General features: G+C 48.3%; 3 protein-coding genes across 9 annotated transcripts; all 3 read right to left on the bottom strand.

Moving 5' to 3' along the window:
* Positions 1-16,025: 16,025 nt before the first annotated feature.
* Neu4 (neuraminidase 4) lies at positions 16,026-21,682 on the bottom strand. 3 transcript variants are annotated; one of them, NM_001108234.1, is made up of 4 exons: positions 21,543-21,682; positions 19,850-20,082; positions 19,487-19,742; positions 16,026-17,941 (listed from the first exon to the last, which is right to left on the bottom strand). In NM_001108234.1, the coding sequence occupies exons 2-4, from the start codon at positions 20,048-20,050 to the stop codon at positions 16,962-16,964; spliced, it is 1,437 nt and encodes a 478-aa protein (NP_001101704.1). In that variant the 5' UTR covers positions 20,051-20,082; positions 21,543-21,682; the 3' UTR covers positions 16,026-16,961. The 3 variants fall into 3 exon arrangements, with proteins under 3 accessions (NP_001101704.1, XP_038939704.1, XP_008765598.1); XM_039083776.2 differs by lacking the exon at positions 19,850-20,082 and having other exon boundaries at positions 16,132-17,941; positions 21,543-21,675; XM_008767376.4 differs by having other exon boundaries at positions 16,132-17,941; positions 19,850-21,674.
* Positions 21,683-29,435: 7,753 nt separating this feature from the next.
* Positions 29,436-42,128, bottom strand: Gal3st2 (galactose-3-O-sulfotransferase 2). The gene is given in 4 exon segments (NM_001427292.1): positions 29,436-32,744; positions 33,239-33,497; positions 34,509-34,595; positions 41,910-42,128. Coding segments are annotated over 4 exon segments (1,194 nt in total). The 5' UTR covers positions 41,939-42,128; the 3' UTR covers positions 29,436-31,925.
* Positions 42,129-50,215: 8,087 nt separating this feature from the next.
* Positions 50,216-69,656, bottom strand: D2hgdh (D-2-hydroxyglutarate dehydrogenase). Of its 5 annotated transcripts, XR_005488880.2 has the most exons (11): positions 67,665-69,656; positions 66,580-66,923; positions 63,932-63,989; positions 63,276-63,415; positions 61,112-61,305; positions 57,894-58,062; positions 55,511-55,654; positions 54,445-54,587; positions 53,234-53,399; positions 50,833-52,105; positions 50,216-50,431 (listed from the first exon to the last, which is right to left on the bottom strand). XR_005488880.2 is itself a non-coding variant. In XM_006245520.4 (10 exons), exons 1-10 carry the CDS (start codon positions 67,706-67,708, stop codon positions 51,846-51,848), a joined length of 1,662 nt encoding a protein of 553 aa, XP_006245582.1. In that variant the 5' UTR covers positions 67,709-69,656; the 3' UTR covers positions 50,216-51,845. The 5 variants fall into 5 exon arrangements, 4 of the variants coding, with proteins under 4 accessions (XP_006245582.1, XP_006245584.1, XP_006245583.1 ...); XM_006245520.4 differs by having other exon boundaries at positions 50,216-52,105; XM_006245522.5 differs by having other exon boundaries at positions 50,216-52,105; positions 66,580-66,918; positions 67,927-68,035.
* Positions 69,657-69,929: the final 273 nt, after the last annotated feature.

Here is a 69,929-nt window from a genome sequence, read left to right as displayed (position 1 = left end):
TATCCCCACATTTACCTATAACCACCATGCCTGAAAGTACATGGAGCCTCAAGTACAGACACGGAGGAAGAGGCATGTTCCCCTGCACCAGGCCGTCCCGGGCTCCTACAGCTACACACCCCAAGCCTCACCCCAGCAGGAAGGTACCCTGGGCTGTTTTGCCTGTGTCCCCCGTCATGTCATTTATGAGTCCTTCTCTGCAAGGTTGATGCCATGTGCTGGGAGTCATCTCAATAGGGTTGGTGAGGTGTATCTCATTATGAGAGAGGTTCCTGTGGGTCCCTCCCCAGGACACAGGATAGGACATCTAAAAGGTGGGGGGATAAACTTGTTTCTAACCTATCATTATTCTTTTGATCACAGAGGAAAGCAGATACCCCTCTCCAACCTCTGTCCGGATAATGGAGAGCCTGACTCAAGGCCTTTGGGTGCTTACAGATACTCACTCACTCATTCACTCCCTCACTCACTTCTTAGCCCTTCTAGTCCCTCCTGAGCTCACTACTCTGACTCCATGTTGGGCAGGGGAGAAGGAGATGATGTGTGCTGGACAGGCAGGGTTAGAGGAGAGTAAGTCAGGGCACTGGAAAAACTCACAGGTTCTACAAAAAGAAGCCCGGTCACACAGCTCATCGAAATAAGGGGGACATCAAGAAATAGGTGGCTTTCCACTGTTCTAGAAGTCCTCTTGGGTAGCAGGCAGAGTTCTAGCCTGCTCCTCACCACAGCTGCTGATGAGGTATTACGGTTGTCCTCAACCTCCCTACTGCTTCACGCGACCCTTGCGCTGTGGCAACCCCCAACTATAAAATTGTTTTGTCGATACTTCATAACTGTAATTCTGTTAAATGTCTGATATGTGACCCTCAGATGAAATGTGATGAGTTGGACATCTGTGAGGTAGCTGCAGGAGAAGCAGGGTACAGACACACCTCCCCACAGAACACAGCACTACTCACCATGGCTCCATACCACAGGCATGGCCGCTCTTCCTACTGGATCTATAAACTCAACATCATTCTAACTTTACAAAAAGAAATAGTCTCACCTAAAAACCTCTAATGTATGTGGGAAAGTGGAGAGCAACCTGCACTGGGTGCTGCATTCTCCTGCCTGGGAATTCAGATTCCACCACATGCAACACACCTGCACGGTCCCAAACGCAGCAGACGGCATGGAAAGGAACCCTGCACGAAGCTCAAGTAGGTAAGGGGGCTGGAGAGATGGCTCAGTGGTTAAGAGCACTGACTGTTCTTCCAGAGGTCCTGAGTTCAAATCCCAGCAACCACATGGAGGCTCACAACTATCTGTAATTGTATCTGATGCCCTCTTCTGGTGTGTCTGAAGACAGTGACAGTGTACTTATATACATAAAATAAATAAATAATTTAAAAAAAAACACATTCCCAAACAGCATGGGCGTGAGGTAAACCCTAGCTATTAAAGAACCTCGGACAAGAAACAATCAACAATTCAGAGTAAGATGGATACATTAGGCTCAAAGCAGAAAAAAGAAGTAGAAGGCAAAGGCCACAACGTAGTGGAAAATGTCGTAAGCAAGCTGAAGTAAGACATTCGTGCTATCACACAAAGATCTCCAATTACGTCTAAAATTAAATTAGATCTGAAATACATTTTGCATGAAGATCTAAAAACTCTGGAAAAAAATCTAAAAGCACAATGAAAAAGCCAGCAGGACACGTAGTCAATCATCATTTCACTGAGACGTGTGAGTGCACATACACTGACGCCTGCTCATACACACGTGCATATACAATGTGTATGTGCATGTGTGTGTTGTGTGTATAACCATGCGTGTGTGATTATAGCCAAGTGTACACAGTGTGTGCGTGAAGGTGTGCTCTACATGCTGTTCATACATTCATATATGATGTTGCATACATACATGTGTATGCACACACACACGCACACACACACACACACACACACACACACACGCACACATGCACATACACACGGATACCCCAAACAATGAAGAAGAATTCAGTTTTACTCATGATCACAGAAATACAAATTAAAACCACACCTACTAAGAACAAACATTGGAAAGCAAGATCAGGCCTCCTCTGTGGCAGGAAAAGGCACCAAACTTAGGCATTCACCTTTGCCCATCTGTGCCCTGTGGGACACAGGGAGGGAGGGAGGAAGGGAGGCACAGGGCTGTCAGTGCTGAGTCTACAACTGCCCCAGTATAGGAATCTGTACTGGCTCAAGTCCTCTTGTCCCCATAAGCAGTGTGGTCTCACGAGCAGACTCAGCACAGAGTGCTGTAGGGATGACTGGCAGCTCCGTGTGTCTGAAGGCAAAGAAGCAAGCTAGGGTTGTGCCAAAGTGACAGGGGAGCCGTGTGGACATCAAAACGTACCAGAATTAAAATAATCTGATTAATACACTTTGAATATGGTGTTGCAAGAACATCGTTATAAGTTCAAAGAGAACAGCAGGAATGGAAAGCTTACACGCGGGAGTACTCAAAAAAAAAAAAAAAAAGGGCACAGAAGGCGGGAGGAAGTGGTCGTACTCTCAACGGGTCTCTGAACCTCCCGCCTGGCTCAGGGCTGCAAGGCGCTTCTGGGCCAGGCCATCCGGTAGTGGCAGCCCCTGTTCAGATAAGAACTGAGAGAGCCGCAGGGACCAGTCAGCACTTCACATCCGCTTTCCCGTAAAGCGGCAGATGCACCTCCCCGAACTCATTTTTTCCATCCGCTCGCTCGGCCCCAGGCACATGTGTCACCGCCGGGCTGAAACCCTGCGCCTATCCCCTCCCACTGGGGTGTCCTTAATCTCTAGCAGAGGCTGCCTCCTCAGGAGAGCTCTTGATGTGGCCACTACCACAAACCAGAGCTGACCCCAGCGGGAAAGGACCCAGGCGTCCGAGCTACCAAGCACCTACGCTGAGCCTCAAAAGGTTTCTTTCCTTTGCTCTCTCTTCTCCACCTCCCAGGTACTGATGCCCTCCCTCACTGGTATGCAGAGATGACTCCATGTCTGGTTCAGTCTGGCCCTGCTGGATGGAGAAGGCAGGAGATGCAGCAGGGATCTGCTAAAAGCCCGCCCTCTAGCTGTGGAAGACGGGACCTGGCCCCTAGATCCCAGTAAGGACTAGAGTGAGCCAATGTGGGTGGGGGCTCTTCTCGGTTTCTTAAGGGTTCAAGATGTGGAATTTATGCAGGCGGCAATCAGTACATCTGAAACAACAGGACATCGGTCCCAATCACTAGGGACAGCGGAATAGATAAATAGTTTGTTTTGATTTTGAGACATATAACCCTAACTGATCTGAAACTCAGGAGATCTGGTTGCCTTTGCTTCCAGAGTTCTGGAATTAAACACCTATCCTAAATATTTTGTAAAAAGGTGTGTGTGTGTGTGTGTGTGTGTGTGTGTGTGTGTGTGTGTGTGTGTGTGTGTGTCCATGAATTATGTGCACCATTTGTGTGCAAATGTCCACAGAGGATAGAGAACATTTGGTCCCTTGAAGTTTCAGGCAGTTGTGAGCCACTTGGTTTAAGTGCTAGGAACTGAACCTCTGTTCTCTACAAGGCAGTACCCATTAGTACCTGCTGAACCATTCTCCAGCCATCAGATAGACCTTAGTGTCTCTGACCTGGTGAGACTCCCCCTTCTCACTAAGAGGGTCCCTGCATTTATCCAGCCTCCAGAAACCCAGCCCCAGGGTGTGGACAGAGGGGGCTGGCACCAGGTAGCAAGTGCCCAGAAACACGTGGTAGGCAAAAGTGCTCCACAGACCTGCCCAGTATACACAGCCAATGGCTGTTTTGCAGTTCGTAGGTTTTTATCCAAAACCTCCAAAACCAAATAATCACACAGGAAAAAAATGCTCCTCAGCCATTTAAAAGAAGAAGTGTTTTGGTTCTATGTTCACAAGAGCTTCATTCACTAGAGTGACGATGTGGGAATTGTCCGTATGTCCATTAAGGAATGGGTGGGTGAAGCAGATATCCTCCATCAGTACAAAAGAACACAGCCTGGAGAGGGAAGGAAAGCCTAGTATATGCTGCACCATGGGTGAGTCTTGACAACAGTGTGCTTGGGGGCAGTCTGCATGGAAGGACAAACTGTCAGAGGTGGCCAGTCAAAGAATGACTGCCAGGACCTGAGGAGATGATGTGTTAGCCCGTAATAGGGACAGAGTTTGTTTGTTTGTTTTTAAGATTTATTTATTCTATGTATGTTGAGTACATTGTGGCTCTCCTCGGACACACCAGAGGAGGAGGAGGGCATTGGATCCCATCACAGATGGTTGTGAGCCACCACGTGGTTGCTGAGAATTGAACTCAGAACTTCTGGAAAAAGAGCAGTGCTCTTAACAGCTGGGCCATCTCTCCAGCCCGGAGTTCGGGTTTTTGACAAGAATCTTATTTTCTGGTTAGGAAGATGTGAGCCTTAACCCTCTGCCTGCTCTCAGAAGCTGTCTCTGCTAAGCAAAAGGGAAAGACCGTCCATCCATGAGCATATGAGGGTTGGCACCCCTCACTGAAGTAAAGGGAAACCGAGGCCCCATTAGTAGTCAGAGCTTGCCACAGTAACAGGATCGACAGAATCTAGGAGGAGAGAAGTTAGGACTCTTTGGGATCAGGTCAGGTGGCAGGGCAGTAGATGTCCCCACGTGGGGACAAGGTGAAGCCAGGGCTTAGAAGTTAGCCCTTCTAGAGGGAAGCATCTCCATTCAAGATTTCTTGACTACATCAAAGCTTGTACACAACAGGATTCTGGGCTTCATCCCATCTGACAATGTTGTCATTAATCTTATTTTAAAATGTGTTGGAGAACCAGATCAGTGATTAAGAGCAGATACTGCTCTTCCAGGGGGAACCAAATTTGGTTCACAACATCCACATCAGTCAGCTCATAACTGCCTGTAATTACAGCTACTCTAATGCTTCTAGCCTCTATAGGTCCCTCCCTCCCTCCCCCTTCCTCCCCCCCCCTCTCTCTCTCTCTCTCTCTCTGTGTGTGTGTGTGTGTGTGTGTGTGTGTGTGTGTGTGTGTTAAAAAACAAAACTAAATAAAATAAAATCATCTCCACCAGCACCCGGGCTGGTGTGGTATGTGACCCACACCTGGCCACAAAACTAGCCAACCTGGTCAAGGCCCAGGTAAACTAGATGGACATGGACCTGTAGGGTTGAGGGTCCCGTGTCTACTCTGCCATGGGGCTCAGCCACTCAGGGAGGCAGGATGAGGGGAGTTTTGACCAAGCTTATGGCCACGCTATCACCAGCGGACTGTAGGGAAGCCACAGGACACTGCTCCAGGGGTGGGGAAGCACAGCCTGAGGCATGGGACAGCTGGAGGGTCCCCGGGGCCTGCAGGGAGGCCGGGGCCATCTGGTTCTCAGGATCTTGGACACCCAGGCGCCGCTGGGCACTGCAGAAGAGCTGAGAATGGAGAGGGGCCAGCGGGCTGGACCTAAACCAGGACCAGGGGGAAAAGGGGGGGGGGACTCTGGCTGGTCCCTCAGGGAGAGAGTTCTTAGCTTGAGGGTGGGAGGCTTGGTTTGGTGGCGGCTGTCCTGCCTGGGAGCACAGAGAGGCCTTCTACTGGAGACTAGATGGGTTTATCGGTGAAGGCCTTCTCCCTGGCTCCCCATGGCAGATCCCAAAGAGAAGAGGCAGTCCATGGTTTTAAGACACATATCATCATGGTGGAAAGTGGATGCATAAAACTGTACCCCACTTTCCAGGGCAGGCCTGAGGTTAAATACCTTTTGCAGGGAGGAGTGTCTGGGAAGGAGAGTTTATTGGCTAAGCCCCCAGGCCTTTGGGTACCTCATTAAATGGAGATCTGTCTTGAGCCTATGTGACCACATATAACGTCCTCTACATGTGGATAATTCAAGCAAATACGCTCAAGAATATGCCCTACTCTCTTTTCTTAACTTTACAGCCTTATCGTTGTACACATTTGACTGATTGCAGCAAGGCTCTCTTATAAGAAATATCTGTCGGCCCTAGATGCCTAGAATAAATGAAACTCAAGACGGATGATCAAAATGTGAATACTTCACTCCTTTTTTAAAAGGGGAACAAGAATACCCTTGGCAGGGAATAGAGAGGCAAAGGTTAAAACAGACACAGAAGGAACACCCATTCAGAGCCTGCCCCACATGTGGCCCATGCATATACAGCCATCCAATTAGACAAGATGGATGAAGCAAAGAAGTGCAGGCCGACAGGAGCCGGATGTAGATCTCTCCTGAGAGACACAGCCAGAATACAGCAAACACAGAGGCGAATGCCAGCAGCAAACCACTGAACTGAGAATAGGACCCCCGTTGAAGGAATCAGAGAAAGAACTGGAAGAGCTTGAAGGAGCTCGAGACCCCATATGTACAACAATGCCAAGCAACCAGAGACTAAGCCACTACCTAAAGACTATACATGGACTGACCCTGGACTCTGACCTCATAGGTAGCAATGAATATCCTAGTAAGAGCACCAGTGGAAGGGGAAGCCCTGGGTCCTGCTAAGACTAAACCCCCAGTGAACTAGATTGTTGGGGGGAGGGCGGCAATGGGGGGAGGATGGGGAGGGGAACACCCATAAGGAAGGGGAGGGGGGAGGGGGATGTTTGCCCGGAAACCGGGAAAGGGAATAACACTCGAAATGTATACAAGAAATACTCAAGTTAATAAAAAAAAAAGAAAAAGAAAAAGAAATATCTGTCGGTAGAATGCCTACGGCCCATGAGCTGAGGCAAAGACACTGGCAGGAAGAGAGGATTCTGGGAAATAGAGTAAAGAGGAGACTTGCTCTAGACTTAGACACATGGAGCTGAGGAGAGGGAACGAACCATGGGAAAGACATGGGATTGTTTGAATGGGTTAAATAAGTATGAGCTAGTTGGGGAATGAGGCAAATCTTGTGGCCTAGGCATTTCTTAATGAATAATTAGTCTCGGAGTCCTTGTTGTTCGGAACGAAGTGACCAGGAGGTAAAAAACAAATTTATTTATTTATTTATTTATTTATTTATTTATTTATTTTTTTTTTACAATTAATAGACCTCTCTCTCTCTCTCCCTCTCTTTTTTTTATTGTTTTGAGTTTACAGAAAGTACATGTGTTCCTCCTCCCATCCAGACACCTAGGTGCTGAGTCCCTACACTTAACAGAAAAAGAAAGGGCTATTTGCTGCTTCCGCAAACTGACACTCACACAATATTCTCTTTCAGAGTGCAGCTTACATCAGGGTCCCCTTGTCGGTGGCACTGCTGGGGACCTTAACAGATGTATGCTGCTGTGCCTGCCTTACAGAGCCCTATTGAGTATTTCCACAGCCTGAAAGTCCTCTTGAAGCAGGAAAGCAAGGTCAAATGTGCATGGCTGTGAGTCTAACTCCGAGACTCAGCAACCGAAAAAAGACCGTCCCATGAACTGTCCCAGAACTCCCACCTCTCCAAGGATTATGAAAAATCCTCCCACAAAGAAAAAGCATCAGTCACCCACAATAAGGGGGAAAGCCTCTGGGTGTGGCGATGCAATATTCTGGAAATATCTCTTTACCTTCTGAGAGACTGGAATTTTTGCTGGGCCTCACAGCCAGAGTTAATGACACCTTATATATACCTTGAGGAACTTCCTGTTGCTTAACCTGCCTTTAAGAGAACAGTGTAACCATCAGCCATGCTCCCCTTGGATTTCCCGTGTCATCAGCTTTTACAACATAAGCAATGCATGACAGTGATCTTAAGTTAGGAACTGGTCCAGGCCCCTGGCCCAGATAATGCATGTGTGTCATTTGCTGAAAAGGACAAAGGTGAAAAGCAATATTCTATAATCCTTCACAAGGGTTGAAAGTGTCCGTTTATGGGTACTGGTTGATAATGGTGCTTGTCTGGGTCAGTGGAGATCAGTTGGAGCCAGTGAGTTAATCCTTTGTAAAACTCTGGTAAACATTTCTGTGAAGTATCTCCCTACCCCCCATATAATGCTCTTTATGCTGTTCAATAAAGACAGAGCCCCTTTGTTAAGGACACACACACACACACACACACACACACACACACACACACGCACATGAACAATTTATATAACAGACAGACACCACTCACAGATACAGTTCCCTCCCTCTCTCTCTCTCCCTTTCTCTCTCTCTCTCTCTCTCTCTCTCTCTCTCTCTCTCTCTCTCTCTCTCACACACACACACACACACACACACACGCACGCACGCACGCACGCATACAACAGTTTATACAACAGCAGACACCACTCACAGACACAGACAGCCATGACACACACAGAACAAGAGATGCAGACATAGGAATGGATTCACAACCTTCAGGCAGGCAGAGATCCAGACTCATACAACAGACAGACAGAGGATAGAAGACAGGCGGAACATGAAGTAGAGGATTCTAGTATGAACTCTCTTAGTTAAATGACCCCAAGGGGAAATGCTTCTCTTTCTTTCCTGAATATGACACCAACTCATTATTGGTGACTCAGAGTTAATCTCTCTTTTTTTTTTTCTTTTTTTTTTTTCGGAGCTGGGGACCGAACCCAGGGCCTTGTGCTTGCTAGGCAAGCACTCTACCACTGAGCTAAATCCCCAACCCTCAGAGTTAATCTCTAATCACATAATCCATGCACCTTGGACCTGAAAACAGTTCTTGAGTCTCCTGCTTGCTCAAGCCCACTCCCACTCTGTGGCGCTTACCTATAAGTCATTCTCTATTTTAAAACACTTATACTTTAGCTACTGAATGTCCATGTCTTATTCAATTATTTGTTCAAGACACAAAGAACCTAGATATCAGGTCACAGAAAACGTCCAAGATTCTCTTCGGTGACAGTTTGAGTTTTGTGTTTGAATACACACACCCCTTATTCAAGCCCTGATCCCTTCACCCCTTGGCTTTGCCCTTTCCAGAAAGCCACATGATTGGAATCACACAGGAAGAGGCTTTCCATAGGGCCTCTCCTAATAATATGCATTTGAATTTCATCACTGCCTTTTCATAAGCTTAATAGGTTTTAATGAACGAACATCTTTTCACCCCAGACAACCAAGAAAACGATTTCACTCAAGTCTAGCTTGGTGAACCAATGCCTTTAAAGTTCTGTTTTGTTTTTGTTTTTTGTTTTTGTTCTTTGAGATATGGTTTTTCTGTGTAGTCCTGGCTGTCCTAGAACTCATCTCTGTAGACCAGACTGACTTCAAACTCATAGAGATCAGCCTGACTCTGCCTCCCGAGTGTTGGGATTAAACGTGTGTGCCACCACGGCCCAGGTGACTTTAAAGTTCTTATAGAATGAGTGAGAGGTCATTTATAAGAACATGGGCAAGTTATAAACAACTATACCACTGAAGAAAATATCTATCTCAGGAAGAATTAGCAGTTTATATATCCTTCGGGAGGAGTATAGCTGTGTGTCATTTCTCCAATAATCATTAACTGCAATAGAATATGTACAATATAAATTGTAGATAGATAGATAGATAGATAGATAGATAGATAGATAATAGATGATAGATAGATAGATAAATAGATAGATAGATAGATAGATAGATAGATAGATAGATAGATAGATGGATGGATGGATGGATGGATAGATAGATAGATAGATAGATAGATAGATAGATAGATAGATAGATAGATAATAGATAGATGATAGGTGGGTAGAGATAGATAGATAGTTGGTAGGTAGATAGATAGATAGTAGATAGGTAGATAGATGGTAGATAGATAGATAGATAGATAGTAGATAGGTAGATAGATGGTAGATAGATAGATAGATAGATAGATAGATAGATAGATAGATAGATAGATAGATAGATAGATAGATATAGATAGATAGATATAGATAGTCTCCTTGGATAGGGGCAGGACCCAGAAACAGTTAACTTCTGGTATCATCAAACAGAAGATAGGCCTTTAAGTCTCTCGTCCCTGAAGCCATTCACTAGACATCCTCAGGAAGGGGCAGAACCTTGTAGCACCTTCCTCTCCTGGAGGAAGGAACACTAATGAGTCTACTTTTCTGCAGATGTCACATAGATAATCACTTCTGCTAAGAGCCTAAGTGGTCAATGGCCATATCTTCAGGAAAGCATTCCACAATGATGCACCTCTTTTTAGTGTTGGTTAATAGTCTGCCATCTGGATGGATGCAAATTGTGTATTCACCCACCCTCTGGCTGGAAGTAGTGGGTTACAGTTAGGGTTGGATTTGTCTAGGTTAGGGTTAGGGTTAAGGTTGGGTTGGTTTAGGTTAGGGTTGGGTTGGCTTAGGTTAGGGTTAGTGTTGGGTTGGTTTAGGTTAGGGTTAGGGTTGGGTTGGTTTAGGTTAGGGTTGAGTTGGCTTAAGTTAGGGTTAGGGTTGAGTTGGCTTAGGTTAGGATTAGGGTTGAGTTGACTTAGGTTAGGATTAGGGTTGGGTTGATTTAGGTTAGGGTTTGAAGTTGCCTCCAAGTTAATAAAGACTATATAAACACCATGTTTAGGTTTTTTGAGGACACAACTTTTCAACAACTATAGGTAAATATTGAGGAACCTAATCGCTGAATTATATGGCAAAAGAATGTTTTTTCTAAGAAACTGGGTTGTCTTCCCATGTGGTCCCATTCCTTCTTAGAAAGAGAAAGGGTTCCTGCAGCTCCACCCACACTGAAACCTAGTGAGGTCTGAAGTTAGGTTACATTCCTAAAGCTCGCACCAAGGTCTGCTTCCTTATTTGGCCACTGACTCATTCCTGAGGCTGACCACCAAGGTCCAACCATCAAAACGTCGAGGTTCAGGAACCGGAATTCAGTATTTTGACAAACCTGATTAAAATACCCAAGCAGAACTTACCATTAAGTCCTAGCTCATTCTAACACAGACCTCCATCTTGCCTCCTTAAAATTAACCCTTGAAAAGCCATTTGCTGCTGTTTCTGCCTGACTCAGATCCGACCACCTTGTCTCTCGCCTTGCTTAATAAAGAAAGGATCCCTTTGCATTTGGTTTGTGCTTGGCAATTGGTATTTGGGTGTGGTCTGTGCCTAATTCAGAGTCCAGAGGGGGGCACCCTTCAAGGTCAATGCTCTGTATAGTATGTCTGAAGAGCCATCCAGGTGGACAGCCTTAAATTTGTAATCCCCCTGCTTCAAATCCTAAATGTTCCAAATATTATCTGTTTTATATGAATTGTCAAGTTTATTGTATAAATATATATACTTTATACATATATATTTATATACATACTTTATACACATATACATATATGCAATATATATACATATATGTAATGTGCATATATATATGTACATATATATATATATATGGCAAGCCTGTTCTTGTTCCTATGAGAAAAGTAAAGAAAATACAGTATCTATTCTATCAAAGGGTTAAACAAGACAAGAAAAGCGCTCTTTTTTATGTTCAAATAAATTATATTTTCTTCTAGTATTATTACATACAAAGTCAGTAATATATACAGTAGGATAATCATGAGATGATTTACAGTACAATATTTCAGAACCACTTTTATAGAAACAGAATGTAGCAGAACCAAGCTTACATCATACGAGTACATTTGGCAAAGAGCACCATTAAAAAAAAAAAGCATCTTTTGACAAAAACCCCTCCCAAATCTGAATTTTCTTTAAAATCAAAATACATGCTCAAGATTATATGCTGCTCATCAACTACCCCACTTGCATCCAAATGAGAGAGTCTGACCACTCAGAATGAGGCACAAGACCCCTTTGCCCCAGGAAGAGAACCCACTGGTTCTTCTTGCTTATTTGATTTGGCAAGGCTACGCCCTCCTGGGCTGATTTGCCTTTGGCCTGCTTGCCCCGTCAGCTCCTGAGAGGCGGTCAGCCTGAGAATCATCCTGTTTGCTCCTATGAATTGGTACAATTTTGCTTTCAACTTTGAAGCACAACATTAACAGAATACAGATTCACAGCTGCTGTCACTTCAATCTGAATGCTTCCTTCTCCACTGGTAGAGGTCTCTTCCTGCACACCCACGCTCGAGAAAGTGTTCAAGTGCCTGTCCTGGTCTTCTCTGTGTCGGTGTGTCTGTCTCCCTTTGCTGCAGATGGCAAGTGGAAGTTGGGATCTTCAATGTCTGCTTTTGTTTCTCCAGAGTAGCCAATTTGTCTTTTTAACTGGGATGTCAGTTTATGTTTAGAGTGGTTTGGGTCTGTTTGGGTTTCATTGATTTGTCCTCTGCATCCACTTCCTGCCCTTACCTTCCCCGTTCCCTATTTAACTTCCTGTTCCTTGTATATTTAAGTTGGTCTCTCTCTTCCCAATTGTCACCTTTCCATATGGGAATCAAACCACCTTCGGCCACATCTGCTCTGGCGGACATGGTAGGTCACATCAGTAGCTTATACAAATTGGAACTATCAGCTGTTTCGGACTTCGGGAACTCTCAGGACACTTTCCTTCTGTTTGCCTCCCACTCCACCACTCTGCTTCTTGATTCGATGTTAGATTTTTCTTTTTCTCAATTCCAGTCCATTTTTTTGTTTATTTGGAGAGATGATTTTTTTTTCTTGATTCCTTTTTAAGGTAGATTTTTCACTATGTAGCCCAGGCTAGCCTTGAACCCTGGATCCTTGTGCTCAAATTCAACCTCCAGGAGTTCTGGGCTTTAGGCATAAACTTTTGCCTTCCTTATGAGGGTTTTGCTGCATGGGTAATCATGCCATTTCTCTCTGATCTCTCTGAAAAGCAGTCATATTGTCTCCTCATGTTCTCGCTCCCTAATTGACTTGAGAGCCCAGCTTCTTGGGTTTTAGTGGCTTAGTACAATGTGCTCAGCTGTGGTTTTCCTTTGATTTATTCTACTCAAAGTTACAGGCAACATCAACCACAGCTACTCCCTTGACACACCCAAAGAAGCCTGTGGCTTTTGCTCCAGTCGTACATCCTAGAGTGGGGACGGGTCCTGTGAAGTTAAACAGTCATTCTGGTGGGGCTGGGCTTTGTGCCAAGCACTTCAGTCTCCAGGCAGACATATGTGCAGGCCAAATACCAATGCACAAAAAATAAAAACAAATTATAAAGTTCTAGCGACTTGTGCTCAGCTGTCCTGCGTATGGGAATCTGTCCTACAGAAATGCAAGTAAGTCTGTTTGTAAGGATCCATGCTCCAGGATGTTTTCAAGCAGAAACATCAAAAACAACCTGGACATCTTAGAGTAAAGACTTGCTGAACAATTACAGTGTGTCTACGCTGTAGAATGTGCTACGCTGGTTTTCCTACAAATTTTCATTGTGGTAAGGTACGCATAAAATTTACCACTCTCATACGCCATGGTTTGTATAGAAAATGTCCCCCAAAATTGATATGCTAGACACCATGTCCATAGTGATGCTCAGAGGTACACTTTGGGGAATTGTCTGGATCACAAGAACTGACCTTATCAATGGATCCATGATCTAATTGCTGGGAAGTGGTAGACATAGGGAGTGGGCATCGTTAGAGGGTGTGGGTCATAGGGCTGTGCCCTACCAGGCTGGACTTTGGTCCCAGTTCTAGTATCTCTCTCTCCTTGATGGCCACCATCATGTGTGAAGCCTTCCTCTCCGATGCCTCCCGCCATGATGCCTTGCCTTGTCAAGAGCCCAAAGGCGATGGAGCCAGGGTACCTTGAACCAAAACCTGAAACCATGGCTCAGCATAAAGCTTTCCTTTAAGCTGGATTTCTCTGACACTTAGTGACAGAAGTGAGAAGGGACACACAGCTGTTTTCAGTGCACAGCTTCTATCGAGGGAAGATGGGGGTGGGGGCATTGCTCCCCTTTATCTGTGATCCGTGATGAGCTCTAACTGTACCTCAAACAGAAAATAGACAGCAACTATTTCTGGCTACACACAACCATGTCTCGTGGCCACTGCTTCTCAAACCTGAAACACAGTTGTGTTCCAGACAACAGAGTTACTGAACATGTTGAACACCGGAATCTGACACTGGTCCTGGGCTAACACTAAGAATCAAGAGAAATGACTCCTGCAGACTTTGGGGATGGGGAGTGGTCAGCTTCTCCCCTCTCTTCAAACCCAGCTCCAAATCCCCTATTCTTTGGCCCCTTTTATTACAGCCCTGTCACAACTCTGGACCCGGTCAGGTAACCCAGCTTCCCTTCAGCTTTCTGAAAATCCTTTTGCCATCAAGGTCACATTTTACAGGTGCAGGGACAGGGCAGGGCTGTCTTCAGTGGGCACTTTTCTACCTACCAGACATCATGTCTATACAATATTGGAACTGGTGATCACAGAAGCTAGAGAACTACATATCACTCAGGATGCTCACAGAACATACAGTGCCGGGGAAGCCTGGGCTCAGGAGGGGAAGCAGTGATGCTCTGAGTGATGGTGAGGGGCCAGAGGTGAGGTAGATTGGAAGGCAGAAGCTGTGGGGACACATTTACCCTCCCTCCACTGTAAGGTACTAAGAGGGTAGAGACCATCTACTATGGGTCTCAAGAGCCCACAAAGAGGTGATGTGGATAAGACAGCCTTTGAAGCATATCCCCCAGGGCCGAAACTCGGCAGCTCCATTAGAATATAGACAGAGGGTTGGTAAGAGAGTGAGATGGCTCAGCAGGTTGGACAAGCTTGGCAGTTCAATAACTGGAGCCCACATAAAAGTGGTCACAAAGTTCTTCTATAACCTCTACAGGCATTCATCCTGTGGTATGCACATGTGCACATACCACCACTAATAACAATAATATAGCAATAATAATAAACAATAACAACAACAATAATAAATTTTAAATTTTTGTTTCTTTTTATGTGCCAGGGTGTCTTGCTTGTTTATCTTAATACCACCTGCATGTGGTGCCCATGAAAGCCAGAAGAGGGAGTTGGATCCCCTGAAACTGGATTTCTGGGTTGTTGTGAGCTGCCATGTGGGTGTTAAGAACCAAACCCAGGACTATGCAAGAGCAGCAAATGTTCTTAACCACTAAGCTATCTCTTCAGCCTCTAGATGGATGGATGGATGGATGGATGGATGGATGGATGGATGGATGGTTGGATGGATGGATGGATGGATGGATGGATAGATAGATAGATAGATAGATAGATAGATAGATAGATAACACCAAGAATACACACACACACATACAGAGAGAAAGAGAGAGAGAGAGAGAGAGAGAGAGAGAGAGAGAGAAATCTCACCATGTCATATCTTCAACTACCTCACAATCTACCATCAAGAAGACCATCAGCAGACACAACTACTCAACGATGACCCCCAAGAAGTGGGAACCAATATCAACCTCCTTCCATTAAAGTTCACCTAGTCTATGGCACATGGCTACTAACAGTGAAGGCAGACTGAAAGACCCTGCCCTAAGTCTATTCACTTCCTCCTTCCCTACCCTTCAGGGCCACAGTCACAGGGACTCTCCCACAGAGTCCTTAGTGGCTCACCAGAGCTTGAGGACCTCGGAGTTCAGGGGCCACTGGAGTTCAGGCAACCCAGGGAGGAGACCTGATCCTGACCTTCATGCTATGCTCTGCTGAGGCAGGTAAGTCAGTAGCTTCTGATGGTCTTAGATGGTTTTAAGCCCCAGTTAGTGGGTACAAAGCTCTACTACCTGGAGATAATGGGACCCACCTCAAAACAGTACCCAGCCCAAGGCTTGGTCAAGGAACACAGTGGTTTATTGTGGACAATACCCAGAGCAGTAAAGATTTTTCTTGCGGGTTTTTTTTTAATGTATGGCTTTCTAAATCTTCTAATTTTCTAAAATGACCATAAACCTGGGTTTTGTTTTGTTTTTAATTTTGTAAGGAAGTGTGCATGCATGGGTGTGTATCCTATATTTTCAGAGGTCAGAGATCAACTCCATACTTTGAGGCAGGGTCTCTCACTGAAACCTGGAATGTGCCAATTAGACCAAGCTGTCTGATCAGAGATCTCTTGGGGGGATTTATTTATCTCTGCCTCTCCATGCTGAGATTACAAGTATGCCACCAAATTGGGCTTTTTATGCGATGCTAAAAACAGAACTCAGATTCCTCTGACTCCATGGCAAATGCTTTACTGATTAAGCCGTCACCCCAGGCCTCCACAGATTGTTTTTATAATCAGAAATTAGGACTCTAATAAGAAATACAAGAGGGCACCAGGCGGTGGTAGCACATGCCTTTAATCACAGCACTTGGGAAGCAGAGGCAGATGGAGCTTTGAGCTCAAGGCCAGCCTGATTTACAGAGTGAGTTCCAGGACAACCAGGGCTACACAAAGAGACCCTGTCTTTTTTTTTTTTTTTTCCCGGAGCTGGGGACCGAACCCAGGGCCTTGCGCTTCCTAGGTAAGCACTCTACCACTGAGCTAAATCCCCAGCCCCCGAGACCCTGTCTTGAAAAGGAAAAAGAAAGAGAACCGAGGGAACAGCTCTGATAGAACAAGAGCCCTCTCCAGAGAAGGGTAAAGAAGTGGACCCACGGAGCAGGTCCTCAGACGTAATCGCTGCTCGAGTCAAACTCTGTCCCCACTGGCTGGGGAGGCTCGCTCCCCAACCTGCTTCTCCTGCAGGAAATCCAGAAAGTAAACAGCCCTCGGTCATCAGCACATATCAAATTGGCTGAGGTTGGCACCCAGAGGGTAGTGGAAAGCGGTGTGGTGATGTCCACTGTCCCAGCACGGTGAGGTCCTCTGCCCTCACCCCTGCCGGGCACCCTTGGGATGTGAAAGCCGAGCAAGGTGCCGGTGGGAGATGTGCGTGGTGATCAGAGCGGTGAGCTAAAGTACCAGCACCCGAGCTTTGATACAGAAAGAAAAGTCACAGCACAACCCCTTTATTTCTCACGGGCACCCAGAAAGCAACTGGCTGCCCGGTGAGTCACCCCCACCAGCCAGTCAGGAGACAGAGCTCTGTTCGTCCTAGGGTCAGGCTGACCTGACCTCCTCTATATAATCTGCCCTTCCTCCCCAAGTGCCTGCCAGAGGACCAGGCCATCAAGAGGGCCAGCAATGCCCCTGAGGCTTATTCCTGAGACTGGATATCTCTAAGCCAGTGGGTACATTCTCCAGGACATCAGCCAGTGAGAACAAGCAAAAAGAAATGTCTTCATAGGAAGCCCTGGTCCCGCTCTCAAACAGGCAGGCAAAAGCCAGGGATGCCCCAGGCACAGGCCCAAGGAAGGCAAGGTCAGAGTAGCCACTGGGGCCTTCATAGATTATCCAGGGCTCTGTCCAGCTGTGAGGGTCCAAGGGGGATCGGCTCAGGTAGATTCCCATATGGAGCCGAGCTCTACGCCCTGCTGGGTGGGAATATAGCAACCATGTGGAGCTCTGACGCACGGAAGCAGAGGACATAGGGAGTTCCGGGCTCCAGGATGTTTTTTCTCCATCTGGCCCAGGCTCTAGGCCATGATTCTCTGGGCCCCGGGACTGTGGGTAGCAGAGAAGCAACCTAGACGCCCAACCTTCAACAAAACCTCTAGCACCTTCCGCCAAAGACTCCCGTACTCTGAGATCGAAGCATGGGGAATGTGGGGTGTTTCCAGGACTCGCTAACCACCGGTCATCCTGAGGACCGATGGAAGGTGGAGCCGGGAAGCCCACAATGCTACCCTGGCAGCCGCGAGCAGTCTCAGCCAACGTAGGCACCAGCTCCCCTGGTAGGAAGGAAGTGCCTTCATCAGCACTCAGTGCCTGCACACGGTTACCCAGAGGGCTCCGGGCATTACAGTAGAGAAAGTCTCCATCCACCGCAGCCAGTTGGCACTCTCCAGAGCGTAGGTTGGGCACAAGGCCTCCGCAATGCCAGGAGATCCCATGGTCATCACTGTAGAAAGCCAAGGAGTGGGGACTGGTCCAGCAGATCCTGCCAAAACACTCCCGACGGTCCACATGATAGGTGTAAGCAGGAACAAGCAGGCGACCCGAGCGCAGCTGGACTCCATGGCCTGGACCCACGGCAAAGGTGGCCCAGTCTACAGAGAGAAGGAAACAGACCCTTGGGTTAGGAGCGCTGACTGCCTCCCTTTACCGGACCCTAAATGCACTCAAACCAGAGGAGTCGTCGAGACGCTCTTCAGAATCCTAAAGGTCCGCTTGGTCGAGTATTTTCTTGGTTTTTAAAAAGACTTCATTGTAACCATGTGCATATGGAAGGCATCCACAGGAGTGCAGGTGCCCATAGAGGCTAGAGGTGACAGATATCCTGGAACTGGAATTATAGGTAATTATGAGCCTACCCAATCCAAGGGCAGGAGAGTGAACTCCGTTTCTCTGCGAGAGCTGTAAATCATACAAGCTCTTAACCTCTGAGAGACCTCTCCAGCCCCTTGGTCAAGTGTTTTGCTTTTTGTCTTGTGATACTAAGCCTGGAAACCAAGCCAAACGAGTCATCTACCACTGAGCCACTCCCCAGCCATTGGCCAGCAGAGGCTTGCTGATCACCAGGGGAGCTCGACGTCTGAAGCAGGTGCTGCCCAACAGCCGTGGAGGGAGGAGGGCCCGGATGAGGGTTTTGGATGAGCTTTTGTGCTGGCTGGTTTGGTGTGTCAAATTGACACAAACTAGAGTCATCAGAGAGGAAGGAGCCTCAGTTGAGAAAATGCTACCAAGAGACCCAGCTATAAGTCATTTTCTCAACTACTGATCAATGGGGGAGGGCCCAGCCCATGATGGGTCGTGCCATCTTTGGACTGGTGATCCTGGGTTCCATAAGAAAGCAGGCTGAGGAAATCATGAAAAGCAAGCCAATAAGCAGCATCCTCCATGGCCTCTGCATCAGCTCCTGCCTCTAGGTTCAAGCCCTGCTTGAGTTCCGGTCCCAATGCCATCCAATGAGGGATTATGATCTGGAAGTGTAAGCCAAATAAACCTTTTCCTCCCCCAACCTGCTTTTTGGTCATGGTAATAGAAACTTTAACTAAGACAGTCCTGTTTCCCCGTTTCCCTCCCAGAACCTGCCATATTCCTCTTTGTAGCACTCACGTGCCCAGTCCTGTACCCTTAGGGGCACTGCCAACCAGCAGGGGTCAGGGTGATAGGGGAGAGCAGTAGACAGTTCCTGGGGAGTAGGGACTGCAGGGGTGGAAAAAGAGACTGAATCCTAGAAACCAGAGCTGGATGAAGAGGAAGCAAAAAAAAAAAAATGGGTTTGGAAATAAAAGATAAATTTAGCCCTCATCAGAGACCAAGACCAGGAGAGCCTCTGGTGGGCTTAAGTTGCTAGCCCTGCCAGCAGGCGGTATGAAGAAGCTGGCCAACACCTATTAGCCTGGTGCTTGGGAAATACCAGACAGTCCTGCCAACAATGTTAGGTCATTGCTCGCAGAGGAGGCGGGGCTGGAAGCTGGGGATAAGAAAGGCAGAATGGTTCACCAAGTGCTTGGTGAACCTATGTTAGAGACAAGCCCAAGACCACTAGAGTCCACGCCCATTTTCCCCTATCCGGCCCCTACCCAGTCTACCCCTCGACCCCCTACCGCCCCCCACCCATCCCATCCCACACATCAGATGTCACCTACCCTGCAATGCAGCACCAATGGCTTCCTCAGTGAGATCCCGCACGCTGCCCCAGGTAAGGCCAGCGTCACAGCTGGTCACACAGCAGAGGCGAGCAGCGTTCTTGCCAGTGGCGATTTGCACGGCCTCCGGTGTGTGACCCCGCACAGCAATGAAGAAGAGGAAGATGGTACCCGAGTGCTCATCCAGCACGGGGCAAGGATTCATAGACCTGTGCTCCTCCAGTACTGCAGTTTCCAGTACACTCAGAACGCCCCACTAAGGGAAGAGAAGCAGCTGGTCAAGACATCTGGAGCCTGACCTCAGTCTCCAGGGATATCGATCGATCTGGGCTGCTTCCTCTGCACCTAGCACCTAGCACTCACCCGCACTGAGCCCCTGGTCAGCGTGCCCCTCCGTAGCACCAGGCGGTGGGCATGGGAGTCATCAGGGCTAAGTCGCTGTTCTGCGAAGGCCAGCAGGGTAGGCCTGGGAGGCACGCAGAGCAGCGCAGGCACCCGGTAGGTCAGACCAGTCCTTTCCCGCTGGAAGAGCACGGTTCTCTTGGGAACATGCGCGGGCCCCATGCCCTTCTGGTAGAAGCAGGGCACCAGGGAGCCTGTTGGGGAGGAGCTCCACAAGTTCACACAGCCACAGACACTCCCCATGCCCACCTGACCATGTTAATGGCACTTTCTATCTACTTCAGCCCAGATTTCTCACAACCCATCCCCAGGCCTCTCACAGCCACTGCGCCCCAAATGTCTATGGACCTGGCCCCTTCCTTCTTTCCAAGCTGCTCCTTTACCAGACTCGTGCTGGGCAGAGAAACCATATCCTGCCAGCTGGTGTGGCCCGGACACTCATCTTCACAGAACTTACCCAAGAGTCCAGACAAGTGGACAAAATCGGACAAAAAAAAGTGGGGGGGAGGTGCTCAATGTCCACAACTGTGATATGTGAGACCAGGGGAGGCACATCACACACCAGGGACAGATGAGCCCTGGCACCTACCCACATAGAAGCAGAAGGAGCTCCAGAAGTCTCCATGGCGAATAGCTTCAGACACCGGAGATGCTCCCACCGAACCCCTAGGCTGCCTAGGGGTTTGGAGATGAACAGCAGAGCAGCACCCCCCAAGTAGTGTACCCCCGAGTGGCTCTCATACCCCCCAGAGAGAGCACCAGGGGGCGGGGTTGATGAAAAAGCAGAAAACGAAAAGCCCAGAAGAGTGGAGAAGTCCCGGTTTATCCCTAAATGGCTTCCTCCCTGGTCAGAGCAGAGTCAATGCAGGGCTGAGAAAGTGGAGGAGACTGTGGACAGAATTCTGGAACCAGGAGGATGTAGTAATCAAGGAAGGACAAAGGCCTCTCTCTCCTCATGGTCACCTACTGTCCTGTCTCCCACTCTATACCCTGCCCCAGCAGCCACTTCCTAAGCTCACCCGCAAGCCAAGGATGACCTGGGAATCAGTCTGTGCAGTCAGAGCCCTGCTTATGATCACCTCACCCCTTCTTGTCCATACAGCCACCCCCTTCCCCAGGCATCCCCATCTGCGGGGCCTTGGACTGAGGGACAGCCAGGAAGTACTTCTACATGGAACTGAAGCCACAGAAAGATGGCCAGGCACTCCCAGACTATATTTTCTTCCCACTTAGCCTACCACAGAGGAAGACCTATTGGCAGTATGTCGGGGTCGTGAACTGAATCTGCCAGGGACTGCTATCTGATTTGCACCATGGCAGACCAGAAGGTGAGAATCAATGGGTGTGGGGTTGGTGGGAAGACAGTGATTGCTTTACCTGCAGGACATGAATACTCAGAGCCCACAGCCATCTAAGCCAGACCACCACCAGCCAAAGTGCTCACGGCCAGGCACCCCAAACCAGGACATAGCCAGACACACAGCTCACACCAGCCATTCCTGACCAGCCTACCGTGAGCCATATAGAAGAAGCTCGTTTCAAACACCCAGAGGAGGAATCCTAGCATATCCACCTGGACAAAGCTCTCAATAGGAACCTAGGATGACTTCTCAGATTGGAACCCAGGATAGAGAAAAAGAGGACAGACACTCACGTAAAGCAATAGCAGGCTCTGCAGACCACGGAGGGCTGTGCTGACCACCACTGGCTCCAAGCCTTAGGGCCTCTAAGTCTACCAACCACAGTCCGGGCCACGAGCTCCGTGACGCACACTGCCTTCCTCACCCACTCCTAGCTCTGGGGCTTCTGAGCAGCTTCCTGTCTCCTGGAAGCCCCCCAGCTCTGCACTCAAAGCACAATTGTACCCAAGTAGAAGCAGGTGCGGGGAGCCACGTGTCCCCCTCAGACCGAACAGGCACAAGAGAGATATTCTCTGTATATTTGGATGATTTCCCAAAAGTCCAGGACCACGAGAACTGTGAATTCAGTCAGCTGGGAGCCTGAACCCACTCCCCAGCCTGGAAACAGAGCAGGACCCAGAGAGGCTCCAGATACCATCAAGTCACTCCCGTTGTTCATTGGGTAAACCGAGATTTACGGACGGGACAGGGTGTCACCCATTAGAGATATCCTTTTCTGAGAGAGCTCTGGGTTTCCATGGAGCCTCGCCGTCCTGGGGAGACCTCAGTCAAAGAGCAGGACCCCCTCCCCCGTACCGCTGCCCAAGTGGCCCATTCAGTAAGTTCCAGGGACAGGAATTGGCCAGGAATTACGGCGTTTCCGCCCAGGCTCATGCCGCCCCGCATGAAGACTTTCTTGGGTGAAGAGTCACAGAGAGGAAATTGAAGCCTTTCAGCTCTGGCAGAGATGGTGCAACTTGACTTCGCAAGCTGTTACCCCTAGAGCACCAAAGCCAGCCCAGGTCTTCGCCTCCCCTCACCCTCATAGGCCACCCCATGTTTGACCTTGTCAGCTTCATAGCAAAGACGTCAGATTCCCTTGTTGGGGCCTTGGCCAGCTAGAAACCGTCAGAAGTCAGCGGTTTTCTCTGAAACGCTAATAAAATTGTCTTAGAGATTCCCTCTGAGCCCACTGTTAAGTTCTTTTATGAATTTTTTTAAGATTTATTTATTTTTATGTGACTACACTGTCGCTCTCTTCAGACACACCAGAAGAGGGCATCAGATTCCATTGCAGATGGTTGTGAGCCAACATGTGGTTGCTGGGAATTGAACCCAGAAATCTCTGGAAGAGCAGCCAGTGCTCTTAACCACTGAGCCATCTCTCCAGCCCCATGAGTTTTTAATTAAATTTAATTTAATTTAATCAGTTAATTTAACCAATGAATGGATGTAAAAGAATTTTATAAACTCTTTTTAACCAAACTAAGAAGTCAGTGAAGGCGTCCCAATTTTTCCAGTGAGGTGACGGTAATGAGGAGACCGTAAGGAATGCTCCTCCTGATGTGCATTATAATGGTAAATTGTGATGCGCTGATCCAGCTCACTGAGAAATTGGCTCTAAAAGCGGGGCCACCCTTCATCTTGGGAGAGAAAAGAACAACATCGGACCAGAACAAAAGCGTTAGCGAGAATAGCAGGAGGTAAATTATTTCCAACAGACGTTATTTTTTTTTTAATGATTTATTCTAATTATGTATGTGAGTATGTCTGTGTGTGGGCGTATACACATGAGACAAGACATAATCATATACTAAGATAGATCGTTTTGAAAGTATATGTGTAAATCTTCAACTTATATTTGTAAGGTTTTTAAAAGATTTATTTCTATTTGTGTGTGTGTGTGTGTGTGTGTGTGTGCGTGCGCGCGCGCGCGCGCGCACTTACATGCATGCTCCCATGGATGTCTATAAAAGCCAGAAGAGAGTTGAGTCACCTGGTGCTGGAGTTACAGCTCTTTTGGGCCACCTTATGTGGGTACTGGGACCTAACTCTGACCCTCTACAGGAGCAGTACGCACTTAAGGGCTGAGCCATCTCTCCAGGCCCCATTGTCAATTTTAAGTTAGACGGTTGATTTGATTTTTTTTCTACTACAGTACTAAGCAGTTAAAATCTCATGTCGATCCTGTCATGAGGTTGTCTAGGTTTGAAGAAGCAGAGCAAGTGTAACACTCCAGCTGTGCTTAGTAGGGCTGACACCCAGAAAACGTTACCAGCGAGCGAGCCGAGGCATAGCTATACATTGTCATTGTTTAGCCACCTACACATCGAAGGGTTCTCCTACACTTTTAGGGACCTCAACTCACAGGCCAAACTGGGAGTTGGGGTTTAACACTGACAGGAATTTTAGGACTAGCTGGTATAATGAAGATACTTTTAGTATGGACGTAGGCACCAGGGTTAGGAGAAAGAAAGCCACTCAAGGAAAAAATAAGCAGGAATACAGTTCCCTAAATAAAGTGGTTTTACAAGTGGGAGGAGGGTTTTTTTTTTTTTGTTTTCGTTAATTTATTTATCCATTCATTCCACCTCTCCTCCCAACCCCTCCCTCACATGGCCCCTCCTCTTCTCCTCTGGGTATCATTCCACTCTGGCACATCAAGTCACTGCAGGACTAGGAGCATCCTCTCCCACTGAGGCCAGAGAAGGAGGCCCAATTAGGGGAACAAGATCCACAGATTGGCACAGTCAGGGACAGCACCTGCTCCAAATATTGGGGAACCTGCAGGAAGACCAAACTGAATATCTGCTACCTGTGTGCAAGGGGGCAAATGGGGGTTCTTGATATAGTATAAATCTTTCTCTTTAGTATTTATATTAAAAACAAACTAATGGATTTTATCTAGAGAAGCTATCTCCTGGAGAGCTAGAGGGAGGAAGCAAGGCTTAAGAAAGAAGAGTGTAGGAGATGTCTATCAGAAGTAAGAGATGGCTATCAGAAGTGACTTCAGTTCTGACGTACCCTCTAGATATTTTCTGACTTCATTAGCTTTTCGTTTATTGTTGTCTCTTAACTAAGATGTCATTTTTAAAGCTTCTATTAACTCTTGTAAATTGTCAATTTTATTATTTTGGTGAGGTTTTTTTTTCCACTAAAATAAAAGTGATGTGTGGTCTGTTGAAGCTGAAGAGGTATCTCAGTGGTTAGATTCACTTACTGCTCTTGAAGAGGATCCAGTTTCGGTTCCCAGCACCGAAAATCAGCTCGCAATCACCTATAACTCCATATCTAGGACATTCAGCAGACCTCTGCAAGCCAAGTCACCAGAGCACACACAGAGCACAGAGTACACACACACACACACACACACACACACACACACACACAGAAATATTTACACACATAAAATAAAAATAAACAAATACCTTTAAAAGGAAAACAGTAGTCTCTAGTTTATTCTTGGAGATTGTTTCACACATACATAAAACAGATCGAAAAGTAAATAAACAGTAACTTCACATACAAAAAAAGAAAGTATTTGTATTTTCATCATTTCATACAAACCAAATAAATACAGTACAGCTAGACAGGTACGCCAAAAAAAAGTCAGTAACTACTCAGAATATAACTTTGTTATTGGTGTTTTGCTTTCTTTTCTCCAAGGTCTCTTTTTCCTCCTTTGAAATTACAATGAGCCCGGTTATACCACACGGAAAACCAGAAGACACAGAGCCAGGTATGGCGGTGCATGTCTTTGAAGCACTTGGAAACAGGGAGGCAGATCTTTGGGAGATTGAGGCCAACCTGATCTACAAAGTGAGTTCCAGAACAGCCAGGGCTATGTAGAGAGACCCTGTCTCAAAAAAGCCAAAGGAAGGGGGATAAAGAGATGGCTCAATGGTTAAGAGCACTGACTGCTCTTCCAGAGGTCCTGAGTTCAATTCCCAGCTACCACATGGTAGCTCATGGGATCTGACACCCTCTTCTGGTGTGTCTGAAGAGAGTAACAGTGTACTCACATACATACATAAACATAAAATAAATAAATCAGAAAGGAAGACAGAAAGAAGGCCAAAGGAAAAAGAAGGACTTAGAATGATGCTCCTAAGGTTGGGGTTGGTTATTTTGTATCATCAAAAGTAGCTGATACAACTGGGCAAAGGTGGTGCCTCTAATCCCAACACTTGAGAGGCAGAGGTGAGTTCCAGGCCTGGTAGAAAAGGGAGTTCGGGGATGGTTGGTTCTTGGTTGGTTGGTTGTTTGGTTGGTTGTTTGGTTGTTTGGTTGGTTGTTTGGTTGGTTGGTTGGTTGGTTGGTTGGTTGGTTGGTTTGTAGGTGCATTTATTTTTATTTATGTATATAAATGTTTCAATTGCATGCATGTGCTCCATGGGTATGCCTAGTGCTAGCTGAGTCCAAAAGAGAGCATCAGATCCTCTGGAACTGGAGTTATAGATGGCTGTGAGCCATATGGGTACTGAGGACTCTGAACTGGGTCTTCTACAAGAGTGGCAAGTGTTTTTAACCCCTGTACCATCTCTCCATCCTCTCTTTTTAAAATACTTGTAGGAAACAAAAAAACAAAAAAACAAAAAATCAGATCCTTGGAAGTTTTGGTTCCTTTTTTCCTTCCTGTTACAAACTCAGCCTGGTCAGCAGTGGGCAGCACGGTACCCTCGGACAGTTGGATTGGCCCCTCCTCTCAAAGGTGATTCTGAGACCAGCAATGAAGGGTTGACTAGGTCATGGCGGCCTTTTAAATATAAATCTAGCCTTTCTTTTTGGCTGTCCAGTAGTCATCCTCATGAGCCCTTGGCTTCTTGGTCACCTACAGTTGCCCATGAGCCTGTAGCTGCCTCAGTATCTTTGTCTCCATCCACTTCCTCCTCACCTTCCTCCTCTTCATCTACCTCATCACCCGCCTCCTGGTCCCCATCTTCCTCATGAGCATCCCCTTGGCAGGACATTTCTTCCATCCTCTGCTGCTCCCGTAAGTCCTTAGTGTCCTGAGCACGTCACCGAGCTGGTGTCCGTCGTCTGACTTGGCGAGGCACACCAGCGGTCCAATACAGAAGCACAAAGGAGAATGAGCACCCAAGAACTCTGGCAAAACAAGGCTTCTGGACTGAAGGACCCTGACCCCAGAACGACCCAAAAGTTACTTTCTGGGGCATCCAGACATGGTTCTAAATCCCCCCTCCTTTTTGAAAATTTCAAGTATTTATTAGACACATATTTTTTATCTTTTTTTTAAAATTCAGTGAGGTCATTGTGTGTTTTTTCCTTTTTCTTTCTGCTTCTGTCGTACAGTACCTCCTGAATGAAGCTTGCCCTCCCTCCCTTCCTCCCCTCTCCCCTTGATCCACTGCTCCTGTTTCCCTTCAGAAAAGAGCAGGCCTCCCAGTGATGTCAGCCAAACACAGCATAACAAAATGCAATAAGACTGCTTCATCCAGCATTAATATGAGGGTTTATGATTTTAAATAAGCCATCCACTTATGATTCTTTTACTACCCAGGACTTCTAGAACTTCTGTTCCACTAAGCACACAAAATAAGAATATTAAGAGGTGCTGGGGACCAAACCTTTATGTATATGAGCTATTCTCACCACAGAGAATGTAAACCAAACCATTCTGAAAGGGAAAAATAGTATTTACCAAATAGGATCCAAAGCAAGCAGCTCAGAATGCACATCAGATGGACCAAGAGAGGCCAGAGCTCAGGAAAGAACTGACCAAAACCCACCTGGAAAGTCCACATTGCCAGCACTTAGATTTCATCCTTCTCTTTGGGGGAAAAGCAGATAATTCTCAGGGCCCCAAGTTCAGACTCCATAACTGTCAATCCAAAACTCAGTTTTCAGCTCAAATGGCATAGTTTGGATGAGCACTTAAGAGTACCAACTGCTCTTCTAGAGCCCGAGGGCATCCACATGGCAGCTCACAGCCACCTCTAACTCCGGTTCAAGGGGATCCCATGCACACAGGGATGCCCAAGACATACAACACAGGCAAAACACTTACACACACAAAATAAAACGTTTTAAAAAGACACGGATTATTCTGGAGGCAAATATGAGTGGCCCTGCCTGAAACACCGAGATTTAGGATACCCCAAACTCCGTGTTACAACGTGATAATAATTTGATTAAAAAAAAAGTTTAAAGCAACAGTACCAAAAATGGACATAAACGAAGGTGCTTCTCAAATATATCCATAGAAATACACAAGGTAGGCAAGTTAGATCAACGTGGGGCAATCTCTGCTATAGGCCCTGGATGCTGTCTCAGGACACTCGGAGCCTTGGGGCTGGTGAAAGCTAGGGGTCTGTTGAAACATTCCAAAGGCCTTATCTGTTAATCAGGGTTAGATCAGGCAAAGATGGGCAATAAGGAAGCTGAAGAAGGGCCAGGAGGAATTGTGAGGAGGCTCTGAAGCTGCAGCATCCCCCCCCCTACTGTCAAAGATCCCTAACATCCCCCCCTCTACTGTCAAAGATCCCTAACACCCCCCCCTCTACTGTCAAAGATCCCCATCTCCTCATCAGCAGAAGGTTCAACAGGGGGAGGGTGTGGCTTCGTCCTGTGGAACTTCCATTCACACTATGCTAAACTCTCCCCCTTACAAACTCCAGATCTCCTTCAGACTGGTTCCTCATGAAATGCCTTTCTGTTGGGACATCAACAATTCTGCCTTTTCCTGAGCGGAGCTCCCTATAGAGTAAGAGAACTCCTCCGGATGCTGCCAGAGAAAACTGTGGGCAGTGGCTCCTACTGTACCATCATTAACAAAAAGACCACAGCACGTCCAACAGAGGCCCTGGAAAGGGGAGCCATCTTTTCAAGCTTTAGAATTTTGTCTATCTCCAAAACCAAAGAAAATCCCAAAAGCCCCGCCTGGGAATTCAAAGTATTCAGGCAGAGTTTGTTTTGCCAGAAGTGTCTGGCACAGGTTCTTCTTCACGGGAAGCTTACCTTTGCCCTAGTTTGTCCCACGATAGCTGGGCTCCTCCAGCTAAAGAAAATTGTCTTGTAGTAATATTTTACCTGCTGCGAGATGAACTCCTAGAAATGGTTTTCTTTTCTTTTGGTTTATCAGTCAACAGTTATGTTTCAATTAAAGCTTGCAGGTTTAATTTAGAAGTTCAAACACCCCAGGAGATTGTAAAACGAAAAGTGATCTACCTTCCTGGTTCCCACCTTCACCTCCTCATCCAATCCTCACTTGGAAAGGGAACTCACAACCACTGGTTAAACATACTTTCCTTCCGACCATCAAATCAGAGACTTCGGGGGAAAATATTCGGAGAAGCAACAAGAAAGCTTTGTGACTGAGATCTATCTGGTTGTAGACTATATTAGTCTTGTGGATCACCAAACAATAGGTTCCTTCAGCTCTGTCCACTTTAGTAAATGGTCTGACATTAGCCCTTTATTTCATAGATGAGTGACTGAGTCTTTTGGGTATTTCTCAACAACAAAAGACAATCTTGATTGCTAATTGATGTAAAAGGCCCAGTTCACTGTGGGCAGTATCATCCTTAGGAAGGTGAGCCCAGGGTCGTATAAGAAAGGTAATGGAGGTCTGGAGAGATGGCTCAGTGGTTAAGAGCACTGATTGCTCTTCCAGAGGTCCTAAGTTCAAATCCCGGCAACCACATGGTGGCTCACAACCATCTGTAATGAGATCTGATGCCCTGTCAGCTACAGTGTACTTATATATGATAAATAAATCTTAAAAAGAAAAGAAAACAGCAAGTCAGGAAACACAAAATCATGGCCAAAAGTAAGATCCCTCTATGGTTTGCACTTCGAGCTCCTCGTGCCTGGGCTGCCCTCGGTGATGGCCTAGAACATGGAAGCATCAGCCAAATAAAACCTTCCTCCAACAAGTTCAGTCAGCGCTCCACCATAGCACAACAACAACAAAAAGCCAAGTAATACAGACATCTAACATTCTTCTCTTTTTTTTTCTTTTTTTTTTTTTTTTTTTTGGAGCTGGGGACCGAACCCTTGCGCTTGCTAGGCAAGCGCTCTACCACTGACCTAAATCCCCAACCCCGACATCTAACATTCTTAAGTTAATTCTTAATCAAATTATACGAAAGACGTCAGTTTCCAAAAATAACATTCATGATATTTTATACCTTCAAAGGCAGGCGTTTCTTTATTAAATAAATATTTAAAGTTTCCTATAGTACAGTTAGCTGGGATTTAAAATATTTGTATTCTCCTAATAAAAGGGAAATAAACAATACTAATGGTAATTCCTACTAACCAATCAATAAGATTTAGTTATGAGCCAGCAGTGGTGACACCAGCTCTTGAGAGGCAGAGGCAACTGGATCTCTGAGTTTGAGGAGAGTCTGGTCTACAGAGCAATTTCCAGGACAGCCAGAGCTACATACAGAGATCCTTTAAGTGTGTGTGTGTGTGTGTGTGTGTGTGTGTGTGTGTGTGTGTGTGTGTGTGTCTGTGTGTGTCTGTGTGTGTCTGTGTGTGTCTGTGTGTGTCTGTGTGTGTGTGTCTGTGTCTGTGTCTGTGTGTGTCTGTGTGTGTGTGTCTGTGTGTGTCTGTGTCTGTGTGTGTCTGTGTGTGTCTGTGTGTGTCTGTGTGTGTGTCTGTGTGTGTCTGTGTGTGTGTCTGTGTCTGTGTGTGTGTATCTGTGTGTGTCTGTGTGTGTGTGTGAGAGAGAGAGAGAGAGAGAGAGAGAGAGAGAGAGAGAGAGAGAATTGCTTTGTTCCTGAGTCTTTCCTAGACATTAAGGTTTCAGGGTTGGGGACATGGCTTAGTGTTGCATCACTTGCCTAGCACACTTGAGGTCCTGGATTCAACCTCCAGAACTGACAAAAAGAAAAAGGAAAAAGGAAGGATAGGAGGAATGAAAAGCTCTAGCTGAGGAGCTGGAGAGACGGCCCAGAGGCTAAGTCCCTTCCGGCATGGCGAGCGAGCATAGCTCAGGCAGGCCTTGCTCTTCTGCATCCTCTCTGCCTCGCTAACAACCATCAGAGTGCATCCCCACAGCTCACCACCAAGGTCATTTGGCCACTTCCTCTTCCTGAGGCTGACCACCAAGGTCTAGCCACCAAAGTATTGAAGGCCAGCAATCAAAAGCCCCCTGTGGCTCACCTGATTGACATGCACAATTAAAATTAAACACTCATCCTAACACAGGGTTCCCACTCTTCCTTTATAAACTGCCATTTTCCTGTGGGCCACATCTGTCTTCTCGCTATCCAGAAGCAGTCCTTTGTCCCACTCTGGGACAAATACCCCCAACCCCTCCCCCTTGTTCCCTTCCCCTTCTTCCTCTCCCTCTATCTCCTGCCTTGGTCTGTTATCCAAATCCTCTGTCCCCTCTAGGGCACATAAATCTCCTTTATGCTTAGTCTTTGGGGTCTTCTCTCACTTCTCTTCCAGTGGACCCACGTTATTAAGAGTAATTTGTCTTAAGTTCAGTGGTTTGGATTTTTGTTTGGTTGGGGTTTTAGTTAGTTTGTTTGTTGGTAGCTTTCTCTTTTGTTTTGAGACAGGATCTTGCTTTGTAGCCTGGCTATCCTGGAACTCACTAGGTAGTCCAGGCTGGCCTCAAACTCAGAAATCTGTTTGCTTCTGCCTCCCCAGTGTTAGGATTAAAGGTCTGAGCCAGCGTACCTGGCATTTTTTTTACTATCTCTGTTTAGTTTGGGAGAGTCAATTTTCAATTTACAATGTCCTTTTAGATTGACAAACTCATTGTACCATCTCTAAACTCACCCGCAATTACTCTTTTTTTTTTTTTTTTTGACAATTACTTTTCTTAAAATGTTTGATGTCCAAAGGCACATGGGCTGTCTTGCCCAGAGCTGGGCCGACAGACACAGAAGAAAAAACTCCACCCAAACTCTGCCAGCAAGGCTCAGGCCGAAACTCTAGGCCGAATATGTGACAGTGGCTTCTTTCCCAACACCTCGGGCATCCTGATTTAGGTACCCCAGGTAACCAGGTACCTTATCCTGCCAGAGCTGGGTGCTAGGTACTTAGTCTCTCTCCATGAATGACTAAGAGAGGCACCCAAAAGGTGATCCCTGAGAGTATATACAATATGGTTTCCAAGGCAACCAAAGGTATCCCGCTGAGCACCTCTGGCAAGTCAGGCACTTCCTCCTTCCTTCAATTCCTTCAGCAGGAAGCTACAAAGCCTGTGCTCAGGTTAACCAACAACCTCAGTCTGCCCCGTTCTTCATAAAATGGAAGGTTGCCTCTCCCAGTCCCACCTCTAAACTACTGCCTCTGCGCGCTACACAGGCGTGGCGATGTCACCAGTGCTGAATTCATGTGGCTAGAAAACCCCAGGGAACGCTTCTGGGTCTCTTCCTGGATTCACGGGCTCACTACCTAAGCTCTGGTGCTCCCGTAGCTGAATAGCTGCTTAGTCTGGCTCTACGAACAGATAATTTAAGGGCTCTAGCATTCGTGCCTGTCCAGGACATGTCTCTACAACGGCTGGATTCAGCTATGGAACGGCTGTGCCTGATGTCTTAGGTGTAAGGCCCTCTCCTCGAAGCTGGAGGTGGGTGGGTCTCGTCACAGTTTCTCCTCGTTCTTCACTTCGGAGAGGCAGACGCGGGAGAAAGGGTCACTTAGCCGAACCCCTACTCTTTCAGGAACGAGATGTCCTTGGGTGTCTTGTTGGGAAACTGCAGCGAGTACAAATGGGCCATGTGCTGGAGCTCCGGCATCGCCATCCTCTGACAGATACGCAGTGTAGTGTTGTCCAGACCATGCCTAAGGTTGTAGCCCAGAATCTTAGCCTTTCCGCTCTGGTAAGGGCGCAGGTTCAGGTCATCTATGTGAGTCACGTTCTTGGACTCGGGATCCTGAAGACACAGGGTGGTGAGCTCACGCTGCTTCGCCCGCAGTTGCTCTAGCTCTTCTGTGAGCTGCCGTGGGCTCAGCTCTGCATGCAGCTGAGCCCAAAAGGTGCGGTTGAAATGCTCGTAGAGGTGCCAGTCCAGCGCGCACCAGTGTTTGACACGCTCCTGGCTCTCGGGCGTCAGGTGAGAGATGGTACTCTGGCTGCGCACGTTCAGCTTGAAGGACGCGATGTCATCCAGCTGCCAGCGCAGCCTCCTGCGCAGCAACACCATAGACTCGTCAAAGTAGTCTGCGATGAGCACCAGATGGAATCGCTGCTCCACCTTTGCAAGGCACTTGCGAACATAGTCCACGTCAGCTGGGGCGTTGTTGTCAAAGCCGAAATCAAACCACATGTTGTTCTTTGCATAGACATTTTTCAGGTCCACACTGTCATTGTAGTACCTCCACGGGTCTGCCAGGAATTCATTCAGGCTCTTGGCTCTCTGGAAGGCAGGTGCATAGTTCTTATAGTAGATGAAGGAAGACTCCAACTGGAAAACCGGGTTCCGGAGGATGGAGAAGTAGAAAGTGTCTTTGGGCATGACTTTCTGCACCTGCTTAAGAAGAAGTGGGTGGGGCTAAAAATGCCGAGAGTCCCATGTTGGGCGGACTGCGCGCGCAGCTGCCCACGCAGCCCCTCCTCCCACCTATCCCCAGATCCACAGCCCCCTCCAATCCCCGCACAGAGCTGGAGCCTCATTCCTACACCGAAGGAGCAGGAGCCACGGTTGAGGGGCAACAAAAGCCGGGTATGTTCTTCCAGAACCAGAAATTGAGAGATGTGAGAGAGAGTTGGGACGGCCTCAGGAAGACAGCCTTGGGGCTAGGTGTCTCATGCCAAGAGCAATTACAAACCACTGGCAGCCTAAAGAGAGTGGCTTGGCTGGGTCTATGGGCAGGCCTTTCCAACCTCTCCAACGTCAAACTTCTAGATTCACACACCCCGCGCTAACTCCACCCCCTGGGAGCACCATAGCTACACCCACAGTCCCAAGCGAGGCAGCTCTAGCCCACCCCACCCCCCTTTCCCCACCTCCCCGTTCCGCACCTCACCGAAGTTGAACCGAAGGTGGTTGCACATGATGTTGAAATGGTGTTGCAGGCGACCGTCCTGCTTCAGGCCCTCTACATACCGGGTCACAAAAAGCCAGGGGTAGCCCAGGTGGACTCTGGAACCCTCGGGCAACGCCGTGGATAGGTTGTGAGACTCGGAAAAGCGGTAGAGGATGTTGAGTATTGTACTGCTGGCCGTCTTGTGCGTCTTGAGGAACATGATGTTGGTGACTGGCGGTTCCTGGGCCTTGTCCCTGAACGTACTAGTAGAGAGAATGTGTCATCAGTAAAGAAGCCACACGCCTTCAACAGCACCCTTCAAGGAGTACCCCTCAACCTGAGGTCCCTATACCGTTTCCTCTCACCGTCACCCAGTGCTGGGTCCCCAGCCCAGCCCCCAGCCCCCAGCCCCCACTCTGTAATCTTCCCGTCCTGGGGAATTCTCTGCGACAGATACAATTTCCCCTCATAGCGAGATGTCCTCAACAGTTGTACTTTCAGTTCCCATGCCAGACATGGGATACCCCAGAGTCCAAGCATCCCCCTAATCCCCCAAATCTGTTGTCTGTCTCCCACGGAACCCTGTGTGGCAGGAACTCTATGGTCTCAGCCAAGGTCAGCCAGCAAAAGATATGCTGGGACAGATGACCTGCGTCACCGGGCATCTTCCTGTCTTAATGTAAACCAGTAAGATTGACAAGGATCTTGACAGAGGAGACAGGAAGGAGGAGAAACTAAACCCCGCCCAGAATACTGGAAAACCCTGACGTGGGAGATAGTTGGTTGTGCAAGTAGACACAGCTGGCCACCCCCTAGATGACGTAGTCTTGGGAGCAGGGGGAGAGAATGTTCTGGGGTCTGGTGACAACAGAGCACCCATGACCTCGCCACCTGGAAGTCATGCTAGAAGCTATGCCATCTTTGTAGGCCAGGAGGTAGCCTTCCCAAGCCTCCTACTGTAGACCCTGTTCTTCTTGGTTCCCTTCTTAGCCCAGGCTGGCCAGGTCAGGCCTGCTTCCTAGAGCCTCCTAAGAAGCCTTCCCAGTGGGCTTATCATCACAGGAGACAGGCCCAGGGCAAGCATAGCTTACCCCTCTCCCCCCGAGGGGACAATGAATCTTAGAAGGAAAGTGAGTGAGTGCTAGTGTCCTAAAAGCAGGCAGGACGGGGGTTCCTGGTACTGTGCTTGGTGCTACAGGGCCTGAGCACAGACTCCCAGAGGGGCTGCAGGGGGTGAGCACAGCCTCCCAGAGCACAGGACTTACGGTGTAAGCAGTCTGAAATCCACACGCAGAAAACCAACCAACAGGAGCACAGCCAGCACCAGGAACAAGAGTAGCACCTGGAAGGACCTGTGGGCAATACCTGCTTAGTGCCACTTGGATACACAGTCCCACAACCGCTCAGCAAGGAGCCTTGTGATAGTCCAGAGCAGGGTGAGCCAGGCCTGCTCGTCGCAGAACCTGGAGCACCTAGGGCTGGGGGCTTACAAGCCCTCGCAAGCCTCTGAGCTGCCGAGGGAAGACTGAAGAGTAGATGTATGTGCTATGGCCCCACCCCCCAATAGAGAAACAGTTTGAATTGGCCTTGGATGTGAGAGCGTCCTATATTAAGGACACTAACAGGAACATTGAGGATTGGGGTCCTGATGAGAAAACATGCACCAAGTTTGCTTCCTCTCCACACCTGACCCCACCCTGTGAGGACAAAGAGAGATGCTGTCTTCAAGCCCAGGAGAGATCCAGATCCAAGAATGCACACATGAACACACACACACATGCTCATACGCACTCACACAGCACATCCACACTCATGTACTTACACACAGACACAACACATTAACACACAGACACAACACATTAACACACAGACACTTACATATTCTCTCTCTCTCTCTCTCTCTCTCTCTCTCTCTCACACACACACACACACACACACACACACACACACACACACATACACACACACATACCATTCTCACAGACTCTAGCTTCCAAAGTACTGAAAAGAACTGCTCTTGTTTAAGCCTCCCAGCGTGAGGAAGGGCTACACCAGGCAGCTGGCTGGCCAGGAGACATCCCCATCCCGAGACAGAGGAGTGTGCTGGCATTTCACCTGCTGAAGCCAAAAAGCAGAAGCCTATCAGGATTTCCTGCTGCTTTGCAGCTGTCCCTGCCTCAAGTCAAGCCATAGTAAAAGGCATGACCCAGTGCCAGAGCTGCCTGGGGGGCAGGCATGTGCAGCTGCCTAATTCATAGGCTGTTAACCCACAATGCAGAGTCACCACATGAGGCACAGCCACTCTGGCTGAGGGCACCCTCGACATGTAGTAGAGCATTAGAAAACCACGTCTTCCTTGTAGCTGGCCTTTGCTACTTTTGTGAGTTCTTCTTCCCCACACTTTATCCCCAACCCTGTTCCCTGTCCCCATCACTAGATAAGAAAGAAAAGAGAAAGAAAGAAAGAAAGAAAGAAAGAAAGAAAGAAAGAAAGAAGAGAGACAGACAGAGAGAGAGAGACAGAGAGAGAGAGAGAGGAGGGAGAGAGATAGAAATCTACGACTCTAATTTCCTTCTTGTTTCTTCTCTGCTTGTAGCTGGTCTTTGCTACTTTGTGGTTTCTTCCTTTTTCCACCCTTTCTCCACCCCCACACCCCCCATTTCACCCCTATAACTAGATAGGGAGGAAAGAGAATAGAGAGCAAAGAGAGATCTGTGAAGCTAATTTCTTCTTGTTTCTTCGTTGAGCACAGCTACTAACAAACTGCAAACAATGCCCCCGGAATGACCACCAACCACCAACCCCACCTATGAGGCTTTAGGAGCTATAGACCCTTTGAAAAACGCCCAGAATTCCAGACGTCACACGATTGCAGAAACGGTCTGCAGCGGGCAAAACCATGCCTACGCCAGAGCACGAGGCAAATCGGAGTCAGCTGCTGAGGACAGCCTGAAGCGGCCCCGCATGCCACATCTGGGATTAAAACGAGAACATATTCTTATACTATTTCTGTGTTTTTTAAGGAAGCCAACTTTCCAGAATTGTCCCCTACAGTCCCCTGGCCTCAGACACCTTGGGTTTGGGTTGTTCTCCTGCCCCCTTACACAATCTCAGAGTGTAATTCACCTCTGTCATGAATGGGTCTAGTTTTCCTGAGAGCAGCCTGTGCTGTGTGAGGAGTTACCTGCTCCCCAACCTCCAAGAAGCCTGCTGGCTCGTTGATTTCCCAGAAACATAATCACGAGGGGCTTTTTTTTTTCACTCCCTGATAAGCCCTGAGAGGACATTTTGAAGGATATTGGGAAAGGCTGGAACTCTTCCTAGATGACAGTGCCCCACACAGCAGGTGACATAAGAACAGACAGTTCCCACAGTTTAAGTGGACAACTGAATAGATTGGGATTATAGCTCTCTGAGAGCTCTGTCCGACACCTGTCTGGGCCTGGGTACCCTCCTTTGACTTTGCTGAAGACTATGTGAGTCTTGGATGCTCAACCTGAGAGACTATAGCTTGTGCTTGGTTACAGTTACTACGTACAGAACAAACAAGTGTCATCGACCATCCGAGGACAGCCTGACCACCTCTCCACCAATGCATTCTTTCAGAGCAGACCCATGGTAGCCAGCAAGGAGGGACTCTGTAACACCACTTACCTCTTACCTATATGTGAAGCCCCACTGAAGCCCAGTTGTGAATCCAAACTTCTGTTTGGAGAAGGTGGGAAATGTTTAGGGCCATGCTGGTTAACTTAGAGGTGTAGACCCTTATCTAAAGCCAGAACATGCTTGGCAAGGCTTAAGATGGCCCGAGGCGAGGACCTTGGGGTAATTTCTGTTTCAGATCCTGGGAACTTGATTTTTCCCCTCCTTGAGGGCAGTAGTCAGTCTCAATGTCACTGAGTGCTGGCCTGTGGCACTTGGTGTTCTTGAGGTGCCCTGTGCTCCCTTTGTACAGCGTGGCTTGATTAGTTCTTGCTGACCTCATCCCATTATATGATAGCCTCCAATTCCTCCCTGAAAACAGTATGTAAGATGCTGTACTGCGGGATGGATAGATGGCTCAGTGGTTACGAGCACTGACTGCTCTTCCAGAGGTCCTGAATTCAAATCCCAGCAACCACAGGGTGGCTCACAACCATCTGTAATGGGATCTGATGCCCTCTTCTGATGCAGCTGAAGACAGCTACAGTGTACTCATAAAAAATAAATAAATAAATAAATAAATAAATAAATAAATATTTTTTAAAAAGATGCCATACTGCTTTATAAAATTGCTTGTCATAACCCATCAGTTTATGAAAGACCTCTTACTCCCAACTTTCTTGCCTTTTTCTCAGCCCCCATCCTGGCCTAGGTCAGAAGGGAGGAGAACAGAGCCAAACCATCCCAGGCTGAGTTTGCATACAAAGCAGGACCTAGTAAGGCAATACATCCCACAGGCCAGAAAGGTACTGTAGGCATGGATATGAAGAAGCAGGGCTTCACGAAGCTCCACCCGGGGAGGTGGTGGATGTCATCCCACAGGTCCTAGTTCCTCTAACCACATTGTCAACACTAGTTTTCTGTCCTAGCTTCTCTGGTACTTATTTAGATCTGCTAGCTTTCGTTACCATTGCAGATGAAACACGTACCTGCATTCGCCTTCAAAACGCACATGGCTAAAGCTACCACATTTGTCTCCTGGCTTCCCCACTCATGGTGTAGATCCCAAAGGCACAAGCCATGGTACATGTGGGCATCTCATAATGATGTGCAGCATAAAACCCATCGGTACCCTGTGATGGAATATACTTGGCCCAGGGAGTGGCACTATTAGAAGGTGTGGCCTTGTAGGAGAAGGTGTGGCCTTGTAGGAGAAGGTGTGGCCTTGTAGGAGAAGGTGTGGCCTTGTTATAGAAACTGTGTCACTGTGGGGGTGGGCAATAAGACCCTCCTCCTAACCATGTGGGAGCCAGTGTTCTCCTAGAGGCCTTCAGATGAGACTGAAGATGTAGAATGCTAAGCCGTGTTGATATAAAGGAGATTGGAAAACAGAAGACGGAAGTGACATTGTAGGGCCTCTCCTGAAGACGTGCACTGAGTTAGAGCGCATGAGTCTTCCCAATCCTGACCGAGTCAAGAGCTTCTCATGTCACTGTGGTTAGCACTCTCTGGGGAAGTGTCTGCAGAGGGCTGGCCAGTTTACAGTCTTCTGTAGTTAGAGTAAGAACCCCACCTGAGGGGCTGGGGATTTAGCTCAGTGGTAGAGCGCTTACCTAGGAAGCGCAAGGCCCTGGGTTCGGTCCCCAGCTCCAAAAAAAAAAAAGAACCCCACCTGATAAGAACAGTGCCAAACATGGCCAAACAGCAGCTAACCTTCTTCTCTTCCCCAGACATCCTTTTGTTCTTCCAGGTAAAAATCCTTCCTTGAGCACGCTGCCTTTTACTGCCTCCTCTCAGATTCATAAAGTTTCAGCACACGCTAACCATCTGCCCTGTGGATTGCCAGGAATGAGCCTTTACAGAGACAGTCCGAATATCAAGTCAAGCTCCAGGGCTCCCAAACCAGGAAGCAAAGCTACTTGTAAAAAATGTGCGCCATACTCCTTCCCAGGTGCCCAGACCTCTGCTCTCCCATCTGTTACCTCTTCTCTACCCTCAGCCTATCGGGTACAATCCTAGGGGACAAACTGTCAGCCCCAGGGCCTCCTGCCGTACTAGTCAATGGCTAACTTGCCCTATACCTACCAATATAGGAGGTGAGTCCAACCCAGGAACCACCTGGAAACTCAGAGCAGAGCACGTATCACTAGCCAGTGATCCAGAAGGACGGCTGTCCCCGGATCAGAGAGTCGTGTGCCACACATAAACACCTTCCAAAAGGTAGGCAGGCAGACGGTGAAGCATACTAACAGTTTCTAAAATCGTCTTTCTGTTAGTTTCTTGCATCAAGTGGTTGGTTGGTCCACAAATGACATGGAAACTCCACAGATTGCCACTCCTGTCACAATGGGTTCTCTTTCATGTCCCTTGCTATTCCCTAGACCTGGCTACACCCTGGTAGAGGGGGTCACCTAGCTCCCAGCCAGTCAGGTTCTATGGACAAAGGTCTACAACATGTCAGGTGACCTCCCCAAACAAAATAGGATATCGTCTAATTGGGAACGGGTCATTAGACTCCAGGGTTTGTTTGAATAATGAGGCAGGCTTTTATTTATTTTTTTTTTTGGATGCCTGACAGAGAGAACCCTTCCCAGGGAGTGTCCAGTCAATATGCCCCATAAAAGGTAAGGGACATCTGTCAACAATAGAGGTCCCTCCATGGGCAGAAAACTGGCCTCAGTACTTCCTCCCTTCCTCCATGTTTGTTTGTTTGCTTGCTTTTGTTTGTTTTTTGAGACGTCTCTCTGCAGCTCTGGATGTCCTGAAAAACTGCTTGTGACGAGAATTTTGGTTTCTTTAAAAAGACATAGAAATATTATAAGAATGTTTTCATATTAATCCCAGGTGTGGGATACGGGGCAGCGTCAGACTGTCCACAGCAGCTGACTGTCATTTGCCTCATGCTCTGGCAGAGGCATGGTTTTGCCAGCTGCAATTGTTTCAGCAACTCTGCAACCTTTGGGATTCTGGGGACTTTTCAGGGGTTATATACATGCTATGGCCCCGTGAGGGGTTGTTCGTGGTTTCTTAAGTAGTCATGCATAAGGAAGAAGCAAGAAGAAATGTAGAGATCCTGACCCCGAATATCAAGCTTGCCTGCGCCAAGGAACTCAGTGCCCCTGATCACCAGGGAGCAGCAGTCTAATGATAACGTCGCCCCCTTTCCCCTCTATCCCTTTTTCTCTCCTCTCTGGTGTCAGGGGGTTGCAAGGGTGGAAGAAAGAATCCACAAAGTAACCAAAGTTGCCTTACAGTTGCTACATAGTCCAGGCTGGTTTCAAAATCAGAGCCATCTGCCTACTTCTGCCTCCCAAGTGCTGAGATTAAAGGTATACACCAGCACACTCAGCTGGTACTTTCATTTATTTGCTTGGCTGCTTCATTATTGAAGCTGGATCTCACTAGTAGCCGTGGCTAGCTTTGAATTCATGAGAGATCTTCCTGCTTATGCGGCCTCAGGACTGGGATTAAAGGCATTGTCCTGTAAAGGCTTCCTCAGAGAATAAAACATACCATCTTGTGGGAAAGCTCCTTCTGCCGGAAGGTAAACGACTCAAACTGCCTTCGGAAGTCCCTGAAACTGAGAAGATTCAATAGACACACGCCCCTGCCACCACCAGGGTAAGCAATAAAAGATGTGTCTCCCTCAGTCTTTAAGACTGAGACCAAAACAACCACCCGGAAGAGGTTTAGAGCAACTGAGGCACCTGAAAAGGACAGTCTCCAACTTGTTGAGTCACCTGGGGGTTGTGCAATGTGTTCCAGGTTCCCAGCTCTGTTGCCAATGCTGGGGTGGGCTTTGGTGATTCGACTAACTTTGAATCATTTCTGCTCCTTTAAGTAACCCCTCACCCACATCCCCACAAGTAACCCCAATAAAACTCACTGTTCACCACATTAGAATTTAGTGGTATCTATACTTTGGTCTCTCTTGGGCTCCCTACTGGGATGAGCAGATAATGTAAGTTTCGCCTCCCCAGGAAAAAATTGTCATACAACGGACATGCCACCACACTCAGCCTCAGTTCCCACCTCTCCTACACGTGGCCGACATGGTGGACACCAGCAAACTGTACCCAAGCTTCCTTACTTTACCCACCCCTCTGCAATGCCAGCCTCCAGACTGGGATCCAGTAGCTGGCCTTAAGTGACAGCTGACCACAGGGACGCACAGACTCCATGGCCACATCGACCTCCCGTTCACAAGGTCACACAGGCCCCTCTGGGCATCTCTGTCCCTGAGGGAGACTTCTCTTGAGATCATCACTGTAGAAGCACAGGTTTTCAACAGGCTTTCCACCATCAGACTAGGGGCCCAAGAGACAGCAGCAACCTGGCTGGTATGGAGTGCCCCTAAGCTAAGGGCAGCCCTGAAGTTTACAGACGTGTGCCTTAACTGTCACTAACCAGGAAACCTCTGAGCCTATTCTTTACAATATTCCAACAATACCCATGAGAAGGGGAGGGTAGATACTTCAGGGCAGAGACCAACCTTCTCTCTATGGTTGTGAACGAGGGAGGGCAGCTCTGTCAGGACCTCAGAGCCCCGACATTCTTATAAACACAGGGACTTAACCATGGGGCAGGACCAAAGTGACTGAACCAAGCCAGTAAGTCTCTTATCCCAATGCCTATCCCCCACCAAAAGGTTCAGCCTAAATAATCCAGGTAATTCTGATACCTCTGCACTGGGGTGCAGCTTTCTCATGGGCTTCCCAAACTCCAAAATGCTCTCCTGTCCCAAGTGAAATTGGGCCTGAGGTATAATTCTATGGCCAAGTGCTTGCTTCCACCACAAACTGAAGGGCAAATCCCTGAGTTTAATCCTCGGCATGACAAACATTAAAAGGTTGAAATAAAATCTAAAAAGATTGATTTCAAAGAAACATTAGCACTAATTCCCCAAATCCAAGCCAACTTCCTTTCAAAGACAAATACCGTCAACATATTTTGCCAACTTCTTGAACTATTCTAGAAGGAAGACAAGTGCTACGCCCTATGCTGGCCACTCAGAGCCACCTTACCTCTGTGTGCCTCTCGGGATGGACGGCATCCTGCCTCAGAGCCTCCAGCAGAGATGGACAGGGAAGTGTCAGTCAAGACCTCCCACTGCCTTGAGTACAAGGCAGTCAGCTCTCAGCATGCCAGATGGGGCATAGGTTCAGTGAAAACTGAACTTAAATCTCTACGAAGCTCGCTTTCTGGCCCAGGTGTGGTGCCCCATGCCCCACCCTCTACCCTCCTCTCCTTCCCTCCGAGACACACACACACACACACACACACACACACACACACACACACACACACAACACACAACACACAACACAAAACAGTGACCTAGCTTATGTGCTGGATCCTAATGAGAAATGAGCCTTCCTCCAAGTCTCAGAGGAGAAAGCTGGCCCTTCCCTCACCTCCCCTTCCTGTATGACCAGGCGGGGCCCTGGCAGCTGGGATATCTGACCCAGGAGGATTTCCTTGGTCAAGTCAGACTTTCTCCTCCCACCTCCCATGTTAACCCTCCCAGAGTGGTCTTAGAGGGAGCTGCTCCAGAGGGACCGTGAGGGATCCACAGATCCCCTAACTTTTATGGGTGATAGAGATTTGGGAATTGGCCAATCGTCCTGTAGATGTGTAACCAAATGCCAGAGATATTTTCTTCTTCAAAGCTTTCTTTATACTAAGAGGAAAAAAAAAGTTTTTCCTTATAATCTTGGGATAAAAAAGGGACCTTTGAAAGAAGACCGTGACGTAGGAAATAAATTTAAAAAAAAATTGTTTGTAGATTTTGTTGCATGAAAATTTCTTTTCTAGGGAAATAAATAAAATAAGCAGCTTTTAATCCAAATACTCTGGAGGCAGAGACAGGTGGATGTACCTGAGTTCAAGGTGAGTTCAAGGTGAGTTCAAGGCCAAGGCACACCCTGTCTTGTGAAAAACAAAAGGGGGGTCAGTCAGCCATGTCAGACAGGGTTATATACATAGTAAGAACCTATCTCAAAATTCCTTCCTTATTAACTATTAATTTAAAATTCTGAGACATGCTGAACATAGTTAACACTTGAGAGGTAAGTCCATCTGGGCAAGTCCCGGACAGATTGACAGCTGTGGCAGCTGACCCAGGAAGCCACAGCAGCCCATGGTGTGGCTCCCTAATCTTGTCCCTTATGGCCAGCTCTGGTTCTTAACTCATGAGAAAGCCTTGAACACTGCCCTTCTTGTGTGGTTTTAGACATCAGAACACTGAAAACCTTGTCTCCTTGCTTTGACCCGGGGTATGAAGGGTGGCCGTATGCCAGGGTCGGCTGCATGCTTGGAGGACAGTACCTTGGATCCCTCACCACCCAGATGGCGAGGAGGACAGGCTCCAGAGATGCTGTCCTAGACACTGTTCCTAGACATTGCTGTAAAAAGAAAGCAGGGTGGTGGTGGTGGTGGTGCACACTTTAATCCCAGCCCTCTAGAGGCAGAGGGTATCTATGAGTTTGAGGCCAGCCTGGTCTACTGATCAAGTTCAAGGACTTTTACATAGAGAAACCTTGTCTCAAAAACAAACAACAACAAAAATAGATAGATAGATAGATAGATAGATAGATAGATAGATAGTTGGTAGGTAGGTAGGTAGATGATAGATAGTTGGTAGATAGATGATAGATAGATAGATAGATAGATAGATAGATAGATAGATAGATAGATAGATAGATAGATTAGACAGACAGGCAGGCAGATAACATTTAACTAAGGGCTTGCTATACAGTTCAGAGGGTTAGTCCATGATCATCATAGTGAGGAACGTGGCCACAGGCAGGCAAACACTGTGCTTGGAGCAGTAGCTGTGAGGTTACATCTGATCCACAAACAGGAGGCAGAGAGACTGACAGACAGACTGACTGACTGAGAAACAAACAGAAACAGAAAGGGGCTGGGATGGGCTTTTGAACCTCAAAGTCCACCGCAGTGATATGCTTCCTCCAATAAGGCCACACTTCCTAATCTTTACTACACAATTCTAGCAACTGAGGACCAAAGCATTCAAGTATATGAGTCTGTGGGGGCCATTCTCATTCAAACCACCACATATGCTCAAGTAGACTCAGAGATATCAGAGAGTCTGAGTGAGGTAGCTGTTAGCCCCATCCACTGAGGGGCTTGCCCTCAGCCTAGCAACTCCTGTTCAGCTTACCAGTGTGTCCAACTTCTTTTTTTTGTTTTTGTTTTTTGTTTGTTTGTTTGTTTTTGAGCTGGGGACCAAACGTGTGTCCAACTTCTAAGAGCTGGAGGCCCACACCTCTACCCCCCAAAATTGTGTTGTCTCAAGAAGCCATGGCTGGGGGCTTGTTGGCTGAGAAACTGAAGTATAGGTGTGGTGGTTTGAATCAGAATGGCCCCCATAGGATCATATATTTGAAAGCTTGGTCACTAGGGAACAGAGCTACTTGACAGTAATTAGGGCGTGTGGCCTTGTTGGAGAAAGTATGTTGATGGGGATAGGCATTAGGGTTTCAAATGCTCAAGCCAGGACCAATGTCACTCTCTCTTCCTGCTGCCTGTTGAACCGGATGTAGAACTCTCAGCTCCCTCTCCAGCACTGTGTCTGACTGCACACCACCATGCTTCCCACCATGCCAATTACAGACTAAACCTTTGAAACTGTAAACCAGACCCTGTTTGTTTGTTTTTTAAGATTTATTTATTTATTATATATGAGTGCACTGTAGCTGTCTTCAGACGCACGAGAAGAGGGCATCAGATCTCATTACAGATGGTTGTGAGCCACCATGTGGTTTCTGGGATTTGAACTCAGGACCTCTGGAAGAGCAGTCAGTGCTCTTAACCACTAAGCCATCTCTCCAGCCCCAGACCCTGTTAATATGTTTCTTTAGAAGAGCTGCTGTGGTCATGGCATCTCTTCATAGTAACAGAACACTGAGTAAGACAAAATAGGTAAACAAGAGATGTCACCACAACAAGTGAACTGGCCAAGATGGATCCCAAGGCCATATGGAAAATCACCTTGTGGTGGAGACACACTTATAGCAAAGTCATGTTGGCGCTGTGGAGAAAAAAACAACACTGACCTCGGGCCCCAAAAAAAAACATAAACAAGATAGCTACCACACGGAAGGAGTGAAAGCTGCCAGTGACTTATATTGAAATCCAGAACACCATTTTCCCAAGCCAGGAGAAAACCAAACTGCTTCTTTACCTAAGTACTATGTGTGTACAAGATTTACGTTGTTTACCTATTATTTATTGGGTGTTTTATTTGTTTTGTTTTTTCCCCCAAGAGGGTTTCTCTGACAGCCCTGGCTGACCTGGAACTTGTTCTGTAGACCAGGCTGGCCTTGAACTCAGAGATCCACCTGCCTCTGCCTCCCAAGTGCTGGGATTGAAGGCGTGAGCCTTCACGGCCCCACAACAGCGGTCCTGAGACAGGAGCTTGAAAGGACATGGGTTTGGTAAGGCATGCATTCTTACCACAGCTTATATAGTTGAGCTTGTAAGGTGATCTCCTTCCCCTCCCAGTGTTTCACACCAGCTTTTGTGTCTTCACATCCTGGTAAATTGTCTCCTAATTATTAAACACTAAAATTTAGGTGGTTCCCATTTTAAAAAAGAGGAAGGTAGTGAGGAGGCCTCACCACAGTCCTGTCAACAACCTTCTCCACTGGGGTCAGGTCCTAGGCATAATTCTCTAAGGCCAGCACACATCCCAGAACTTACACAAATGCAAGGGGTCTGCCAAGCAGCTCTCAGGGCTAACAGCAGGTGAGGTAATGGATGAGCAGTGCCAGGCTGTTCTCCACCCTGCCCCTCACCTCCCCCACATTCCACTCAGAAAATGGTAAGGGCTGCTCCACTCTATGAGAGGCTCTTGCGGATCCTCCCGTCTGGGCTCCACAGGTTCTGAGACACAATGGACACAGAAGTCTCCAACTGGCCTTGCTGGCCCATGCATTGTATAAGGACAGTTCCATCTACCTAGGGTTCTGCCTTCTCTGAGCCCGGTTCTGCCATCGTGCTAGGCACAGAGCCTGTGGCCTGTAGAAAGTGGCCCCTCTCAGCCAGACCCACCCCTAGCAGGACAAGTGTGCCACCAAGGCTGCTCAAACCCCCTAGTTTGCTTCTCCAGTTGGTGCTGCCTGGCCAGCCGGCATTGAGCCCAGGCAGATGTGACCAAAGAACAAAGGATCCATTCTTGATTTCTGGGTTTCAGAACCCAGGCCAGGAGTGGAGGACAGGGAGACCACCTGTCAAGCAGAACGCAAAGGCAGCCAGGGGACAGGCCGGTGGGACCTGTAGTAGGGAGAGCTCCAGTCCAGGGGCTCCCTCGTATACACCCCTTATCAGCCCAGGGTTCATTGAGAACCAACGGGAGGACCTATCTGGCTGCCCACGGGGTTTCCGTTTTCCAGAGTTGGAGACAAATATGCCCATCCAAGTTAAGCGGATAGTACACATCCCACGAGTCACCTGGAATGTATCCCAACGATCCCCACTACACTCACTCCCACTGTCCCAAAGACCCACGGACCACATAACCAAAAATGTAGCTCTCACAACTACACTGCCTGTACACTAAGGCGGCGAATAACAGCCATACATTCTATAAAGAGGGGACACCATCCCAAGGCACACCAGCTGGGTGATTGCCAACAGGGAAAGACTACTGTAGCCCTGTAGATAAAGATTGTCATGGCTGGCCTATGTGCACCCAGGTAGGCCAGACGACCCAGCACAGGTCACATTCGGATTTCTTCTAAACATTGTCCAAGACTTGGAGCCCCTTTTGATCAACTACCCTGGCAAGTGCTGTCCTAAAAACCTTACAAGCTAATCTCAAACTAGTCGTGAACATGCCTCCCGTCAGGAGAAATTGAGACACATTCTACTGGGCATAACCCCCTACCCATAAAGACATTGCCCCAGCCTGACGGTTCCTCTCCATCTGCAGAAACAACATCCCTAGGTACTAAAAACAGCCCACCCTGCTTCCCGCCAAACTACAGAGAACAGCTGTAACTTCTGGTAGCTGTGTGTGTGTGTGTGCGTGTGTGTGTGCGTGTGTGTGTGCGTGTGTGTGTGTATGTGTGTAGTGTGTGTATGTGTAATGTGTATGTGTATGTGTGTGTAGTGTGTGTGCGTGTGTGTGCATGTGTGTATGTGTGTGTATGTGTGTATGTGTGTAGTGTGTGTGTATGTGTGTAGTGTGTGTGTGCGTGTGTGTGTGTGTAGTGTGTGTGTGTAATGTGTATGTGTATGTGTGTGTATGTGTGTGTAGTGTGTGTGTAGTGTGTGGGTGTGTGTGGGTGTGTATGTGTGTGTAGTGTGTGTGTGCAGTATGTGTGTGTAGTGTGCATTGTAGTATGTGTGTGTAGTGTGTGTGTATGTGTGTAGTGTGTGTGGCGTGTGTGTATGTGTGTAGTGTGTGTGGTGTGTTTGTATGTGTGTATGTGTATAGTGTGTGTGGTGTGTTTGTATGTGTGTATGTGTATAGTGTGTGTGGTGTGTTTGTATGTGTGTATATGTACTGTGTGTGTATGTGTGTAGTGTGTGTGTAGTGTGTGTGTGTAGTGTGTGTGTGTAGTATGTGTGTGTAGTGTGTGTGTGTAGTGTGTGTAGTGTGTGTGTATGTGTGTAGTGTGTGTGGTGTGTTTGTACGTGTGTATGTGTACTGTGTGTGTATGTGTGTCGTGTGTGTAGTTTGGGTGTATGTGTGTGGTTTTTGTGTGTGTGTATGTGTGTGTATGTGTGTAGTGTGTGTGTAGTGTGTGTGTGTAGTGTGTGTGTGTAGTATGTGTGTGTAGTGTGTGTGTGTAGTATGTGTGTGTAGTGTGTGTGTGTAGTGTGTGTGTATGTGTGTAGTGTGTGTGGTGTGTTTGTACGTGTGTATGTGTACTGTGTGTGTATGTGTGTCGTGTGTGTAGTTTGGGTGTATGTGTGTGGTTTTTGTGTGTGTGTATGTGTGTGTATGTGTGTAGTGTGTGTGTAGTGTGTGTGTGTAGTGTGTGTGTGTAGTATGTGTGTGTAGTGTGTGTGTGTAGTGTGTGTGTGTAGTGTGTGTGTATGTGTGTAGTGTGTGTGGTGTGTTTGTACGTGTGTATGTGTACTGTGTGTGTATGTGTGTCGTGTGTGTAGTTTGGGTGTATGTGTGTGGTTTTTGTGTGTGTGTATGTGTGTGTAGTTTGTGTGGGTGTGTAGTGTGTATGTGTGTAGTGTGTATGTGTGTGTATGTGTAGTGTGTGTATGTATGTGTAGTGTGTATGTAGTGTGTATGTGTGTGTTGTGTGTGTACTGTGTGTGTGTATAGTTTGTGTGTGTATGTGTAGTGTGTGTATGTGTGTGTAGTGTGTGTGTGTATGTGTGTAGTGTGTGTGTATATAGTTTGTGTGTGTATGTGTAGTGTGTGTATGTGTGTGTAGTGTGTGTGTGTAGTGTATATGTGTGTGTTGTGTGTGTAGTGTGTGTGTATAGTTTGTGTGTGTATGTGTATGTGTGTGTAGTGTGTATGTGTGTGTAGTGTGTGTGTGTGGTGTGTGGTGCACGTGTGCACACTCTTACACAAGTCTCTGCGCATGCTCTACAGACAGGAAGACATCCATGAATGATAATGGCCCTCGCTATCCCATGCCCTCTTCAGCTGTGAGTCTATGCAGCAGGATATGCCCTAGTCCATCCTCAGACCTGGGGCAGGAAATGTCAAGCACTTTTCAGGGCCAGACCCAGCCATAACCAGTGATAAGGGTCATGCTGAGGGAAAAATAGTTACCTTAGGTCACTTGTACATTCTTAAGGAAAAAAAAAATGACACGGGGCTCAGAGCTTGGATACTCCACCATGAAGGAGCCCTGCGGGGCACAGGTCTGTGACTTCACAGCAGCAGCTCCACTTCAGCTGTGCTTGCTCTCTGATCCCCCTGATCCTCTAGGGCAAGGGGTCCTTCTTCTAACACCTATGGGTCATCTACCAACCCCGGCTTTGAGATTCCAGAAGGTCAGCAATGGGGAGTTGCAACCAAGGTACCCAGGCTAAGAGCAGAGTCTTCTGCATCACACCTATCCAGGGGTGGGAGCTGTTTCACAGTGGCCGCCTCTGGGTAGTGTGCGGGACCCAGAGAGCACAACTGGACCGGTAAGGTCTCCACGGCTTTGCAACCATACAAAGCACTGGATCCCGACCATCTTCGTGTGACATCTGTCCTCCTACTTCTGGGAAGCATGCTGCTCTGGAAGACCGTATAGCTCCCTGTAGTCCTGGGCAGGGCCTGCCCATGCCCACACTGCTTTCCCTAGGGCTGAGACTCCAGGCTATGCTTGCGCATGTCCCAGAGAAGCTGCTGATCCTGGGTGTGCTCCTCCCACAATCCTGGTTAGGTAACAATGTCTCACATTGCAACAGCTTAGGTATCTAGCCTTGGAATCCTAGACCTCTAATCCAAACACAATAGCCTCTCCCAGCTTGCTCAGTAGAGACTTCCTGTCTGTGTGGGATGGGAGTAGAGAGTCCTCGTAGTCACCTGGTCCACCTTTTTAAGACAGGCTCTCACTATGGAGCCCTGACTGGCTTGGAACTCTCTAAATGGGAGATCTGCCTGCCTCCCCTTCCTGAATGCTATATTACAAGCGAGCACCACCACACCCAGCTCTCTCCCACAGGGAGAGCCATCAGACCACAGGCTTACTCTTCTGTGCTGAGGTGAGAGACTATAGGTGTTAAGGGGATGGCTGTGTCACAGGCCTGAGGTTTCCAGAGGAATCTCATTGGTCAGTTAGCAAGCAGACTCTGAAGTAAGTCCATCTTTCCGTGTTTCTAACTAGTCTTTCTGGATGGGTGGAACCCACCGCCCCCTTGTTTAAAGGGAGCATCGGTCAGTGCTAACAACTCTGGACGGCTTATTTTCCAGCCGCCCGGCGCTACACCAGCCGTGCTGTATTTCACTGGCTCGAACTGCAAAATGGACTCTTGGGGACACAAAAGAAAAGCTAGAGTGGGCCTAAGAAGTGACCCTTCCCCAGGGATGGATGAATCATAGGGGCATCACATAACTAGTCAAGAGAAAACTGCAGCCCTTCGCCTGCCACTCAGGAACGCTCTAGGAACGAATGCCCAGCGGGAGCAAGAGTAAGGCAGGCCCTGGCAGGAAGGACCTAACACATGCCTGTGTTGGGACCCCCACATGCACTGTGCCTACGTGTACCATGCAGGGCAGGGTGACTACAGCTTCTCACTCCTCCCCTGCTCACACTCCTAACATTAACCTCCTAACCCACGAGTGAAGACAGTGGGATTCCAGGGTGCATTAAATGCACGGAGGGATGTAACGAGCCACAACTTTGCAATCAGCTTTATGTGAGTAATTTTCTAGCAGCAGAAGCCAAAGCAGGGGGAAAGTTAGCTTTCTGTCTAAGCTGTACCCCACCGTTACCTGGCAACAGTCAGGTTCCCCTGACACTATAAACGGTGCTGCTTGCCCCACCCCCTCACTCTCTTGCTCTTGCTTCCTCTCGCTCTCTTCCAGGTTGTAGTTCAATTTTTTTTCTGGAAACTGATAACAGAAAAAAGAAAAGAAAAGTCACGGTAGGTGTATTCAACCTCCCAGACTGCCGGAACCCCAGATCATTTGACAGGTCAAATCCTAGAGGATAGTACTCCCATGACTGAATCCATGAATCGATTCAGTTGGGGGACTGTCCCATATCCAGAAAGGTCAGGCTCTGCAGGCAATCTCTGCACCTGCTGAACAACCATCAGGTCTTCAAGAGCAAGGCAAGCTGGGTGTAGCGGCACTTGCCTTTAATCCCAGCGCTCGGGGGACAGAAGGAAAGGCAGAGGCACAGCGGATCACTGTGAGATAAAGGTCAATCTGGTCTACATCGTAAGTTCCTGAACAGCCAGGGCTATGTGGAAAGACCCTGCCCAAAAATGAACAAAACCCAAGGGAATGACCTGGTCAGGTGGACCACAGTTACCAATCCAAGGCCTGCTTGATATGACAGCAAATTCCACTCATGGGAATGAGCTGTGGTGTTCTGGGTCATCATGGTAACTGATCTGGGGCTGCAGCCCTCACAGGGTACACGCCACACGGCAAACCATCCAGGAAGATCCATCCAAGACACCACGTGGCACTCTTCCAGAGATCTGTAGGGAGAGGTATTGACTCCCTAATTGACTCTCGATTGTGTCAATAAAGGAGGCAGAAGCCAATTTTTGGGAGAAGGAGAAAAGACGGGACTTCCAGGACCCAGGAGGAAGAGAAAGGACGCAAAGAAAGAGGAATTCAGCCCAGGCAAGTAGTAAACTGCAGACATGTAGGTCTTGGGGCTCCTAGAGTTTGTAGCCTCCATGTTGAGCAGGGGCCAAGGAGGACGAAGGGATCTAGTTGATAAGATTGGGGCAGGAAATTCTTTGCCCAGTCATTGAGTTATCTGGCCAGTAGTCTAGTGTTTTCCACCCATGGCAGTAAACTGGGCAGAAGGAGAAAGATGGCGGCCAGGACAGTTGTTGGCAGCTTGGCTAAGCTGGCCATGAGGGTCTCGGGGAACAATCGAGGCTCTCAGGAAAAATGGCCAGGCCATTGGTGCACCTAAGTGAGACCAGCGGTGACTGATCCCTGAGCCTAGCTCAGAGCACGGGTTGCAGCAGCAGACAAGGTAGTATGTTTTTAAAATGACACGCTACAGAGATGCATCAGGTCTCCACAGACCACCACAGAGCAGGTGAGATCTGGCTTGTTTGGGAGTGGGGCAACCCCCCACCCACTTATTCCGTCCACCATGAGCTGGTAGGAGACCAGAGAAGGGCTGGGCAGCTCTATCTGCTCTCTGCTCATCCTCACAGAAAGGCAGTCGAGCCCAGAGGGTCTACTGCACGGGCCATCAGCTGGGAGACCTCCAGGGCCCACCAAGCCTGCATGCCCAAGGTCCTAGCCTCTTGCACAAGAAGCTGAAAAGCTCTAGTTAGGCCCGAGCAGGTAGAGTCTTATAGGGGTTCAGGATGCCTTTGGGGTCCAGCATGGCCTTCAGCTGTTGCATAAGCTTCACAGCCACAGGTGGCTTGCTATAGCCGAGTACATTCTTCTTCTTGAAGCCCAGGCCGTGCTCAGCACTGACGCTGCCCCGCTGTTCCGCTGTCCAGGCGTACACATAAGGCTCCAAGGCACCAAGCAGCTCCTGGCTAAAGGCCTCTGCTGTCACGTTCAGGTGAAGGTTGCCATCCCCTGAGGAACAAGGGACAGTTAGTCTGAGCAGGCCCTAGACATCTGCACAACAAGTCCTCCTCAGACTTCACTCCCCCAACCCCCAACCAGATGAACACACCCCACCTATCCTGGTTCTAAGTCACGACCCTTGGCCATCCCTCCAACCCTCTGAGTCTATGAATGGCAGTTGCTGGGCCCCATCTTACAGTAATTTGGGCACAGGAGCTACTTTTCGATCCTGCCCAAAATGAGGGCACTCCCCCTTGAAACCCTACGCTCTAAAGACACAGGCTGGGGAGAGTCATTCCCGCACAGCAAACGGCTTTCCAAACAACGCTGGAAGTGGCAGCCTGCAGAGGTGCACATCGTTAATCCCAGCGCCCAGGAGGCAGAGGCAGGTGGATCTCCATGAGTTTGAGGCCAGTCTGGTCTACATAGTAGATTCCAGGCCCAACAGAAATAGAGTGTCTCAGTCTGTGTGTGTGCGTGTGTATGAGTGTGTGTCTCAGTCTGTGTGTGTGTGTGTATTTGTGTCTGTGTGTCTCGGTCTGTGTGTGTGTGTGTGTGTGTATTCGTGTCTGTGTGTGTATGCATGTGTGTGCGTATCTGTGTGTGTGCACGTGTGTATACTATGCGTGTGTGATGGTAATCGTTTGCTAAAAACAGGTTGAAAGACGACCTTGAACTACAAAAGTCTGCCGTAAACGTTGGAAGCAACAGGTATGACTTCACAGTGTTTATTTATAGCTCCGTTTGCTTTACTGAGTGGTTTGGGGCCAGTAGGTGTAAGCTGGAGTAAAAAAAAAAAATAATAATCCATTCGCTTGTGAAATTCTTTTAAAGATTTCTGTAAATTACCCCTCAGTCCTTCCTCATGTGACCTCACACAGATAAACAGCAATAGGAGAAGAGTCAAAACCAAAGATATCAGGCGTGCATGGGCAGACACTCGGCAGACACAGGGATTCAACCTTTAGCTTGTTCTTGGTTGAATTAATTCAAGGGGAAGTTAAGCCTTCTCTCTTTAATGTGACACCAGTGTATTTTAATGTCTCCGGGGCTATCTTTAATGTATTCAAATTAACTCAGATCACCACTGTGGAACTATGCCGCAGCTCACAGGGGCAGGGTGACATGCTTGCTCACCCAAGTGCCCATATCCCACCACATGCTTGGCTCGAGGGCCAAGGCGGGTGCGCAGGTCGATCACAAGGTCATAGAGCCGCTCCACGGGGAGGGATAAGTCATACTTGAACACGTAGCCGTCACGACTGAGTGCCTCTGTGATCCTTTCCCGCAAGGCCCACAGCATCTATGACAGAAAGAGCACACAGTCAGAGCACACCACAACAAGGGCTCCTGGGCCGGAGTCGCTGAAATAGTGCTTTAAGCCAGGTTTCCACAGAGAGTGGAGGGCAGAGGGTCTGCAAGTACAAAGGTCAACTGTGCTGTCGGAGGGTCCAGTTCTGTGACGATGCTGGGACAGAGACTTTGTAAAGACAGACTGCTGCCAGATGGTGGTGGCCAGTGGTAACGAACCCCTTTAATCCCAGCATTGGGGAGGCAGAGGCAGGCAGATCTCTTTAAGTTCAAGGCCAGCTTGGTTTACAGAGGAAGTTGTCTCACAAACAAAAACAAGAACAACAAACCCTAAAAGCAACCAACTAACAAAACAATGCTAGCTATAAAGAAGACAATTTAATAAACTGAATAGAATATATAACAGGTTGACTCCAGAGGTCACAGCTCAAGCAATCAGTGGTTTTTGTTTTTTGGTTTGTTTTTTTTTTTCCACACTCCTTTTTTCTCTCCAAGGACCTCCCTGCAGCCTCTCTGCCCTCTGCTGGCAGCTCATCATACTGCAGACAGCAGGACCATGGCCAGACGCCCAGACAATAACACTCCCAGTTTAGGTGCAGAACAGCTCCCTAACAGAAATGCCTGCTGTTCCTTTGCCCCCCAGGAGCCCAGACGGGTTCCCTGCAACATAACCAAGGCTGTTCCTCAGATGCCCTCTTCCCCGGGGACTTTTGGGGCCTTCAGGCTTGCTTTCCATAGTGCTTAGTTTTTCCTGCCTCTCCACACACAAATCTATGGAGAGCTGTAGCTAACTTTTTATAGCCAGCACATGGTCAGCCACAGATCTATTCACCACGCAGCCTGGGCATGGGGAGATGTGTGGGGTAATATTTTGGTGTTAGGGAAAACAATCTAGATACCATGAATACATTTTTTACTCCAAAGAGGTTTTCTATCAATACTGTGGAGTCTGTGGTATCTTGGCCATCACTGCAGGGCAGATTAGGCCCTAGCTATGTGAACGGGAGGGAAGGGATGGGAAAGCAGGGTTACAGCACCTGGACTTTCCTCTGGTCGGTGGCCATAGTGCCATCGATCACCAGGCCAGAATTCAGCACTTGCTCCAGGACGTTGGTCAGTTTCTCAGCATCGTGCCCGGCACTGGAGCCTGAGGTCTCAACCAGGACATAGAATGGACTCTCTGAAAGGGAGCAGGAAATGCAGTGTGAGCCCCAGTCCCACCTGCCAGCATCCTGAGTTAGAACCACTTTCCTCCTGGTCACATACGACAAAGACAGCTCTTCCCGAGTGCCTGAGGTGACCTACGGAACCAGAAGCATTCAGGCATGCTAAGTTTCACATGGGTTAAGCCTAAGTTTGCTGCTAACAGAGAGGAAGACCAAAGGTGACCCTCTGCAGGAAGCCCCACCCTGCTCACTTAGCCTCATGTGTGGGTCCAGTTCCATACCTCCTAACAGCCTGATGCGGCAAGAGGCTGGCACAGCAAGGCAATTGAGGGCTCTAAGAGCTGGCTTGTCTCTTCTTACAGACTCCAGAAGCCCAAGGAAAGGCCACTTGTTGGTGGATGCTCACCTGAGACATAGCTACTACATACTAAAGGCTGCAATTTCTATCACGAGAACTCGCTGTTGTGCTGGAGAGATGGCTCAGTGGTTAAGAGCACTAACTGCTCTTCCAGAGGTTCTGAGTTCAATTCCCAGCAGCCACATGGTGGCTCACAACTATCTGTAATTGGATTGGATGCCCTCTTCTGGTGTATCTGAAGACTCATATAACTAAAATAAATGTCTTTAAAAAAAAACTTACTGCTTAAAGTTTCAAAAAGTTAAAGGTGGGTTTCTAACTTACTGAGGGGCACTGTCCCATCCCTTAACAAAAACATTAAGGCTTCTTCCAGAACAATGGTACAAGTTCATCCTATTACAGAATGAATACAGATGTTAAAGGTGAGAAAGATTTCCTATACACAATGACCCATAACCACACAGTGCTCCTTGCCACCCATCTTCCTGAGACAGCCCACACCTTTGAGTCAACCAACATGTCCCACAGTGCTGAAGCAGTGAGACGGTGTCACTGAACTGCACAGAGGTAGATAGATACCTTGTACTGGGTTGGTCAGGTGGAGGTGCTGTCCAACCAACTGCATGCATTCGGCATCCATAAACTCAAAGGCAGACAGGATCTCGCCCAGTTGCCCCTTGCAGGTGCGGAAGGTCTGCAGAACCTCAGTAAACCCAGGGCAGCCTGCGATGGGATACAGTGTATCAGGCACCACCGGCGAAGAACAATGGAACTCAGGGCCTCACCCACCACCAGGCCAGGTCTCCCCTCCTCAGCAGCAACATCAACCCAACTCACAGGACAAGTAGAGTGGCTATTGATGGCTTGAAACACTCCACAGGTTAGCTAGCCCACAAGTACATTTCGAGGTCTCTAGATCTGAAACTATGCCTGAGAGCTGCCTCGGGGCACTTGGAAGGGCAAAAGGAATCGGGGCAGAGGAGGGAGAACAAGAGCTGTCAGAAACGGGTCATTCCTGTCTCCCGTCTGCAATAAGGTCTAACTTGATCACAGAAAATCACCAATCACTCATTTATACACCTGAGATCCCTGCAGAGCCACGGGGCTCGGGAGCCACCACACAGCCCCAGGGTGGCTGCTCCCTCAAGTATGGACACAGAAAGAAACTGAGGGGATGCATCCACAGAGAGGGGATCCAGAGACCCTGTGGTAGGAGATGACATTCTCAGACTTTAGAAGACACAGGGCTACCTAGCAATAGCAGCACAACCCTCTCCAAGAGGAAACCATCCTTACCCTAGGTAGGCTTCTGGAAACCAAACAAATGATTCAGATCAAGGCTCTGTATATAACCTAAGGTAGCTCAGAGCACCCGGACACGACACTGTGAGACACCAGGTCCTCCATTACAGGAAATGGTCTCCGTTTTCGTTATAGTCAGGAGACTGAGAAGTGTCTGCTGCAGATAGATGAGGAGTTAAATGGCCCTGCGGCTGGGGATTGTCCCTTTAACGTGCTAGCTGTACAAGTGCAAGGACCAGAGTCTGATCCTCAGCACGCACTTGAGAAACCAAGCATGGGGGCTGCAGAGACAGCTCAGAGGCTAAGCGCACTAACTGCTCTTCCAGAGGACCGAGGTTCCCTTCTCAGAACCCACATGGTGGCTCACGGACATCTGTAACCACAGTTCCAGGAAATCTGACCTCTTCTAAAGCTCCACAGGCATTGCATACACATGGTACACAGGCACACATACAGGCAAAAAGACATATACACAGGTAAAACTACATATAAATGGAGGAGGAGGAGGAGGAAGAGGAGGGGAGGAGGGAGGTGGAGGAAACGTAAGAAGGAGAAGAAGGAGGAGAAAGAAGAAGATAAAGGAGGAGGAGGAAGAGGAGGAGGAGGAAGAGGAGGGGGAAGGAGGAGGAGGAGGAAAAGAAAGCAAAAGAAAACTGGTGCACATCTGGAATTGGTGCACATCTAGAATTCCTGCACTGAGGAAGTGAAGGCAGGTGGGTCCCTGGGGCTCACTGGCTGGCTAGCTTAGTCTAATCAATGATTACCAGGACAATAAAAAGCCCTGGCTCAAACAACAAGGCAGGACAGTACCCAAGGTTGGCCTCTGACCATCCAAGCATACACATAAATGTGCACTTACACATCCACACGGATTAAATAAATAAATAGAATAAAGGGACACAACAGGAAGCAGTAACTGGGAAGAGGCCGTCAGACCTACAGCCTTCTCCGCTGGGCCTTGGTGAGTCAGCATGCCCAGTTCCCTCCAGAACTCGCTCAGTTTAACTGAATGAGTCAGCTGTGGACAGAGGGCAGATGACAATCCAAAGGAAGGTAAACGAGAAAGGCACGAGCCACAGGTAGAAAAGGGAGGCCGTGAGCAGAAGCTTGTTTCACCTCAGCTGCATAGAAGAGGAAGGTCGAATGGTGTGAGGGCCTTATGTATAGAGAGGCTACAGCCAACTGTGGAGCTAGAGAGAGAGAGAGAGAGAGAGAGAGAGAGAGAGAGAGAGAGAGGCAGAAACAGAGAGACAGAGAGAGACAGAGAGAAAGGGAGAGAGGGAGAGAGACAGAAAGACAGGGAGAGGGAGAGAAACAGAGAGACAGGGAGAGGGAGAGAGGGAAAGAGAAAGAGAGAAAGCACCAATGCCCCAGAACAATTATCACTATGCCTCTGCCTCTCTCAGGATCACACAACATACTTTTTAAATCCAAGTGTGGTGGCACACAGAAGAACATCTCAATTTTGTGAGGGTGAAGTGCATCACTTCTGGTTCAGGCTACACTATGGATACCTAGAGGGCCAGGATCCAGATCTCCTCCAGACAGGAAGTGGAGAGGCAAGGAGCAATGGGCTCTTCTCAGTCCACCCTCACACCAACATGTCCAGAGCAGCTGCCCACCTCCGATAGCTGGCTCAGAAGCAAGTTGAAGGACCTACCAAGGAAAGCCACATTCACAGCCTTGGGCCTCGGTGGGCACACGATGGATACAGCAGTGATGACTCCCAGGGTGCCCTCTGACCCAATGAACATCTGCTTCAGGTCATAGCCAGTGTTGTCCTTCCTCAAAGAGGTCAGGCAGTTCAGGATGGTTCCATCAGCAAGTACCTGACAAGAGGAAAGAGACAGGCCTGCCTCCATCAGCCACCCTTCCCTTCTTCAGAAATGCTGACCCAGATCCAACTGTGCTCCCCGCCCCCCATAGTAGCCAGCCATAAAGCCACACCCACCCTGCCCATCCCACCCCATTTGATTCAGGATGAATCCTGAGTGGATTCATCAGACAAAGAGGACGACTTTTCTCCCCAGCTAGAACAAGGCTCCCCTCAACTGAATCTTGCTCCTGGAGCAAAACCCACTCAAGGCAGAGTGCACAGCTGCGGAGGGCAGGGAGTGGGTGCAAGTGAGGAGGAGCACAGCCAGGAAGAGCAGGGAGCACAGACTGGGAGGCGGGAGCACGGCTGCAAAGGGTAGGGAAGGTATTAAGGAGAAACAAGGCACTTGTAGAGCTGGGAGTAGCCATCATGCAACTTGGGGACAGGGAACACACCTGAGGGGCTAGGAGCCCTTGAAAGGGGAACAGGAACACAGTTGGAGAAAGGAGGAGCACAGCCGGGAGGACTGAACAGCAGAGAGCAGCCCTGCCTTCAGGTTCCCCCACATCTGAGGCCCTCAGTCAAAAAGGCACTGCTGGTTCCCATACTGCAATTCTACCTGAGACTCATCGTTGGCTAATACTTCAAGTCAGAGGGGCACTGAATTCTCAAGACAGTAATAATAGTAATAGTAATAATAATAATAATAATAATAATAATAATAATAATAATAACAGAAAACAGAACCACAGGGACACCAGAGCTTGCTGGATAAGGCATGGTTTTGCATTTGCCCTGGTTAATAAATAGGACAGAGGCTCTGCCATTAGCACCAGCAGTGGTTGGGATAAAGGCCCAACAGAGAAAGAGGAGCAGGGGAGAGGGCTCACTGCTGCACAAGCAGAGGTCGTCAGTCCTGATTTCTAGCATCCATGTAAAGGGCCGGGGTTAGAGACTGTGAGATGGCTTAGTGAGCAAGGGCGCCTGGCACTAAGCCCAGCAAACCAGTTCAATCTCTATAAATATAAATAAATAGGAATAGAGAAGCAACGCCCACAATCTGTCCTCTGACCTTCACACATGTGCCGTGGTATGTTCAACACACATGAAATACATAGGTGTGACACATGACTTTAATCCCAGCACTCAGGGGACTGAAGCAGGAGAATCTCTGTTGGGAATTGGTTCTAATGTTTTGTCTTATTTCGGCTCCCAAAATGCCGAGCTTCCAGACCTGAGGGTCCCTGCCCCCAGCTGGCTTCGATTGGTAATAAAGAATTGCCATGGGACTGGAGAGATGGCTCAGTGGTTGGGAGCACTGACTGCTCTTCCAGAGGTCCTGAGTTCAATTCCTAGTAACCACATGGTGGCTCACAACCATCTGTAATGGGATCCAATGGCCTCTTCTGGTGTGTCTGAAGACAGCTACAGTGTACTCATATATAATAAATAAATAAATCTTTTTTAAAAATTGCCATACAGCCAATGGTTGGGCAGGGAGACAGGGCAGGACTTTTAGACTGGGTAGTCAAAGGACTGAGAGAGAGAGGGAAGAGGAGGAAAATCACCATGACAGGAAAGCAGAAAGACAAAACTTAAAGGCCCACTGCCATGTAAGAATCCAGGAAAGTGGCCCTAGGGACACACACACACACACACACACATGCACCCGCACCTACATGGGTACAGTGCACACGACCTGCTAGGAGACAAAGTGGTTTAACTGATTCACCGATACAGATCTCTGTGAATTTGAGGTCAGCCTGGTCTACACCCAGGGCAGCCAGGGTGAACAGTGAAACCCTGACTCAATAGCTAAACAAATAATAAATAGGGGATGTGTGTGCCTGACATAGCTACTTGTGCCTCTAATCCCACCTTTGGGAGGCAGAGAAAGGAGGATCACTGGCCAACCAACCAATCCAGTCAATCAATGAGCTCCAAAATCAATAAGAGACTTTATCTCAGAAAATAAGGTAAAGAATGATAGATAAAAGATAAAAGACAGAGAGAGGGGGGGAGCAGAGACAGACAGACAGAAGGGGGGAGGAAGGGAAGAAAGGAGGGAGAGGAAGGAAGAGAGAGGGAGAGGTGGGGGGAGAGGACCAGGGAAGCCCTAGGTCAGTGGTGTCTATGTGAGTGTTTCCAGAAATATTTAACTGAAGTAGGAAAACTCATCTTAAATGTGGACAGCAACGACCCCAGCTTGACTAGAAGGATAAGGGCATGAGCCTGAACTGATCTCTCTCTACTTCCGGACACAATGTAACCAGCCCCCCACACTCCTGCCAGCATGCCTTCCCAGCCACCATGGACTGTATCCTCTCAAAGTGAGTCAAAGTAAACCCTTCCTCCTCTACTTCTGCCAGTTATTTTATCGCATCAATGGGAAGAAGCATTCAGGGAAGGGGACTCAAGGGTCCCAGAGGTAAGTTGGTAGGGGTGTAACTTTGTACCAAGTTGGCCTTAGCTAACTTTGTCACTCTCATTTCTTTTTTTAAAGATTTATTTATTTATTATATATAAGTACACTGTAGCTGTCTTCAGACACACCAGAAGAGGGCACCAGATCATATTACAGATCATATTACAGATGGTCGTGAGCCACCATGTGGTTGCTGGGATTTGAACTCAGGACCACTAGAAGGTGTTTTTTTTTTTTTTTTTTTTTTTTTTTTGGTTCTTTTTTTTCGGAGCTGGGGACCGAACCCAGGGCCTTGTGCTTCCTAGGTAAGCGCTCTACCACTGAGCCAAATCCCCAGCCCCTAGAAGGTGCTCTTAACCACTGAGCCATCTCTCCAGCCCATTCTCCAAATTCTGAAAGTCAGGTACAAGTAGAGGGTCACTGCCTGAGAAAAGTGTCCCCGGTAGCTCCTATGTGAACGCCACATGTCTTTGAAGCGCCTAAAGCCAGAAACCATTACAATACAATCCCTAACCTGGAATAGACTTACACACAATGATACAACCCTACATTCTATACCACTGCCAAGACAACAGCCTCAGACTGAAGCTAGGACACCCCCAGGGCAGGCTTTGCACCCCTTTAGAATCCAGCTCACCACTTCCAGGCCCAGGACAGTCCCTCGAAGAGAGCCGTACCGCAGAAACCGCAGACCCCCAGCGTTCGTTGCGACATTACCCCCAATGTGGCAGCTGCCCTTTGCACCCAAGTCCAGTGGCATGATGAAGTCCCGCTCCTGCACGTACCTGCTCAGCTCCTCCAGCACGCAGCCTGCCTGGCAAACCAGAATTCCTACAAAGAGCAGCTGAGTTACCAACAGCCTCTGGATTTCTAGGGGTCGGAAAACTCTCACTGCTGAGAAATCCCAAACTCTCTCGGAGGTGAGAACCTCCCAGAAGGAATGTTCTCCTCAGATGCCTTCTCTTCCTTCTAGGCAAAATAAAAACACTTACTTGGTCCTTTGTAATTACAATATAAAACCAGAAAAAGGAGAAGGGCAAACATGGAGAAGAAAACCTTCTTGTATAGTTAGGAGGAGGGAGGACAAGAAAGGTCTGTTACAAAGCGGTGATCTCAGCTTGGGGAGCACTGGGCTCCTGAGTTACAGTGTTTAGATGCTCTCTGGTGGTGAGAATGTTGCTGACAACTGCAAACAGCAGTCCCCTACACAGCTCTCCAGCTTCACTGCAGAAGAAAAGTGACGAAACCTCTTCGCAGGAATCACTGGATGGCCATGCATGCAAATGGGACTTGTGTCATATGCCCACTGTGTGAGCCACCTAGTAGGTACACACAGAGAGAATGCCCTTGTACAGCTGCCAGTTCTGTCCCTGACAGAAGCCATCCAGAAAGGCTAAGGCTAGCAAATGACCTTCCTGGAGGTGGCCCACCTTTTTGCACTGCCCAAAATGGGTGAAGCCCTGAGAGTCAAGGTCCCCAGAGACTTCATCTCAGGATGGCTCCTTGCAGCTGATGTGCCTTTCCTGTCACTCTTACACAGCCTAAGGATTTCTGGGCTTACTGAGCAGACTGCCTGCAGATCACCGTAGAGACGAACTTTCATGAATTAAAGCTGTTTAATTAATGATTTTATAGGATTCATGATTTGATTCAAATCTTAGGAAGGAAGTTTTGAGAGATGGTTTTAGTTGTTTGCTAGAAGTATAATAAAATTAGAATCAAGAATAGAATACGCCCACTCCTCATATTAGTAAGTAAAGGCTGCATAATAAGAAATACAATGCACTTTCATAATTACACTAAAAAGAGAAATAGGCTTGGACAAATTTGTGATCAAGGAAAAACATTTATTCTAGGTTGGGCCCAAGGATGAAGCCACAGGTGTGCTCTATAAGGCAAGACCATATGAAACTGTTGCTTTGAACTTTGCTTTTTAAAGATTTATTTATTTTATTTATATGAGTATATTATAGCTGTCTTCAGACGCACCAGAAGAGGGCATTGGATCCCATTACAGATGGTTGTGAGTCACCCCGTGGGTGCTGGGAATTGAACTCAGGATCTCTGGAAGAGCAGTCAGTGCTCTTAACCACTGAGCTATCTCCTCAGCCCTTGAACTCACAATGAGCTTACAGAATGAAACACTGCCTTCAACTTAATATCAACATCCTTCTGTAACTCCCTTTTTGTGGAATATTTTATCTGAGGTAATTCTCTAAAGAATTTTTGTCTAAGAAGGTATAAAGAGGCCAGAAAAAAGAAATAAAGTTGGAGGTTTGGGGAACTCTGCCCCATCCATCCATCCAAATGTATGGGTGTGGCCATTTTCCAATTCACCTGGTGTGTATGTGTCTTTGTGAGGAGCATCTTTCTTTCCTTTTTCTCTCTGGTTCAAATAGAGTTAAGAGCTCCCTTGCCAGAGAAAGGAGCACTTGCAATAAATCCTTTCCCGAATTCTCATCTGTTAAGCAACAGATATTAATTGCCTGAAGCCATTGGCTTCCAGTCCCAGAACAACCAAGAATTTAAGAAAGGTAAACAGTACCAGAAGTAAGGTTCTTTTGCCCCAGCATCACAACCGCCCACACCCCCATCGCTGCCTTCCAGACCTGGAGACCCTGTAGATGCTGGGAAGGTCACCGGTACATCCCAGGAAGGACCTCAAACACATGAGCGTACACAAATGTCTGAATGCATTTCTAGCCTGTGATTGTGGAATCACAGTGCTACCAAGGAAAGACAGCATCACCTGGCAGCAGTAAGGACAGAGGAGTTCAGAGTACACAGACACAGACACTTACCAGACACATCATGAAAGCTGATGACTTGATTCATGAGGGCAGTGGACAGGATGACTTCATCAAAGACAGGGACACTGCCACCCACCATGCCAGTGTTTCCGCCCTGTGGGTTCACAGCCAAGTTCCTCTTATAGCAGTGCCTGGGACAAACATATTGTAGAATGCAAGCCAGCATCCCTAGGCCCATACGACTATCCCCAAAGGACACACTACCAAGCTGACACTTGTCCCCCAAGCCAGATCTCCTTTCTAGACCTTTCTGCAAAAGCCTTGACAGGGGCTCTTCCCCTGTACCCCGTGAAGAAGTCTAAGAGAGGATCCATCCCAAAGCTGTACCTAGCAGAAGGGAAGCTGACACCATCTCTGGGTCTTGAAGAAGTGGCATATGTGACCTAATTCTAGTACCTTCCGAGTCCTCTCAGTGTTTGTAAGAGACAGCACACCATCTGTACCTGAGTTCTGAGCCCAACCCATCCGCCCTTGGGCTTTGCCTGTGAAGCCTCCTACAGCTGGTATTCTTACAGATGCGGATCCAGAGGAAGAGATCCTCGACCACCTATCTTCTAATGGGTAGGTATGAATGTAGCCCATGGTGTTGTAAGGCACCCTGTCTGCAGGCATCTCCTTACCTAAGAATGTAGGAGACCTCCTCTTACCTAAGAATCTGGGAGACTTCCTCTGAGGTCTGGGGTCTCAGCAGCACCTTACTACAGCCTGTGACAAGAGAATAGACCTGTCAGTCCACGTGGAGGAAGTGGCTCAGACACAATCCTTCCTCTCCCCATGCCCACCCTCCACCATAGTTTATCCAAAAGAATGTTCTCTGACATTTGCTCTTCTTCAGGTGGTGACCAGCATAGCCACCAGACCCACAGCCAGTCGAGTACAAGAGGAAGATGTCAGAGGATCCTGGGCCTACCTAGGGAATACGAAACAGCAGGACCACTGCACGGCCACTAGTAGACCAGCCCCTCCCCACCTGGTCTTGTGGGAGGGCACGTGGTTTCAGTGGAGGATGAAACCTCTAAGACTTGGAAACATCCTTATGTTCCTCAAACTGCGTGTTGATTCTGTTTCTTCCACCAACTAGTACGGTGGCTGAAAAACACTGACTCACACATCTATCCATCCCATCTTAGGTTCCAGTGGAGACGGAATCCCCTTCCTGCAGTGTCCTACTCACTGACACCTGTCTCCCAAACTGAAATCTCCTTTCTCGACCTTTCCTGCCAGAGCCGGTACACACCTTCTTCACTTTTTACTGCCCCTAGTCTGACACCCAGTGGCAATTAGGGGCCTCTCTAAGCTTGGGGCAGCATTTGTAGCCGCAGCCACTGAGGACGATCAAGCTTCTTTCTACCTTCCCGGCATCCCAGTGGTGGCTGCATAAACGTTCTGGAGCCTCTCTGTTCTTTCACTGTATCGCCTTGAGACTCACGCTCTAGACATCTCCTATCTCCGTGATTCTGAAAGACATACTGCTTCTCTTCAGAAGAACACCTTTTCTGAGCAGGCTGGCTGCCCTACCTCAGGGACCCCGGTCACCAGTGGGATTTCTGCTGGCCGTGTTCAGCCATCCTGCGAGAATGGGCTCAGTGCTGAGCACTGCTGGTGGAGGTGAGCGAGAAATTAAGTCTGCAGTGGGTTTCCCCACAGATATTCAAGAGCCCAGCAAAGGGCCTGCTCACGGCAGGCCGTGTAACAACAGTCCACGCGTGTGATACATGGAGACCCTTGTAACTAGAAACTGATAAAATGAGGAGCTAGTAGCTAATAAGCTCGAAAAAACAAAAACAAACAAACAAAAAACCAAGGAGCTTGAAACCACCAAGACAGTGAAAGATAGAGAAATGCCAAACAAAGAGGAATGTCTAACTGGAAAGGCCGCCAGCCACTCCAGAGAAAGGCTACCCACAGGGGCAGGATTCCCTCCTCATGCCCAATACAGAAACAGGATCTTGACAAGATAAGGGCTGGAGATGGCTGAGTAATTAAGAGCAGTACAGAGGGGGTTGGGGATTTAGCTCAGTGGTAGAGCGCTTGCCTAGCAAGCGCAAGGCGCAAGGCCCTGGGTTCAGTCCCCAGCTCCGGAGGAAAAAAAAAAGAGCAGTACAGAGGCCTAGAGTTTGGTCCCAGAACCCACACTTGGAAGTTCCAGGGGATCCGACGCCACCTTCTGGCTTCCACATGTACTGCATCCAAGTGCACAAACCCACACAGATAAACACGTACACACCCCTTAAAAAAAATAATCTCGGGGCTGGGGATTTAGCTCAGTGGTAGAAGCGCTTACCTAGGAAGCGCAAGGCCCTGGGTTCGGTCCCCAGCTCCGAAAAAATGAACCAAAATAAATAAATAAATAAATAAAATAATCTCACATTAAGATCATCTGGACTAAGTGGGCCCTAAATTCCCTGACAAGAGTTTCTATAGGATAGAAGAGGAGGCTGAGAGATGGCTCAAGGATTAAGAGCACTCACTGCTTTTGTAGAAAACCCCATTTTGATTCTCAGCACCTTCATCAGGTGGCTCCCAGCTACCTGTAACTGTAACTCCAGGAGGTCCAACACCCTCCTCTGGCTACCAAAAGCACTTGCGACTCCCCTCCCTCCCTATCTGTCTCTCTGTCTCTGTCTCTGTCTCTCTCTCTCTCTCTCTCTCTCTCTCTCTCTCTCTCGCACACACACACACACACACACACACACACACACACACACACGAATAAGTCCTTTTTTAAAAGACAGAAGAGGATGCCCATTGGTGGTGGTGGCAAACACTAATCCTAAAAGCAAAACCAGGTGGATCTCTGTGAGTTTGAGGTCAGCCTGATCTACAGAGAGAATCTTAAGACAGCCAAGGTTAAGCAGAGAAACCCTATCTCAAAACTCAAAACAAAACAACAAACAAACAAACAAACAGAGCAGACGAGGATAAAGACTGAAGCAGAAGCCGAGGGATGTTACCAGGAACGCCTGGGGTCACCAGAAGGTCACATTGCAGGAAGGACCCTCTCCGAGATCCTGCAGAGAACACACCTGCTTCCAGACTCTAGGCTTCTAGAACTGGGAGGGACGCCTTTGGTGAGAGCCAGCTAAGGAGAAACTGAGCAGACGTAGCAGCGGTGTTCACAAGCGCTCACTTTAGACAAGGGCCACACCTTTTAATCTGCCGATTTTATTCTCAGAAGACCTTGGTGGTGTCATCAAAGGCATGTGAGGCAAACAGACCGGGAATCAGTTCCCCTCGCCTATGCTGTTTTCCTGCATTTTGATCTCTTACTCCCACTGCCCAGGTCCTGACTCACCCCGCACGGTCCTCAGCCAGTCCACATTGCAAGTCTGCAGTTGCTCTGGATCTGTGATAACTCTGCCAGGTATGATGCATTCAAATGCAGCCAGGTCCTCCTCTGACACGGTAGAAAACGGCAGCCGTTGCACTGGGTATCGCTCAGGGGTCAGCATCACCTCAGGGCTGCCAGAGACCTTGGAGTATGCTCTGCAAGCCAAGGGGCTGTACACACTCCGAGGGCAACCCAGCCACTTCAACTGCGCAGAAGCTCTCTGGCTGTAGGTCTTTTTCCATCTTGGAGATGCCCTGAAGAGGCTTGCAGACCATCTGGGCACCAAATGGAGCACCATTGCTCCTGCCCTTAAGAGAGGGGATGGGGTGGGGGAGGATTGAATTTGCGAGGCCCACAATACCTCAGCACCACATCTGAGGTTATCCACACTTCGCCGCCTAGCGCAGCGATTCTCAACCTGTGGGTCGCGACCCCTTGTTATGCGTTATCCTGCACATCAGATTCTTACATAGCGATTCAGAACAGTGACAAAATTAGTTATGAAGTAGCAATGAAGACGTTTTATGGTTGGGGTTCATGCAACATGAGGAACTATATTAAAGGGCCCCAGGTTAAGGAATGTGGAGAATCACTGGCCTAGAGGAACAGGGTGGCTTGGAGCTGCAGGACGCAGAGGACTAGATTCTTAGGAGGGTTCGTATCTTAATGTTTCGCCCTGCAGTCTTACAGTCCTGAGACTTCACTGAGTGTATGCTTGTGGGCGGTGCTGCTGGCTCTCCTGGGCATTGTATTTTAACTTTTGCAACAGCAACTGCTTTTCCAGGCCCTTCTCCTTCCAAACAAAACTAGGTATTAAGGCACGAAAAGCGAAGGTTTGCGCACCCAAGCACAGTTGAAAGGCGAACGTTAGATTTTACGTAATACTCTGCCACAAGTTTTACAAAACTTGGGTAATCAAAAATGGCTTAAAGGAGGGAAGGGAAGGGAAGGGAACCGGCCCAGGTAAGACACCTCACACTGGTAGTTATCCAGAAGAGGCCGCCTTCCACCAGAAGGCTCGCTCTATTTGGCTGCGGCTTCCGCTTTACCTGAGACGGAAAAACACAGCACGACATGCGCACAGATTGCGCATGCGCCCTGTGCCGTGACGTCAAAGAGGAGCAACTATTTGCATTCCCAGCCAATTGCAGCCCGTGGGTGTAGGTGAGAAGCAGTGCGAGTATCCTCGCCTCGCCGGCCATCTCGGCTCGCACCTGATCTGTGCCATCATTTGACAGGCCACAGCCCGGACTGCACGGACCCAGACACCAGCGCCCTCCACCCAGGAGCTACAGCCAGCCCACTACGCACCCTAGCTTCCGTCCGAGTGCAAACACCGAGTCCGCACCCGCACCCTGGTTCCCAACCCCTTGCACAACCGTAGGCCTCCGCTAGAGGGGTGGAGCGAGGGACTGCGCATGTGTGTCAGTCCGCCCTTCCTACCTAACTCCATCCTGCTGGGGTGTGCTCCGCCCTTCCTAGTCCTTCGGCTTGGTTTGTCCTCCTGCTGGCCCAACCTGAGTCTCCCAGGTTCCAAAGTGGAGAATATCCTGCCTTAATCAAAATCCGATTCCACGCACTTTTCCCAACTGTCCCCGTCGTGGTCCACCCTACTAGCCCCAAAAGATAAGTGGCCACTTCAGTTCACTGTGGCTTCTTCCGCAGGGAGCAGCACTGTCACCCTTAGAAGCTCCTCTTTTCCCCAGGGGTTTCTGTCTCCGTAGGGACTTCCATTCTAAGAATCTCTGTCTCCCCTGAGCTTCCGTCTCACTTAGGGTCAGTAGTCCATCAGCAGACACGACTCCAACCATCAAAGGAACAACAAGGGCCCGAGGCTGGGACTTAACTGTAGGGACCGACCACAAGAGGCCACCCCAGCTCTACAAAGCATCCCTGGCCTCCTTGGGCCTGCCCCAGCCACCCACTTCTCAGGCAGTTCTGTCTCAGCTCGACAGTAGCTTAGTAACTCCAAGGCACAGAGCTGCGGCCCAGCAGTAGTTTCCTAGGCTGAGTCTGGGTGATACTGGCTCCCTTCAACTCCCAGCCCTAGGTAACAGGTATTTGCTGTTTCTTGCAATTATTCTGTTACTTCAGCATTCCCCAGCTATATTCGGTTGGGGAAAAAATAACCCCAGTAGTTTCCATTTTGCTGGCTGGACAGACCTGGTATCTGAAACAGGATTCATCGCCCAGTTTCCAGGGGCAGCTCCAGAAACTGTCACTTCTAGCTTACCCACCTCCATTTCCCATCGAGGAACAAGCCTGGAAGTACATTCTATAAGATGTTAAGATAATTTAGCGTTCTATACCAGGGAGAGCAGGAGGCTCTGAAGCTGAGGCAAGAACAGAGGTATAGTGAGTGGTGCTTTGCCAACTAAAAACCAAGGCCCTGTGGTAGTCCTTGCAAACTGGATAAAAGAATATGTTGGGTGGTAGTGGCACATGCCTTTAATCCCAGCACTCGGGAGACAAGAGGCAGAGGTGAGCTCTCGGAGTTCAAGGCCAGCCTGGTCTACAGAGTAAGTTCTGGGACAGCCAGAGCTACACAGAAAAACCAAGCAGCGTTTAGGGGTCAACAGCTACACAGTGTGTGCTGGGAGAGGGTGGATCAAGCTACGGCTATGCCTTCAGAAGAGCAATCCCCAGGTCTGCCCACCCTCCCGGGTTTATCAGACAGGGGCATGGCGACATGCTTAGCACATCACCCTGGCCTTGTCCAGGCCCACGACACAACTGCATCTGGATTCTATACTGGTTGGAAGGACATTCCAGAGGCTTCTATTAGGCCCTTTCTACTAGGATGGCCCATACTCTGTAGGCCACTAAGGGTATTTAGAAGTTATCGAGAATGTCAGTGTGCTGGGCTGGAGAGATGGCTCAGTGGTTAAGAGCACCAACTGCTCTTCCAGAGGTCCTGAGTTCAAATCCCAGCAACCACATGGTGGCTCACAACCATCTGTAATGAGATCTGATGCCCTCTTCTGGTATGTCTGAAGAGACTGACAGTGTACTTATATGTAATAAATAAATATTAAAAAAAAAAAAAGAATGTCAGTGTGCTGGATGGTTCTACGTCAACTTGACACAAGCTAGAGCTATCTGGAAGGAGGGAATCTTAGTTGAGAAAATACCTCCATCCGATCCCCCTTCTGTAAGAAAGGCATTTTCTTAGTGATTGATAGGAGACGGCCCAGGCCATTGTGGATGGGGCCATCCCTGGGCTGGTGATCCTGGATTCTATTAGAAAGCAGGTGGAGCAAGCCATGGAAGCAAGCCAGTAAGCAGCAACTGTCCATGGTCTCTGAATCAGCTCC

The sequence above is a fragment of the Rattus norvegicus genome, chromosome 9 (genome assembly GCF_036323735.1).
Source record: "Rattus norvegicus strain BN/NHsdMcwi chromosome 9, GRCr8, whole genome shotgun sequence".
Taxonomy (NCBI): Eukaryota; Metazoa; Chordata; class Mammalia; order Rodentia; family Muridae; genus Rattus; species Rattus norvegicus.
This window is presented reverse-complemented; position numbering and strand designations above follow the sequence as displayed.

What these genes read in the sequence shown, in the direction of transcription:
- Neu4 (XM_008767376.4), bottom strand. Translation starts at nt 20,131, where the DNA reads ATGGGGAGTGTCTGTGGCTGTGTGAACTTGTGGAGCTCCTCCCCAACA. An exon ending in TGACCAGGGGCTCAGTGCGG is followed by an intron (nt 19,743 to 19,849) that starts GTGAGTGCTAGG and finishes CTCTTCCCTTAG; the next exon opens with TGGGGCGTTCTGAGTGTACT. An exon ending in CATTGGTGCTGCATTGCAGG is followed by an intron (nt 17,942 to 19,486) that starts GTAGGTGACATC and finishes TTCTCTCTGTAG; the next exon opens with ACTGGGCCACCTTTGCCGTG.
- D2hgdh (XM_006245520.4), bottom strand. Translation starts at nt 67,708, where the DNA reads ATGCGCAATCTGTGCGCATGTCGTGCTGTGTTTTTCCGTCTCAG. An exon ending in GCTGTGTTTTTCCGTCTCAG is followed by an intron (nt 66,924 to 67,664) that starts GTAAAGCGGAAG and finishes CCCTCTCTTAAG; the next exon opens with GGCAGGAGCAATGGTGCTCC. An exon ending in TGTGAATGTGGCTTTCCTTG is followed by an intron (nt 55,655 to 57,893) that starts GTAGGTCCTTCA and finishes ATCCCATCGCAG; the next exon opens with GCTGCCCTGGGTTTACTGAG.